Below are 72,089 nucleotides of genomic sequence, written 5' to 3'. Positions count from 1 at the left end.
GAATCCAATTATTTTTGGATTGTGTTGTTATTAAAAAGAGACGACTATTGATAAACAACAACACTATTTATAGATTCAATTTGGTTTATTAACGAGCATCAACGACACCCGATCGCTAGGAAATTTAAGGGGAAACTGGAACATTATAGCTCCCAACAATACAAATGTTTTGAAATCTATAAGTAGCAGTTATCCGAGAGAACAAGAAATCAAATGACAACACCAGTTCAAGTTGGATTGCCAACGCTACAAAAGATCATGCTTCGTTGTAGCAAAAGTGACCTGTTCAATGTTTACGCCAAATTAATTTGTTTCTAAATAGCAGTAAAAGTGCTGCAAAAAAGTAATAATAATAAAAATAGAATGCGTGTCAAATACGCAATGCAAATGACAACAAGTGCACAACAAAACACAAAAGTGCTTATTAAATAGCAATGATGAAGGAACAAGATTCCGGCTACGCCCGTTGCTAATGCACACCAAGCCTGCAACAAAGAACAGTAAAACGAACAGTTCTACTCAAAACGTAGAATAATTGGAGGTTTTATGATCATAAGCATTGACACTGAATAGAATGTCGAGATTCATGTTCATAGCTAGTCACTTCAACAATATACAAATTGCGTAACATCTGCCACTGATACGAGAAGCGATGGTATATTTAAAAAGCATTTTTTTAAATCTTTTGAATATTTCGTTATCAGGATATAGAATGAGAAACAGTACAGAAGTGAAAACCTTAGATAAACCTCCGAATTAGAGAATTGATCACGTCCTTTTTTCCATATATACAAACATTCTTTTTGGACCAAACTAGCTCCTTATTGTTTTGTTTCTATCTTAGTTCGAATATTTACATTTGTTATATATGTACATGTATTAACATGTTATTTGTGATGTGGAACTCTCAGCATTTCGTTGAAAAGATAGATGTAATAACCTGTTATCATTATTTCTATTGTTATTTATTATCTATCTGCACTGAAACATAACAGTATCCTACCCTGTCCTGAGATATTCTGGACAAAATGTTGTATTACAATATTCTTTGCTATTAATACACTGGTACGGTTCAGAGTATGCAAATGTATGGTTCAGAATATACACATGTATGGTTCAGAATAAACACTTGTATGGTTCAGAATAAACACTTGTATGGTTCAGAATATACACATGTATGGTTCAGAATAAACACTTGCACTTGATGGTTTAAACTTATCGGATATAAGAAGATTACGAAATTCATTTAATTATGGGACTATTGCACCTATCTATCTATATATTTTTTTCTTTCGATCACTTCGCCTAAAAGGCTTCAAAATTAGGTCCTTAGCATTACTGACGAGTCCTAGAAAGACGACACAGTTGTGTGATGCAGTTTAGTTCATTGTTCGACTCTACTGCATCAAACTATGAAAAGGTGCGTGTCTTTTGTACAATCTTCTACACTATGATATGATTCAGAAACTTGAGATGTGATTTTTTATAATTTAACCTTCACTAATGATAAATTACCAATACCTTATAGATACAATATAGGATAATGTCTAGAGCTTTTCCTTAGTATTAACAAATTGTTGATTGCATAACGTACAGTACCCATACCTTCATCTACATCGTTTTACATGGCTATAAGATATATACAAAAACCTCCAGTTCACGTTGGAGCAATTGTGATCAGTGATACGTGACTGTGGTGATATCATCATTTCTTCTGCTCAAACATCACGAATTTTGGGATGGTTCGAACTTCTTCCTGCATTGCAATTTTTCATAAATTATTATGCAATGCGCTTTGCTTCGAAAGAAACCACAATGCTAGTAAACAACATAATTATATAGATCCCTCATATGCGCTGAAATTCGAACCATCCCAAAATTCGTTAGTTGTTTGATAACATCTCAGAGAAGTCCTTTATGCGAAATATCTTATCAAAGATTGTATAAAATACAAACAAATAAATAGCATTGTTTAGTACAAATTAAGATAAGTGGAGCCAAACCATCAATCAAATTGCGTCCTCTAACTGTTTCGTCCTTCTAAGACTCGTCAATGATGCAAAGGTCTAAACTTTGAAGCCTTAAAGACGATTGAGGAAAATCCAAAGTTATTGAAAGAAAATTCAAAATCTAGATTTGAGGATGCACCAGCCCAAAATTAGATATATTTCGTATTTTTATATGTCAGATAACACCAAGTACATTTGTATTATATTAAGAGTAAGACTTATGCAATAAAAATTAATGACATTCTCAACCTGCCGTTTCAGCCCGTAACTTGTCTCTGAATTTTACAATGAAACCATTTCCAGTCAAGCTAATAAAGACATCCATTATTATTTGGATTCTCTTCCACATTTACGTCTGAATGCCCCACGTCTTACTATGGTACTCTCGATGCTCTCATCATTCCCTGGTGATACACACTCACGGTTTCGGTCTCCAGTGAGACAAGGTAGGGTGTCCACATCACATGGATGTAAGTATGTAGGATCTTCCTCACCACTGATATTCTCCATACTATGATAATACATCCCATTATCCCAGGAATAACTGCGTGTATATTTTCCGTCAATCCCAACATCTTTCGTTTGACACACTTCGAAAGTCTTCTGTTGTAGTTCACCGTTTTCATAATGTGGATCTTGTAACTCACTTCCGATCTTATTTACATTATAATATAAATTTTCTTTGAAATGATCGCTAACATCGTCACATTGTTCGTACGTATGTTCACACGAGTCTTTGGCCATAATGCAGTTGTGCGGCAGAGACATGTAGGGATTGTCTATGACAGTATATGGTCCAGATGCTGTCCTGCTTATGGACAATTGCGATTGGTTCGTGTTGTCTGTTTCATTTACTACAGGTTTCCTACAGTGACATTTGATGTAGTCTGTTTCTTTCTTGACAGCCTCTGCAATATCTGGGTATATGTGTTTCAAACTCTTCCAGAGTACATCGATTCCAGTACCTTTGTTAGTTTTTATGCATTTAAAGATAATAATCCATGATTCTCTGCGACGATGCCTTTGAAGTACGTTCTGCAGATCCTCCCGTAAAAGGACTCCTGCCATGTATAGGTGATCTACGACATCTTTGATGTCAACGTCCCGAGCAATCTTACAGGCTACACACTCTTCAGCAGGCAATATGCCTTGGTGCTTAGATTCAGTCTTAACGAGTTTCTTAAACAGATGTTGGTGAGAAAAGCGAAGGGCGTTTTTGAATTTATCATACTTTTTAGGTCCGTATGCCGCCAGTTGTGTGAGTAATGTCCTTGTCTTTTCCCTCCTATTGCGTATACGTCGCAGCGACTCTGCATCAGCTACACACATAACTTCATCCTCAACCAATTGGTCTAGCAGTTGTGTCGAATCCAACTGTAAGTCGTTCATTAAATCCACATGGTTTTCTCGTAATACTGTTTGGTAAGACTCCTCCTGACGACAAGGTGATTCTGGTGGATAAAAATTAAATAGCTGAGTATAATTGAACTAGATGCTCTAAAAATAACATTAAATCAAATACTTGTCGACGGAATCCTATTTCAAACACAAATTCAGTGAAACCTTGGCAATGAATGAAATCCTGGCAAATACAAAGAGAAAAAGACCAGCTATTCCGGAAGGGTAAGCGTCTTATTCTGGATCGACGACATCGGTCATGTAAATTCTGTGTCAATCCACACAGATTAAATCATGTTCCCAAATGAGAACAAGGCAAGCAACAACGGCTTCATCAGCATACTAGTGACCATCAAACAAGTCCAACCTCATATCGTACAACGAAATAAAATAGTTCACTATGAAGACCATAAACATATGAGAATATCTCTGATGAACATTTTCGAGTTTAGCATTAGACCAGTTTTAAAGGTAGTAAACAACTGAGAAACATTATCAGAAGCCTGTATACCTTTAAAAACAGCTTCAACGTTAAAATGGTGTTTAAAGGGGAACAAGAAATCATCAACAACTACAATGTGTATGTCTATCGATGAGATTATCATTTCGATATGTCTTCAATTTTCCGTTGCCTTTTCCAACAGGTAGTAATGATTTTGAAGTGTGACATTTTGTCGGATTTTTGTTACACTTATCCATGTGAGTTATGAATTATTGTTTAGTATATAAAACGTTAACAGCATAAAATATTTGATATTTCCATTGGCTAATTTATTTTTTGATCTAGAGTACAATAAGTAAGGTGATATACCTCTATCGCATGGTCTAACGGAGAGACCGTACGCTGAACTGTCACTACAGTTGTCCTCACTATTTGTAGGAATCACAGACGTGTGTCTCTTTCTCTTCGCGGTTGGAAGGTCAACCGGGCGCGGGGCATGGTCTGGTGTATCGGAACATCCACAGGCCTGTGATATTTGTGTGGCTGCCGTCCGTATCACCCCAGCTGCTGCTGTTCGCTCTATACCACGGCATTCTAATTCCTCAGACAGTTTGTTCAAGTCACTGACAATTATCCTCAGCTGGTCCTTTAAATCATTCATCTGAATTGAAAGGATTGGAAGATACATAAACTTGTAAGTTCAACCCAACAGTGTAACGGTGACCAATACTATACATCATACTGTCCTATATATTCAGTAAATTGTATATTGTAATGGCTCCGAAAATCATCCTCAAATGTTTTGCAATAACGTAGTTCGTTCTTGTGAGAACAGTTTTAAGTGCTGCATTACCATACGGCTTGTTGACAGATCGTTAATTTAATACCACAGACAGCCTAATTTGTAGTTTTAAAGCTGACTAGAGATGGATGTCAATTATAGTGTACACATATTAATATATATTAATTCACAGGACCTTATGTTCACATTATATTATATATGACGTCTAATGTCGTTACATACCATCACATGTACATTTGTACATCGCTGATCATATAGTTTGTTTTATATTTTTGATAACATGCCTACTAAGATTTTTGGGGAAAAGCCAAACAATACAGAAAGATTTATCCGAAAAGGAAACGTGTCATTTCCGTGTGATTTATAACTACTCTGGCGGAGCATTTTATGTAACACAATTAGTGAAATATATATCCTACAATTATAATATTCTTAGAACGCAGAATAACTCAAGTGTTGCTTTGCATGTTTCACGAGATAAATATATATATATATGTGTGTATAATTACCATAACAAAATTGTGTTATAAACATATTTCAGCATTAAATTATAATCTCATAGTAGTTTAATTCGACTCATATTTTCTTGAAAAATTGAAAAAAAATGCATCCCGATAGAACTACACAAAAATTAAAAAAAGCTTAGTGTGGGATTTACTGTCTATAAACACATCCATATCAATAATCTGGTCAATTCATTGCTTCGCAAATCAGTGTGTTATTATTATTTTCTGTCGGTATCGGTGGAAATATATTACTTAAAAAAAATCTGTCTGTTCTGATGTTAAATATAACGATATGTAATTACGTTTGTATGGCGAAGCCACGATATAAACTGACCACAAAAGAGTGTTATTGAAGTTAGTGGACACCTCGCGCGTGACCGTGACTATTGTGGGGATAGAAACGGCGACGGCATACTGTCACAATTCATGTTTTACTTGACTGATTACCCTGCCGATAATAAATAGTCTGTTGCAAGGAATCTATTATCAGGCTAGGACAGCACCTTGCATAGGGAATGGAGAAATTTGTATCGAAGTTTCTTCTTGTGACATTTATGATCCTTATAATCAACGGGGTTTTATTGCAGGCAAACAAAATGCAATGTTTGTTTGCACGGGGCTCAGTGATTTATACAAATCATGTCATAGCACTTGTATCAGTAGCTTTGGCCGACCACATTAGCGCTAACAGACACTAGCTTTACTATTGATATATGGATGTCTGCCAGACTTAAACAGAGACAAGCTCAGTTTGAACCCAAAAAAAAAAAAAAAAAAAAACATTGCCATCAATCATATTCGTATAGGATGTAGTATGAATAATATAATAGATATTAAAGTCAGAGATTGAAGTTGAAGATGAATAATTAATTTAATTCAATGGTAATTTCATTTTGACTCGTCTCAACTTAATCTTTATTTTCGGTCGAGACAGTTACATAACCTTTATCTCATTAATCATTTCCACATGTGATTATACACAATATGCATGTACAAATACCAAAATCTTAAGAGTCATACGCAAATTATTTCTACTTTATTCCTGTGATGTATTACTCACAGATAAATGTTGCTCAGATGTAGCATGCATTACACACAAATTAATGTTGCTCAGATGTAACAAGTATACCACACAAATTAATGTTACTCAGATGTAAAAGTATTACACACAGATGAATGTTACTCAAATGTAACAGGTGTTACACACAGATTAATATTACTCAGATGTCACATGTATTACACACAAATTAATGTTACTCGGACGTAACAAATATTGCACACATATTAATATTACTCAACTTATGATATCTGTGGTGTAACAGGTACACAATGTTGTATGACACAAAACGTATGTTGTCTCTGGTGTAACAAGTATTACAAATACGTCCAGGGTACTCTGAGTAACATGCGTTAAACACAGGCTATAGTGTATCTGTCGTTACAAAAACTGCACACAAGGCATTGTTGACATGTTGTGTTAAATATTAAAAACGGGTTATCGTGATACCGAAACAACAAAGAAAATGTTTGCATGATAACAGAGTCAAACACAGAAATTATTAGCTAGAATTACAAGGCGTTATACCACATAAACATATACTGTCTGTATTAATAAGACAGTGCGATCCCACATGACAGTTACTAAAAATAAACCACCGGGTACAAGATTTCTTGATAATTGTAATAGAATAATATTCCCAAGACATATGATGTAATTTCTTTAAAAGACAGAAAAACTGCTTAAACGTATTACTGATATCATGAAAAGAACTAGAAACGTCCGAAAACAATAATTGATGCATAGTAATGATCCACGACAGATGTGAAACTTTTAACATGTAAACCTAGCAAGAGTTTGAAGAAGCAAATTTCACTGGTACATTTAAGTCACATATGAATTAAATATTATAACTGCACCGTGTAATTGTGTATATACAGCCGTCATGCTTCACACTAATTCAAAAAGTACCGTATCTGAGAATGATGTCAGAGGTTTCATTACATGCATACATAATGAAGCACAATGAGTTGAACACGCCGTCTTATAATCGCTAGTTCACAGAAAATGAAAGCAATAATAAACGTACAACAAAAAAGGTATATGCTTTAAAAATATCAAGCAGTTGTGTCATTAAAGAAGTCATGATGATATGCAAAACGATAGTCCAACATGACGACATGAACACAACCTGTCATTTGATTACATCTTTGCTACTTACCATAGCGTCCTAAGCGATTCACACATCAGTGGTAACAGACAGGTCCGCTTGCCATCACTACAGTGGTGCTATGACAGATCTATAACTGCACTCACCATTAAGTGTATTCATAAACCAGGACAGATAATGTCTGGGTTTTCCAAGCTTACCTGGGTGTTTTGGCGACAGCCATATATCAGTCAATGTTACACCTTAGCCTTCGTATTGCATATTGCATCATACTTACCAACCTGCGTATTTACATTTTTCCAATGAATACACATAAATAAAAACTAAGAAAACATTACTTAAAATGGATATGTTATACATCCGGAATGAAGTTGAATGGAATCATAACCCAGCTTATATATAATACTTGTTTTGTGTGTAATTTCCCTTACTTGTGAAAGACACACAGTCACTTCCACTGCAAATATTCGTTAGTCTTAAAGTATAGGGACGAGTTATAGTGTGACCTTTGATTCTCGATCTCACATGTAAACAAGATCACCGGTGTCGATAATTTTTTTATGAAGCTTAGGTAGTCTTTTCAACCGTTTAAAGTCTACACCCACTGCTATTGTTTAGGAAATATTTTTGGGTGAGTGTTCATCGGAGAGTTATGTACAACCCTAAAAAACAAAACTAGAAGAAAATGAAACAAATCTACCATGTAGATCACCACGAAGATAATTTGCTGTCAATATCATCACTGTGACGTAAAAAAAGAGACAATGTCTACATGTCAACTTGATCATTATCAAAACTCAAAGTCAATAAAACTAAGGCAAAATCTGCACGAAAGAGATTTACATGAAGAATTCTGAAAAATTATAAGGAGAGACAGAGGAAGCGTCATCCGCTTTATTGATGAAACCCGCCAAGTAAATCTTTGTTAATACAAGTAAGACATGCCACGTACTCAAATGGGAACAAGGTATACATCAACGCAAAGAAAAGGCAAACTAGCGAGCATCTTACACGTCCAGATTCATATCACACAAGGAAATATAAAACATTTAATGAATATCAATCGGCATCTCTTAAAATCATGCGATATGAGTTTGTCATTTGAGGACGAGAAAAAGGTCCCTAAATATCGAATCCGATGCCACATGTAAACGCCATAGGTTGGGGATGCAGGAAGTTTGCTATCTAGAAATGGGAAATTCACAACAGGGAAATTGAAATTATCACGCCTATCACAGAGCTTGGTGGAAAGATGTCCATGCATGTTTTGTTGTAGGAAAAGATCAAGATGAACGTATGATATTGAAGATGTTAGCTTGATCACATATGCTGCTGGGTATAAACGATGGATTTCGTTAGCAAAATGTATCAATGAAATTAAGTGTAAATGAAAATGCGTATTTTGTAAAACCACAAAACTTGAACCAAATGGAAATATAGCATTTCCCTTTTCTTATCAGTTTGACTGTGTTGGATAATTGGCAGCAATCGTTCAATATACTCGGGCTTCAGGTAGATATAGGACAAAAACCGCTCAGTATATTGAGGCGTCAATACAACATACAATAGAGAGAGGTATAAAAATGCGAATATATCTGTAGATAAGAAGGAGTGTTCCATGTGTACAAAGTACGGTCAATATGGCCACTTTGATGTGTCAAGGTTAGGGCCCCAAGTTGTGTTTTATGTCTGTTTAGCGATATTTAGCTGCATTGATAGATTGACAGTTTACCTGTACAGTGGTCATTTTATTATAGCGGTCACTCATAACTGGTCAGTGCGGTTGGCCGGACACACCGATGGTAGAGGTCATACACATGAAAAAAAAAGCCATCTCGACCCTTCGGGTATACGAAACATCAATTGTCAATTGCATAGATAGAAATAAAGGATCAGTTTACGCTGCCTGGATGATCATACCTGAGAGATGTTATCACATGAAAGTTTAAATAAAATGACAATGTTTATTGTGATAGGCTTGATAAAGATACGGCGGAATCGGGAATAGCAATACTGGTGATTTGCGATGTTGTAATTGTATTAATACAACCATGTCTATTACACTTACCATATGGGCATATAACATGTTAGTTGTGCAATAATTACTATTTAACATCACCAACGAGTTACACACGGACTATTATCAAACACAAATCGCTAGTTATAAGGATAGCAATTAAATACTAGGTAGGATTACACTTCCATCTTAACATATCAATACAATTAATTAGTCATACGATAATTAATCAACGGACAAGAAACCACTGTAGATGTATTTATAGACTGGCGTACTTTTATTTTCGTTTAAAAGCTTTGCGACAGAAATGATCCCGTAGTAATACGGTACTCCGTTGTTCATTTAGTAAACTTCTATTTCCAGGCCGATAATGGTGAGGTACTTTGTCCTCCCTATGACTAACAACTCCATTGCCATCCACAATCTCTTCATAGACACTGTCATCCGTGTAAGCTGTTGACTGATGTCCACATTTACCAGATTCTGTTTCAGGAAAGTGAAGATCACACACTGGGCATTTATCGATACCACTGTACGTTTTGCAGACCTGTGTCTGCAACAATGCTGAAGATGTATGCAATGATACTTTCTTATGAAGTCTCAATTCATGCGTCATGTTCTCAGGAATTAGTTGATTGTAATTTACATTTTTTGTACCAGATATCCGTTTCCTGTCATTACTTGTTAATGAAACCGACCAAATTGTCTCATAATCCCCAGAGGACGAATCATGATGAGGAATATTTGTAACGCTAGATCTCCTTTTCTGTTGTATTCCGGAATCCTCATCGACGATGTCAAATGGTGTGTAGTGCAAGTCGCTCCTTTTGTTGCAAACTCTACAGTAAAACTCCTCATCCATCTCCTCTTCTATTGTGTCGTATATGTTTTCTTCCAAACGCTGTACTCTCAATAATGTTTGATATAAATGTTCATCGTCAGCAGGTTCTAGTCTACAATACATATTAGTGGAGTCATTATATTTTTCTTTCTGGCATTGCCAATGTTTTCGCCGTACACCTTGAACTCGATGAATCTGTCTTTTTGTTACTTTATCACGACTGTTATCTTCTTCTTCATTTTCTTTATATCCAGCCGCCATGTTTCCTCGTTTTCTATTACTTTACACTTGATCTACCTCTTTAGTGTAGCAAAATACTGAAAGACAAACAATTTATATATAGTCATGATTGGAAGTCATTAGAAAAGAACGATTTTCACATATCGACGAATAAGATCAAAGTTCATGTACATTGCATATTTATCGTTGTTGTTGAGTAATAGCTATTTGTTTGCTTGCGAATTGTCTTGCTCTGATATTTTTCTTGTTGAGAGAGGGTTGAAGATTAAGAAAAAGACCCCTATCCAAACCACGGAATAGACACTTACCTGAAATGAATACATTGAACAAATGGAAAACGTTATTGATGACAAAAATCACTCAAAGATAGAACTTAAAAACCAATATTAAAGTACGTACGGTATACGGCACTGGAACATATGCTGAGAATGAGGAAGGATGTCAGTTGGTAAGGATGTAGTCTGTATAGTCAACGTACATGTATATTCAACCATCTGTGTCCATGAATAAATGTTATCTATATAGCCAATAGAGGGGTGTTCTACTGATAAAAATACCCGAGGTCGTGGCATCATCATTAATGATATGGACAGATATTTGTATCTTTATCTCGTCACGTATGCCCTGTAGACCCATATATACACATGTCCCAATTTTTTTACCTACAAAAGCCAATTGACATTTGACAAAATGGTATGACACACAGGACGTCTGATTTGATAACCAAAAAAATGCTTACACAGTTGAGTTCCTACATTACTTTTATACACCAGCTATATGTGACGAATCCTCAATACTCCAGGAATTAAGCTCACTATCGCTCCCTGCACTCCTGGAAAATGTCATGACAAAATTGAAGGCACAAGCAAAGTAACCTTATTGGTCTAGATCGGCTTTCAAGATAATAAGATACTTACCACAGACTGATACATTCCTTTAAAGGAGCGACACCCAACATCAAAGCTAGTATAACATACCGTTATGCGGCATTTAGATTCGTTTGATGTACATCACAGAATCAAGCTAGTCTTCTCTATTATATATAAAGTGCCACACATGGAAACTTCGATTTTGCCTCCATGAGATGTTCCTGTGGGACAGAGATCGAAAATGACTACAGTCCCTGAAGTATCGAGTATGTATTCACGACATCACAGAGTGCTATGAAGAAGTTTCATTTCTGGAGGATTACAAAAACCCACAAAAACTTCAAAATAATCATATAGACTTATAATAAACCTTGCTTTTAAACTTAATGTTAAATGGCTTAACCTTTAAAACTAGTCTTTAAAAAGGGTTGTCTACTTTTTAAATTTAACAGGCTATTTATGAAGTCTGACATTTAAACAGACTGGTGTTTCCTTTATATTTTATCATTAAAGTGACTGGCCTAACCTTCGACTTTGAGTAGACTTAAGTTGAAGACAGATATATGAGTTGATAGGTCTTGATTGGCTTTAAAACATTTAACTGGTTCAGACGCCTTCAGGTTTCGTCATGAAACATATAAGTCTTTTCCTTTTTTTGTCTGACGTTCGAGACTATCACTTTAGTTTGCTAGTTAAGTTTATCCCTGTAGTATGTCCATTAAACTAGCCAACGTAGCCATCCTTCAGCATGACATTTTATATGTCTGTGTCCTAAATCTTGATATTTATTTATGCAATTTCCCCTGAAAGCTGCTCTGATCGTAAAATAATTTATTCACAACCAGCAAATTGTAAAGAAGCTAATGATTAAATCTATACATTCATTTAAATCCTTTCAGACATTGGACAGATAAATTCAGCTCCCTAACTGGTCATTTCATTGGTCATTAAAGTCCAATTTGCCATTAATCTCATACACCGTAACTTCCTAATCATTGTCAGATTATTCAGCTGATAATTGCCTACCTATATGTATTTCACCACCATGATAATATCGATATAGTTTAATTGTTAGGCTATTGTATGACCAGCGTAGACGGTCACCTACCTAATCTCAACTGAATTTACACTTCAAATAGTCCTAACATTGTTTGTTGAACTCATCCCGAGATCTTACTGATACAAGGCTGCATGCCAAGTTTCATCCAAATCCATTCATATTTACTCACAGTATCGTGTTCACAGTGTCCAGAGGAAATGGAAGTACAAACGGACATGACTCAGCAAATAAGTCACATCTTCGAACTCATAATCATGAAATCTTATTGATATAATGCGGAATGCTGTATGAAGTTTTATGAAAATATATTCCTATTTACTGAATTTATAGTTCTCGGAAGGTCCAATAGCAATACAATTACAACGGACGATAACTCTGTGCAATATCATCAAGTACATTCCAACGTCAAACGCATACAAGTCCTTATTGATATAGACTGCATTCCAAATTGCATTAAAAGTTTATCTTACTTACTGATGATATCGTGTCCACAAGGTCCATGGTAATAAAACTGTAAAGGGCTATAAATCTATATGTATGTCGATTCCATTGTCAACCTCTCGATGTCATTAGGCAGCAGACCAAGTTTCATCAAAATCCATGCATATAAACTCAAATACATGTGTTAACAAGAAGTAAAAGTAGCATACGGCGCACAAAGTTCAAGGGCGATAACTCTGTATATAATGATATAATCGGTCAAACTGTCGAACGACAGATAGTCATTCCGTATATCTTTACATTGTTATCATTAATTACCATATGCCCAGTTATCACTTCAATTTGTGGAAAAAATGGCTGACTAATGTCACAATAAATCAAGTTCATATTAAGAATCAGACTTCATAAATGTTGATTAATAGTAAACGGTACTCACAGAGTGAGGTTCACGTTTTGCCAACAGATAGAAATATGTTATGCTATAAAGACAATGACAAGCCAGTTAAAGTCAGTTTCATGCCAATAATGTATTCTACCTGAGTTCATTAACCCGCGTTTTCATCTGTGTGATCTGTTAAATGAAATGCTATAGGCTTAATACAATGAACTGTAATACCTATCATACGTCCTTGCTCTAGATGATATCTTAATTGTTGTTTTTAAGCTCATGAAATACAACAATACAGTGTCATGTGTAAAATGCCTAATAGAAAATACATACGATAATTTTATATTTGATAATATACACTTCATAGAATAGAATAGCAGTTAAGTTACCAATAGATTGGTTGTGTTGTAAGACAGAGGAATAGTATATATCACTGGTTTCATAAACATTTTATACAATAATATAGCATTGGCTGATATAAAATACATAGCATACATTGGTTGATATACAATACAGGTATTAAAATATGATATAGATTGGTAATTCAACAGTCCAGAACGTTACACATTATAGTAGACACTTTTGAATGAATCATTCCTGGTGAAAGTGATATGGTGTTGCGTTTGCGTACTCCATGATGTCGATTCTCTGAGCCTAAAGGCACTCGATGTGTCCATATCCCTTCCCAAGAGGTCTAGTTGCTTCTCCTGTATCGTGCTGTATCTTGTTGATTTCGTTGACGGCAAGAATCTCTTGGAACTCTTTGATAATATTGTATATGTTGGGATGCCATCTGTTACCCACAACTCATCTACTCTTTCCAAAGGTATAAAGGGTAGCACGGCAGCTTAGGCGGACAAGTCCGTTGATATCGTTCTCATCTGTTGCTGATGTCCAGTTAGCTGGGGTTTTCTCTAGATGCACTGATGAAAGAGGCAAAAGGCATCCCTTGATGGTCACTCCTTCAAACAATGGACGTGTGCATTGTGGACAGGTGTCTTGAAGTCAACAAAGGCTGTTATAGGACATCTAGAAGAAGATTAATCGGTCGATGTCGTCCTCAAGTAATAGTCAAGTAAAAAGATGCTAGGTCTTGTCACGTAGTAGGATATAGACAAGTGGATACATTACTACTAATTATTTAACGGAGGTATTTATGTGAGGTAGATGGCATGGGTAATTAAAAAAAATCAACCATTGTTAAAGGTAGAAAGGTGGTCGGTTGGCGAAGTTGTAATGCACTCGTCGTAAAAACGTGTGGATTACCTGTCTGACCACGTGGATTTTCCCAGGGTACTCCGGTTTTTCCCTATAGAAAGACACATCGCGCGCTTTCATCCCGACCAACAAGAGTGATTGATATAAGTTGTAATAAACTTGTTTCGCAATTGTTATAAAATAAAATTTATTTAAAGGAAGAAGTCTTAAATTATCTGTTGATATGAATACTTTTTAAATTCTTACTTGAGTAATTAAGGCTTATCATATAAAAAATAATTTCAGCTAGATATCGTCCGATTTCCATAATACATGGTATGTAAATATGATTTTACACCAAAAACATGATAATAAAGGTGACATTCCTTTTTCGATTGGACAAGATGGCCGACACATAGCGGCTTATGTTTGGTTGAAATTTAGATTTCAAGGAAATTCGTTTATAGGTATTGTTTGACATCAGTAACACAGTGATTGAGTCCATATTCTGAATTAAGCAAATGGTCCCTGAGAGTTTCTCATTTCTTATCACACTTAATACTATATACATCAATTACGACCGTGAGGGTGTTTGGGGGACATATGTAACGGTAATCATTACAACCAGTACTTGTTTATCATTGTAACTGTTTGTCATTAAATGATAAATGTAATCCCTATAGCCAGACCATATATACCCTTACATATGGCAATGTAGTGCTGTTGTAGAATCCTCGAAGTTATCGGTCGAATCAAGCCTTTTTAATGGATGATGTTTTATGCAGCACTCTATAGCTAGTTTCTCATAGTTATGGTGATCTGGTTTATTTGTAACAACTTCGTCCTACGTATCTAGCCTTAACACCGATAATTGTAAAGGTTGTGGTTAATATACTTTTTACTATCTTCAACACATTTTACGTATTAGCAATACAGACGTACACATTGCTATATAACTTTCCTTGCTGTAAAATGACCTGATATGCAAATATCTCTGAATAGCAACACTTTAAAATGATCCTTGTTCTGAATGTTAACCCAAAACAAGTCAAGTGTGAAATATAGTAAATGTTTGTAAATCTAGGACAGGATATTACTTAAGAATGAAACAAACTATGCATTGAATATATCTTAACTTTAATCCTTTACCAAAAAGAGGCTTATAATTTTGAATACACCACTGGGATTTTCCATGTGAACCCGGATATCTAAAAATAGAATCATATATATATAGTATATATAAATACTGTACCCCTTAAACATTTGAATGTTTATGAGAGGATGCATCGTGTGTTGCCAATACAGGTGGTGCAAGAAAACAAATAAAATGTGAATCCAGTGTTCAGCAATTACACATGCAGGTATGTCAAATAATCAAGATATTTAGAAATTTGCATTTATTTGTCTTTAATTCCTTGTAATGTAGATCCATTGAAATATCACCTATCTAGTTTTATTTAACGTAATGATTGTGACATACATCTGATAGTTTCTGTACATTGAATGCCATGCCGAAACTGAAGTGGATATTTGTATTATCTATAAATTTAAATTACAGAAATTATGTAATATTACGGTGATATTTTGAAAATAACACGTGTTTCTTTTTTTTAATAAGCTATAAACAAAATGGCTGCCACTCTCGTGTTGTTTACCGTTAATTGAAGAGATCAAGGATACGATTGCACAATTACAGAGGCAGACACAGTTAAGATTATTTGTTCTAACCATATTACTATGTATACTATCAGTTAATTTTCCAAGTAAGAGAACGAAAAGTCTAATCATAGAAGCGATAGTACTACAGGTCAGGGGTCATATACATGCAGATAGACAACTCAAGAGTATTTAAAACATTACTACAGTCCAATTATAATACGCCATAACCAAATGGAAATATATTATAACACATTACAAGGAATTTCAATGATGTACAATGACATACTCAGACATGTTTATGACAAAAGGGAATATTCTCGTATTTATGACGTTTTGCTAAAACACACACGTTTCGTGTTACAGACAAAATGTAGGTCACTCGTTCATAGCGATCGGTCAATGAATCGCCTTTTAAGTACATGTACATTACATGCCTATTGTGACGTAATTCTCCTCCAAAGTAATCCTTATTGATGTGTAACTGAGGTTTGCTTTATATTTGCAGTTTCAACAACATGGAATACACACGTACGATATAGTTTATGAACACTGCATACAGTACAATGGCCGATATCACATCGTGTCTACAGGTATATATATATATATATATGTCCATATTTAGACCAGGAAGTCCTCCTGTAATAATTTTGTATTAACAACTTCAATCCTTTTAAATACAATATAATTATTACGTAAAGTTTTAAATCTTCTAAAGAATATATTTCTTACAGTCATTGAATTCACTTTTGCAAAATATAAAGCCAAACTGATGGTACGCTTTTCACTTTTGTCTTTTTTGTTTTGTTTTGTTTTTTATTCGAAAAATAAACAGAGGATTTTTCATACATAAAAGCAGCAAGGAAGTTTGTTTATAGACCATTGCTATACAAATATAATTCCTAATCATCTGCTTAGTGCGTGGTTCATATACATACGTACATGGTAGTATCTCATTTATCTTGGAGTCAAACGTTGTGTTGGTCACAGTAGGCCGAAGACCATCTGAAATCCAAGGCGTTCCCTTTAATAAGTGAACTTTACAGAATGCATAAAGAGTTCACATTAAAGTAAGCAAATTGTTAGTTCAGTCCAATGAAAAGATAAAAAAAGGAAAAATGAAAGCATTATTGTCGTATTTTTTCGTATTTTCCATTGACTCAAATTTTAACCACGTTCCTCTCCATAGCTCAAATGCCACTATACAAAATATCTTCATTATCTCCTACGAATTGAAAGCAGAATAAATTGTATTTCGTTACTTTATTTATAAAAAATAAAAGTGTATAAACAACGTGTCATCTAACTGTTGGAAATCTGGAATAAGATTTTTGTTGAGTTGAGTAGTTTGAGTGTTTATTGGTATGAAACAAGATTTCTAACATGAAAAATCGATTGTTTTCCATCAGCATTTTTGGTAACTTTTATTGAAATATTACTCTTGAATAAGAGAGTCAAGCCATGATGCTACAGATATCTATTTGCCGAATTATTAATTGACAAGTTGGGTAATATAATTCTAAATAAAACAGTCTGCTATAATTTCAGAATATTTTGGAGAATCAAAAACAGATTCAAGAAGCCACAAGACTTAACAGTGTAAACATAGCCAGAATGTATGGCGAATTCACGCAAAGCACGGCCAGTATCAAAGCTCTATTACAAGTCCTGAACCACCGTATCGAGAACAACGTATTTTCCTCTCCAGTGCCACAACCGAATTACGAATCACGTCACAGATCACATCCGGGTCTTACACGCACAGGTACAGTAGAAATAATATATTTATAAAGGGAAAAAATCATTAAAAAAAAAAAAAAAAAAAACAGCTGAATACTATGTATATCAGATATCTTGAGTACAAAAACAAGAAATTATCATTCAAAAACTTTCAACAAGTCTCGCCAAATCATCCTTATGAGTCCTATGATATCATTACAACAACCGATTTTTCATTATTTCATTTCTCAACACTTTTCAATGCCTTGAGCGCTACATTAATCAGGTGTTATATACTAAGTGTATTATGTGTATCTAAATAAAGGACTAAAGGAAGTGGTAAATGGAATGACAAAGATCTTACAAAGTGTATGTTTTAAAATGATAAAACCCACTGACCCTAGAATATGTAGAAGTTGAAGGTACTCATGATCGCCTTTCTGGACTTGGCTACTGGTAATATCTCTTGACTATTGGTAGAATGTCTGGCAAGAGACCGAAGGGTCACTATAGCCTCATCAGAATCATCTGTATTAGTGAAGATGAATACCATAAAGAAGAATTCAAGCTATAGACCAAATTCAAACCTCAACAGCTAGGAGCTGTATTTTCCATTACTCCTTTCAACTAATCTGTACATATTGAGTATATTTATCGTCCAAGAAAATATTAACATTTTCGTTTTTAAGTCAAAATATTAACCAGTCATGCCATGAATTTCCATATACAATTAACGACGACTGCAAACATAGGTTTCCTTTCAACGAAAAAAGAGTTGATAAATTATTGCTGGCGATTGTACACGAAATTATCACTAGAATGTTGAGCTTACTCGATTTACAAGACTGATATAACACAAATAAGAAAAAAATCATAAAGGCTTATTAACTTTTCAAGAGTTTAAACAAGCTTTTCATAATTTGCTATAAATTGATAATTAGACTCAAAGCTTATACCAAAATATGAACACGTAATCAAAACTGTCGCCGATATTAAAATAATTACTAACCTTTATAAGCACAAATTTGATGACGCAATTTCGGTAGGAGTTTTAGGTTACCACCAGAATTTATCATAAATAGCTAGCTTTACACTACTAGTCTGTCTTGTTTGGTATTAATGTTTTTTATAAGTTTTTCAATTAATTTATTATAATCAGACAACTGTCAAAAGTAAAAAGTATTTCAAATATCTATTTGATAAATCGTTTGATGAACTCGATCTCGGAGACATTGTGGTACCACGGATATTGATATGAAATCCATGGTGGTAGGCCTACCGAAAATGAAACAAAAGTACAAAGTTCCGATTTTAGAATAATGTCGGAAATCATTTACGCTTTAAAATATGTATGATCATTTATGCAATACTGATATCTTTCATAGAATAATAGAGTCGTGGAATGAAGATCTTATCGCCAAAAAGTATGGACGAAGGGAGATAAATCGAACATTGTCGAAGATATATTTTTTTCTTCCTAACAACGATCAAGCGACATAGCAAACCTGCATGAAACATTTCCAAGTTGTCATGTAAAACACCACATCGCATAACATTTTTGCGTTTTCCATTTTGTTTATCTATCTTTTACGTATATTTATAAAATAACTGCATCAACTATTTCATGTCCTTTCCGCGTTATTTGGTCATTTTTCTGGTATAAAAATCTGGTCCAGGCCAAAAAAAAAAAGAAAAAAATGAAAAAAATGAGAATGTTTATTATTGGTGTGACCATTTAACAATTGATACTGTTACGAGTGATAATGATAATAATAATGATAATAATAATAATTCTTAACGGCTCGTCAACGCATAAAAGGTCATTAGGACCATCTAACGGTAAAATACACAGCGATCCAAAAGGAAACAACATTAAACAAACCAAAAGGTAAAAGACAAATGTCAAAAATCTTAAATGGGTATGTTAACACAAAAGATTAAAATGGTACGTCATAGTCTATTATATAGACCAACATTTTTCAGATAATGTAGAATTTTACAAATCGCAACAGTTTCAAAAAGGGATTTTAGACCTGTAATGTTACGATAAACATTCTCGAGTAGACAGAAGGTCAATGCAGTCCAATAGAAAATGTTTAACGGTGAATTGCTCATCACATCCTATGCACCGAAGATGAAGTTAACCTATCCATTAGGCACAAATTACATTTTAATTCACTTTATAAATAAAAAATCAGAATTCAATTCTTTCTTCTGTGTTTATGATTAAGGTGATATAGTGTAGAAAACGAATTTAATCTGACAGCCTGAATGTAACATTAATGTCTGTTTTCTTCTCCTTGCCTTTTTTTTTTTTTTTTTTGTTTTGTTTTTTGTTTTTTTGTTTTTTGTTTGTTTTTTTGTTTTTTTTTTTTGTTTTTTTTTGTTTTTGTTTTTGTTTTTTCCCCACTTCTTTCATTGATGAAAACACGAGCATGCAGTCCTCACTGACAGCTTTATAAAAAGGAAAAAAAAATGAGATGATAGTTAATCAATCCCAGACAGCGTTGCGTGAATCCTGACGTGCATACATGCGGATTTGTATCTTTTCTTTCCTCTTTATAGGTGGCGACGGTGACGTAAGTGGTATGGAAGGTGTACACAAAGAATGCTTACAAGAATATTTTGAGTACATCGTCAAAGAGCTAACGGTAGATGGCACTACTCTCATCGACGAATTACAAGAGGATAGTTGTCTAACAGAGGGCGAGGCGTCCGACATTCGCTACCAAAAAGACACAAAGGCCAGGATACGTAAACTTATATATGCCATTTACACCCGGGACAAATCTGCATTTGATATATTTATGAAGAAACTTAAGAGTGACAATTTCCATGTTTATGAAAAAATCCAACAGGCTTATTCCAGCAAACTGAATGAAGGTCCTAGAGCATCAAAATGTTTGATATGTGTAGTAAAGCGAGACGTTGACATTCGACGTGTTGCTGACAAACTTTGCAGTCATTTTATCATAGATATGGACTACTTAAATACTTTGCTGTCATATTCAGATCATAGTCTACCTAAAGTTCGTAAAGAATTCTGGAGCCATGTTTTCTTTCAAATAGACAACTCTAATAAGAAGTCAGATCAAATTCAACAGTTATGCAACGCTTTGTCTGAAAGCAACTACAAGAAGCACGCAGAAAACCTGCAGCGTTGGTCACACCCACAATTGGCATGCAGCTGCAGTGTTTATTCAAGGTTGTCTTTCCCGGCCAACTTTTCAGATTCATTTAGTACAAGTGCTAGTACTGGTGACTTGAGCACAACGTCCAATATCCGATCCCAGAGTCGGACAAGTTTGCAGTCTGTGTCTTCCCTAGAGGGAGATGCTGGCAACTTGCCTTACACTGTGGCGTGGTTAAACAGTTCGCCGGCACCAAATGCTAAGGATGAACCATGGCCTTACCCAGGCTCTCAGAACAACCTTCAATATTCACAAGCGATTCACACAGAAGATTCCGTGTATTCTCTATCTAAAAGTACCGAAGAGGAACATACTAGCTCTCTATCCATAAAACCATTAGCCAATGAAGTGAAAGAAAATTTGGTTATAAATGACAGACAAGATAAACCTAGCGGATCCTTATCCCAGCCAACATCACTTGCCAATGAGAAATCACCCAGGAGTAAGCCTTATCCTCCAGATGTATCAACAGATGAAGTGGAATCCAGATTAAAACCAAGTCGACTTGAGCTTGATGTAGATACAGCAAGAAAACTCGGCCAAAAAATCTTGGAAGCAATTGTCACACCTTTACCGGTCGTAGATGTCTACACTGGACGGAAAAAAATGTACACAAAGAAACGTCACACAAGAACAAGGTCTGACGAGAGTTCGAAGATTAGGCTGGAAAACGATCAACATAGAATTGGAGAACAGAACAGATTGCGGCTTATAAATGGACTGCTGGACACTCCTGAAAGAGGCATATCTGAAATTTTCTCAAGAACTAAGCATACTCGATCAAGGAGTCTGAATGAGGACCAGACTATTTCTGCATACTTGATGGATAAAGTGGACATTGACCATAAACAGGATCAGTGTATTACAGACAACAGACCTTCAGTAACTACTCCTCCAGGTAATAGTGCTTTGACACAAACATTCCCTGACAAAAATGACTCTGTCACATTTACCCAACAGTTAAGTACGTCGGATGGAATCAACAACCCCAAATTGGTCACAGATCAGATAATATTGACGCCATCCAGACACCTTGAACCGCTCTCATCTGGACTGGGGACGCGTCCAAACAAAAAATCATCTAATCCTAGACGGCGAAAACCGATGGCACGGTATTGAGTATAAAGAAAGGAAATATTGCGATCTATTGGAACACAACTCTGTAAATATGTTTCTCTGAACAATTTATTTTGTGAAAGTGAATAAAACTGAATTGAATTGAAAACCCGAAAAGAATGTATTATAGGTATACCAATCACAACACAAAGATTTGATACTTATTGACAATCATGTTTAACACGTGCATTATTTCAGAATCATCACAATTACTTGATTTGAATTTAACCAAAATACATATCTTTGGTATCAAAGTTTTCAAGATATCTTGTTGTGGGCAACATGCATACTCATCTTACATATTTGTATTACTAATCTTTAGAGCCAGTGAAAAAGGTTGTTTATATATATTTATTGACAGGTTTCATGTATTTAACGGGGAATCAAACAGTTTTTAACAATGTGTTCATCCCTCCTCTGCATTTGCATTGATGCCAGATTAGAATTCAACATGTGATAAAAAGTATACCATACTTGCAGATTTAATTTATCTGCGACTTTCAACATTCGGATGAATTTTCCTTGATTACGATGAATTCACAATTCAGTATAATGTGATGATAATTTCTCCAATATGTTGAGTTATATACTGTATATTCTGTAAATCAAATATCGGGAAAAAGAATTCATTTTCAGAATTAAAATGACTGTTATAATTGTACAACTAACTTTCACAATAAATATGTTATTTGTTGTATAATGATGTAATTCAACAAGGGAATATATTGAAAACAGATATTTTATTGATCAAAATATATTTCTTTTATCATTAAAATATGATAAAACTGAATTCAGACATTTTTCATATATATCAGTTATGTATATATCATTGCATCATCAAAGAAAACTTGACAATATCTTGAAAGTTAAACACTTTGTGAATGCAATATGCATGCTCTATATAATTCATATACAGGTTCCAGTAATATTAGGTGTATACACATGTATTCCTGTAAAACCATGTATACATCATATTATATCATAGGGTCAAGCATTATATTTTATATTAACACAATGTATCATTTGATATTCACTTTCAAATGCAGAGAAAGGGCATGTGTGATACTTAAACTAACACCACATGTATAGCAATAACACTTCGAAACAAGGTGGGTATTAGCTTAATCCATCTGTACTTTTGCCTATAACATCAATAACAGATCGATACAAGTAAAATAGATAAGGAAAATGAGAAATACCAGTATTCTAGGTGTCAATTGAGACAGATGTATCGAAAGACATGGTGAAAAAAGCATCAATTATGTACACTGTAATTTAACATTTCATCATATACATGTATATTGACACTTGTTTTCAAACTGTCAACTAAATAGTGCAGTACCAAAGGAATACAACTTACACATTAATTATCTACATGTACATGTGAGAATTCAAAAGTCAATATACACATAAAAAACAGAAATAAATTAAATTACAAGAGTACCTGTTACTATTAATAATGTTATTACATTGAATATAGTTCTCTTAAATAATTCATGTCTCTTATTACATGGAAACTTATTACATCATTTACACTGAAACTCAAGCAGCAATTTATTTGGGGAAATTTTTGCAGAAGTTTAACATTTACTTATCTAACCATTTGATATAGTATTAATTAAAATAAAACAAAGTATAATGTTGATTTGATATACTTCTTACAGTGCAATAATATAAAATAATAATTTCAACAGAACTTAAACATTCTGATGAAAAGCAATAAACACTAGAGTTAATGAAGTATTAACGGCTAGTACAAGCTAACCTTGACATATCACAATGAACACCATTTTGACAGAAAAATTGGAGGAGCATAACCTGTCGATAGATTCATAAATATATTGGACATTGTATACAAGTAAGATCTTTTTTCATAGCACCTAAGCATATTGTAATTGACAAACATGTACAATGTAACGTTAATCATGAAAAATAGCTCCGCAAACACGGGCAATACCCCACAGCCTTATTATAAAATTGGGTGCAGGGCTAAGATTGTGAAGAACCTCAACAGGCTGTGTAGGTCCATAGGCCCAACATATCCAGCGAAAATGGTGATCGCTGGTGATGTCGTTTTGGAGATAATAAGCGGTATGCAATTGTTGACGGACGGACAGATGGACGGATGTCGTGCGTGATCGCAATACCCCACACCCTTTCCGGCTGTGGGGTAAAAAAGGCACAGCTTATCAGTAAGTAAAATAATGTACAAAAATGTATTTCCTCAAAGTTTGAGCAAATTCAAAATTACTACAGTGTTGACAGACAGCCATCATTTGAAGATCATTCCTAATACATATCATCAATTAAATGAATAAAGAGCAGAAAATAGGATTTACATACGTTCATATGTAGCGCACTAAAATCAGGATTTTGCAAGCAGTAAATCCATTTTGAAGATGGTATTATTTAGTAAAACTAAATTAATAAAATGGTTTTAGAAAATGGTAATGAGTTCTAATTGCATACAGGTATTAATTGCATAAATATTGAGAGCATATACAACTGACATCAAAGTGCATTACACCTATTGTTAAATAACTTCTTAAAGATTTTAATAGTGAAAATATTCTTGCTCCTTTTCTCTTCAATCACCCCTCTCCCCTATTAAAAAACTCCTTCTCCAGTTCCATAATTCTCTAAAGTCCAGAATTCTCCCCCTTTCTATTTCCTCACATCAACATCTCTATCATGCTCACTTCTCTGTTACTGCTTCCTTTTACTCCTTCCTCATGCTTGTACCAACCCCTTGAAGTATGTAACTCCTTCCCCTACCTCTATAACAATGGCTCCTTCCTCATGTCTGTACCAACCCCTTGAAGTACATAACTCCTTCCCCTATCTATCTACCAATGGCTCCCTCCACATTTCTTTAACTCCCCCCTACTATCCATAACTCCTTCTTCAAAATCATAACTCCACCATCTTGTTTATAATCATAACTTCTCCCAAGATCTCTAACTCTACCCTCTCATATATACCTCCTTTCCCAAATCTGTTACTCCTCTGCCATGTATATACTTACATCAGATCTGTAACGCCACCACTCTTCCATACATAACTCCCAAATATCTACATTTCTTCCACTGGAGTCTGACGTACAGTCAATAAATATGGATATACACAACTATTGGAACAATGTTTATGATATTTTGATTGCATTTAGAAGTAGAGCTTGGACCAAAAGGGCACATTATAAACACTCACAGAAATGATAAGTAGTTCACGAGAAGTAGAGCTTGGATCAAAAGGGCACACTATAACCATTCAAGGAAATGATAAGTAGTTCACGAGAAGTAGAGCTTGGACCAAAAGGGCATGATATAAGCAGTCACGGAAATGATAAGTAGTTCACGAGAAGTAGAGCTTGGACCAAAAGGGCACGATATAAGCAGTCACGGGAATGATAAGTAGTTCACGAGAAGTAGAGCTTGGACCAAAAGGGCACGATATAAGCAGTCACGGGAATGATAAGTAGTTCACGATTGTTTCAGTGAAAATTTTATTTTAATATAGATTTCTGTCAATTTACTGCTTCAGATTGGTGTGACTCCTCCTTCTGTTCTTACCTCCATTACTCCTTAGCTTCCTCAAGTCTATGACTGCTCCCACATGTTTATCTCTCCTCCCTTACTTTTATAATTACATACTCATAAGGGTAACTCTTTCCTCACGTCTGTAACTGCACACTCATAATGGTAACTCCTTCCATACATCTGTAACTGCACACTCATAATGGTAACTCCTTCCATACATCTGTAACTGCACACTCATAATGGTACCTCCTTCCATACATCTGTAACTGCACACTCATAATGGTAACTCCTTCCTCATGGCAATAACTGCACACTCATAATGGTAACTCCTTCCATACATCTGTAACTGCACACTCATAATGGTAACTCCTTCCTCATGGCAATAACTGCACACTCATAATGGTAACTCCTTCCATACATCTGTAACTGCACACTCATAATGGTACCTCCTTCCATACATCTGTAACTGCACACTCATAATGGTAACTCCTTCCTCATGGCAATAACTGCACACACATAATGGCAACTCCTTCCTCACGTCTGTAACTGCACACTCATAATGGTAACTCCTTCCATACATCTGTAACTGCACACATATAATGGCAACTCCTTCCTCACGTCTGTAACTGCACACACATAATGGTAACTCCTTCCATACATCTGTAACTGCACACTCATAATGGTTACTCTTTCCTCATGTCTGTAACTGCACACTCATAATGGTAACTCCTTCCATACATCTGTAACTGCACACTCATAATGGTAACTCCTTCCATACATCTGTAACTGCACACTCATAATGGTAACTCCTTCCTCATGGCAATAACTGCACACACATAATGGCAACTCCTCCCTCACGTCTGTAACTGCACACTCATAATGGTAACTCCTTCCATACATCTGTAACTGCACACACATAATGGCAACTCCTTCCTCACGTCTGTAACTGCACACACATAATGGTAACTCCTTCCATACATCTGTAACTGCACACTCATAATGGTTACTCCTTCCATACATCTGTAACTGCACACTCATAATGGTAACTCCTTCCATACATCTGTAACTGCACTCTCATAATGATACCTCCTTCCATACATCTGTAACTGCACACACATAATGGTAACTCCTTCCATACATCTGTAACTGCACACACATAATGGTAACTCCTTCCATACATCTGTAACTGCACACTCATAATGGTAACTCCTTCCTCATGGCAATAACTGCACACACATAATGGCAACTCCTTCCTCACGTCTGTAACTGCACACACATAATGGCAACTCCTTCCTCACGTCTGTAACTGCACACACATAATGGCAACTCCTTCCTCACATCTGTAACTGCACACACATAATGGCAACTCCTTCCTCACGTCTGTAACTGCACACACATAATGGCAACTCCTTCCATACATCTGTAACTGCACACACATAATGGCAACTCCTTCCTAACGTCTGTAACTGCACACACATAATGGTAACTCCTTTCATACATCTGTAACTGCACACTCATAATGGTTACTCTTTCCTCATGTCTGTAACTGCACACACATAATGGCAACTCCTTCCTCACATCTGTAACTGCACACTCATAATGGTAATGCCTTCCTCATGTCTGTAACTGCACATTCATAATGGTAACTCCTTCCATACATCTATAACTGCACACTCATAATGGTAACTCCTTCCTCACACTGTTACTGCACACTCATAATGGTAACTCAAACTACACTCTCATAATGGTAACTCAAACTGCACACATCATAATGGTAATTCAAACTGCACACTCATAATTATATCTCAAACTGCACACTCATAATGGTAACTCCTTCCTCATTTCAATAACTGCACACTCATACTTATAACTCCTTCCTCACTGCAACCCATCTTTACAACACCTATGTTTTTGTAAAACCCAGTTGACAGTGCTTTTGGTTATTACACTTACCTCGGGTCACATTAATTAGCTACCTGGATCATTTCATGCAAATGTTTTCATAGATCACACAAGCACATATGAATTATGGGTGAAGTTGAAATAATAGTCCTCCTGAAAACGTTTGTCCTTAGAGAAGTGAGGATTGTAATTGCTGATCAGAGTAGACAGCAGTGTGTCCATGTCAGGGAATTGGTGGGCACTCTTCCGACCTACACAGGGAAAATAACACAACTTTGAAACCTAATACTGTAACTTGGGAGGTGTACCACGTAGCCACAGCATCAATCATAGGACACAGAAATGGTGTTCACCTCTCTGTCTTTTTTTCAGACATAGAAATCCGAGTGAGAATCGTTTTGTCTTATTTTCAAGAACATAGATGTTATAGATATTTAAATCATGAGAGAACAGGATTCAGAAATAAACAAACCAGTCAACTGAGATTGCTACAGAGCACGATGTGACACATCCAGGCAACCCAGTGCACTGGTGGTACAGGTATGGTATCCCTTGACAAAGGGACACATACATGTAACAGTAGGCTATTATACTGGTGTCTAGGGTTTGTCTAGGGTTTCAAAGACTATCTGCCTTTAGAACAGTGTATTACTGGTGGATACTAAAAACATATATCAATTGGTTCCCTTAGAACAGTATAAAAATGAAAGTCAACTTACATTCTTCCACAAAGAAGTTAGCAAAATACTGTGTAACCTTTACACCTCTCTTGGTATGAGACAGGGCATCACCAAGATCCCAGTCATAGGGAACCTTCTCAGGGTGCCATTGAACTCCATAAATAGGATATTTTTTAGCTGTAAAATAGCCCAAAAAAACCATTTTCATTTGACAGTTTTGGTGATAATAAAATACCTGGTTATAACTTATGTGTAATCCTATTTTTTCAAAAACATCAGGAAGTATAATCCTTGTGTCCAATACATCATGTCATTTTTGCCTGAATATTCAGAAATATGTTTGTGGCAGATATAGAAACAGCACGTTACTAGGGTGAAGTGTACTTTTACATTTTTCTCTACAAACTTCTGTAACATTTCCAATTTGACAGAATGTATGTGATGACTCACCTTCAAATGTAGATATAAATTCTTCCCCATTGTTTGCTACATTGGTGGACAATACTCTATAAAAGGACTGCAGCGCTTGGTTCTGGCTGAAATTCTACAAAGTAAATGTGTGTGGCATATAAAATTTAAAACTTGCTTGTAGAATGTTTTACTTACACGAAGATAAAAAAAAAATCATAGACTGATATCTAAGATAAAACCACAACATAAAACATTATCTTGCGTGTAGGGTTGAACAGCATGTTATTGTGAGGTGTTTGTAGATATTTAGAATATGATATAGGTTGCTATCTCCAAACGCCTCACAATAACATGCTGTTCAACCCTGGTACTATGTAGATATATAGAATACAATATGGGTTGCTATCTCCATTGTGTGTAGAGGTACTCATATAGGCTGTTATGGTGAGGAGTTTGGAGTTGACTACCTACCTTTTGTGTAGAGGTGTTTCCTTACAGAGTTTGGAGGTGACAACTGTGTGTATAGAGGTACTTACCAGTTACACAGGATGTTATGGTGAGGAGTTTGGAGTTGACTACCTACCTTTTGTGTAGAGGTGTTTCCTTAAAGAGTTTCGAGGTGACAACCTTGTGTATAGAGGTACTTACCAACTACACAGGATGTTATGGTGTGGAGTTAAAAGGTGACTACTAACCTTTTGTGTGCAGGTACTTACAAAGGATGCTATGGTGAGGATGTTGGAGGTGCCAACCTACTTTGTGTGTAGAGGTGTTTCGTTACAGAGTTTGGAGGTGACTAACTACCTTTTGTGTGCAGGTTTGTGGGCTTGTGTGTAGCGATGTCATGGTGAGGAGTTCGGAGGTGATAACCTACCACCCTGAGCATGTGTGTATCAATGTTATGGTGAGGAGTTTAGAGGTGATAACCTACCTTGGGAGACAGTCCCCAATTGTGATGATTGGCTGGTGAGAATCTACCCTGAGCATGTGTGTAGTGATGTTATGGTGAGGAGTTTGGAGGTGATAACCTACCACCCTGAGCATGTGTGTATCAATATTATGGTGAGGAATTCGGAGGTGATAACATACCTTGGGAGACAGTCCCCAGTTGTGATGATTGGCTGGTAAGAATCTACCCTGAGCATGTGTGTAGTGATGTTATGGTGAGGAGTTTGGAGGTGATAACCTACCACCCTGAGCATGTGTGTATCAATGTTATGGTGAGGAGTGTGGAGGTGATAACCTACCTTGGGAGACAGTCCCCAGTTGTGATGATTGGCTGGTGAGAATCTACCCTGAGCATGTGTGTAGTGATGTTATGGTGAGGAGTTTGGAGGTGATAACCTACCACCCTGAGCATGTGTGTATCAATGTTATGGTGAGGAATTCGGAGGTGATAACCTACCTTGGGAGACAGTCCCCAGTTGTGATGATTGGCTGTTACATTGAATAATGTTAGGGAAGTCCATATGTCCATCGGTAAATCTTCCAAAAGTCGACTTTGTCCATAATCTACAAACAATTTGACAAATATCCCACTTGATATTTTTTGGTATCATCTGTTAGATATGTTGTAATTTCCAGAGGGCAGACAGATATATCTTGGACCTACTGTCAGGAGAGATCATGTTCATATAATATTGACATGGCCAAACTAAACTTTACTCTAGACAGGGACCATGATAACTATGGCTTTATCTCATGAATGATAAAAATCATTTAAAAGCTTATTAAATCATGTCTGTTTACATGGCCTGGTAGATGTACCTAACAGTTGGAGCAATGGACAGATGGATTCACCTGATGCAAGGACAAATGGACAGATGAATTCACATGATGCAAGGACGAATGGACAGATGTATTCACCTGATGCAAGGACAAATGGACAAATGGATTCACCTAATGCAAGGACAAATGGACAGATGAATTCACCTGATACAAGGGGAAATGGACAGATGAATTCACTTGATGCAAGGACAAATGGACAAATGTATTCACCTGATGCAAAGACAAATGGACAAATGGATTCACCTAATGCAAGGACAAATGGACAGATGAATTCACCTGATACAAGGGCAAATGGACAGATGAATTCACTTGATGCATGACAAATGGACAAATGTATTCACCTGATGCAAAGACAAATGGACAAATGGATTCACCTAATGCAAGGACAAATGGACAGATGAATTCACCTGATACAATGACAAATGGACAGATGAATTCACTTGATGCAAGGACAAATGGACAGATGAATTCACTTGATGCAAGTTCAGTAACCACAGAATGCCTCTGGCCACTGGGCAATACATAAATGTTCACAGTAGATGTCAGTAAGAAATTAACATAGGCAGATACATTATGATGAAACATCTGACTTATGTCTAGAATAATTTTGAATTTTACATATTATCTTTTTATAGTTCACAAGGACAAATGGACATATGAATTCACCTGATGCAAGGACAAATGGACAGATGAATTCTCCTAATGCAAGGACAAATGGACAAATGGATTCACCAGATGCAAGGACAAATGGACAGATGAATTCACCTGATGCATGGACAAATGGACAAGTGGATTCACCTGATGCAAGAACAAATGGACAGATGTATTCACTTGATGCCAGGACACATAAACAGATCAACGTTACTGCCAGCAGGTCAAATGGACAGATGTCTGTACTTGATGTTGGACAAAAAGATAGCCTGATCAATACCAACTGTCATCATTCTATCAAATGGTGAGCTAAAATCATCTTAGTTTCAAGATTTCAAGTAAAATAACCTTTTAATTTGTCTTGGTAATGACCTACCTGATGTAAGATTAAGGGGAAGCATTCCATGAGCATGTAGGTGACTGAGGAGGTTTTTTCCTGATGTGAGGACAGTCAGCTGCTGAAATCCCATACAGGTGCCCCACAGCGGAAAATAATCTCCTTGATCATTAGCCTGAAATATCAGCAAACATGTTTATATGAGAATAATTTGATAGTTTAGAACTGACCTGAGATGGCTCTCCATATTTTGATACTTGGGTAATGAACCATTTATCTCTTCATGATCAATCCAAGAATAGAGTATAAAAAGTAACTGCAATTCAGATTTGGTAGGTGATTTATATCTTGCCTGGATAACTTAAAGTATGTAGAGCAATGGAAGAATAGGCAAAACTAAGAGTAGGTCTAATCAATCACAACAAGCTTGAGCTAAGTTGAATTATCTTTAATAAGAAAACATGTTTTGTCTGCACTGAAAGATTCTTCCACACAATTTATTAACAAATTTCTTCCCAAAAATACTAATATTTAAAAACAGTATCAGTAAAAATTATAATAACATTGTATATGTAATGTTATATTGATCCTCATCAGATAACTGCCAGTTGTTTGTGGAATATTCCAAATAAGAAATTCTTTATTTAAAATTCTGCTGACAAGTAATGTCTGATGTTACACATCTTTAACCTTACATTTGTAGGAAAACATACATTGTACTTGGATGATACAACCTTTATCTGATTCATTACCTTCAGAGCCATGTTGTACAGAAGTTTCGCTGCTTTGGTAAAGTAAGATGTCAGGATATTGACACCCCCACCAGGAAACACCACACTGTAAACAGGTTAATATTTGTAAAAAGGCTACAGCATCTGACTAAAGGGAGATAACTTTCATTGCTAAAATGTGTTAACACATTTTTAATTATGCCTTTTTAAAATGCATGGTATTGATTTCATCAACATGTAAATAAAAGAGACAAATTTATCAACTCACCCATTAATACTTTTGAAGAGAGTTTCATAGTACTGGTCACTTTCCTTAACTCTAAAAAGAAAATCTCATGATTATTCATTAGGTCATTCTCATTACACAAAATTATGATATGTTTTTTTATAATTTCATGTATCCTTTGGAAATCCATATACACTATTGGTTTTATAAAAGGGAGACTATTAGGAATAATACTACTTCTTATTGATTTCACTAATAAATTTTGCTACATCATACAACAGGTGCTACACACTATATCAATTCATTCTTACAGATACAGTAACAGTGCATCGTTAATGCCATTATGTTTCACCTGCTGTACTTATCCTGAAAGAAACCAAGGTTGGCATCAAGCTTGGACTCAATGATAGAAATGGTTATACACTATAGTTGCAGTAAGGCTGATGTAAAACACGGATTGTTGAGTTTCTGTTGGACTAGACAAAGAATGAGCGAGTGTAGCTTAATTATGTCAAATATTAAATTGTACCTATTTCTTAATATTCCAAACATTTTGAAAACATGGGAATATGAACATAATAAAGAAAATGTTGAATAATTGAAGTTGAATGTATATCTATATATATATTAGAAAGTTTAAATTCCAGTTTTATTATTTTTCTATATCTACATACAAAAAAATTGTATAAATATGTACATATAGGTTTCACGTGCAAGTACATTCTGCATCAGTTAGATATTTATAATCAACACAGTAACACACATCAAATACATACCAAAAGAAACATACACTTCTGCCTTGCCAGATATATAAGCACCATTGTTATTTACAATGATAAATGCAAACAAAGGTTAATTAATATTTCAAGAAAAAACAACGTCACCCTATGTTAATAAGAAGTATTGATCAGGCTAAAACCATGTACCATCAGCGTATTGAGGAGAACTTAACCCACACAAGAAAACAGCAACTATGTGCTAGTTGTCATCACACATAATTACCGTCACCAAAATATGGTTCAGAGAGCAAAGGACACAGTTCCACTCCTACACAAAAGATGTGAGATTTAAGTCATTATATGCCCAACTTGTAAAGAACATTATGTTGGTAAAAAAGGAACAAATGTATTAAGTGAGAGAATTAGAATACCTTAACAACAAATACATTTACGAGAAACATAAAATTCCACTGACACGTGCAGAAAAGGAACTTTTTCCGTGTTCTATTCTTAACAGAATGGCAGATACTAGTATCACAAAAAGACCTTGCAAAGAGGATATTTGTAATATTGTTAACACTGTTACTAACTGGTCATTAACTCTATCATTTAGTTTCGTGATACCTTATAGGTAGTAACATCATTACCTCCCATACTGTTGCTATAAAACATGTCATAATGTCATTACTTAGTCATTAAAACAATTGCCTGAAGATAGCTCCTAGGCTTGTAAACCTTAGCAAACTACCCAGTTGACTATATATATATTACAAAATTTATCATACAGACCTCGAAAGCAAACTAATATGAACTCATGGGCAATTATTTTGTTTCTACCTGATGGGTACAACCATAGCTCCGCCCGACTCCAACCACTTCACATAGGTACTAGGAATAAATGTGTCGCCATGGTAACGATCATCAGGGTTACTGCTTTGAGCCAAAACACCTGTTTTATTTCAAATAAATTTTGTAAATTAATAGTAATCACACATTTATTTCAAAGTTTTTGAAATAGAAATCCAATTTTAACTCCTAATTCTGTTTCTGCTCCTCTAAGTACATGTACCTGGTATCCATGACATATGGAGTTTGACAGGCTCACAGAAAACACAATTTATTTTGTAGAAATAAGTTATCTGATATTAATAGCAAAGACAGTTACTTAGATAAGTACACTCAACTGAAGTTCTTGTACAAAAACCCCTTTTTGTTGTAATAACTGTGACCTCCACTTTTGATCTTCAGACTTCAAGAAAAGATCCAACTTTAAATTCAATTACTGACATCACAATACAATAGAAAAACAAATCTTTTCTGAGAGTTTCACTCACTGATCTCATCAATGCCTAATACAATTTTACTTACCGATAACTGGTCTTGAGTTTAACTTCCCATCACAAATATAAAGTCCCAGTATGATGGTAAAACAGATTACTAATATGGTGACAGTGCTATACATCATTGCCTGCTATTGGTGTGCATAAGGTATGCTGAATGAAGAAAGGAAAAAGTACAGAAGCATCAATAAAAGATATTACAAAGGGCTGATAAAATGTCAGTTTTATTTATCACACATTATCAGTTAAGTAAAAGGTAGAGACACCAGAGCGATCTTAGTGTCCACTTTTGTTTGTTCTTCTTTTGTTTTCTAAAGATTGGATATTTTCCCTTCTTTTTTCTTCTTTCCTTTTATTTGCTCTTAATTCAATTCAATTTCCAAATTCACCCAAGATTTAACAATATTTTTTCACTTTCAAATCAAAGAGTCTTTTTCTGTAAGTTCTAAAATTAAAAGGCCACAACTAGGTACTAAGGAGAATCTACATGTTAAATTTTAGAAAAAATGACAGACAACAGATCTAGATGCAGTGCTTTAATGAACAGGAGGGGTATACTGGAATATACTGGAATCACCTTATCTGTCTGGTTTGCTAGATGACAGAATGTCTGTATCTTCTAATCCTATGGCAAAGTGTAAGAAGAAACAATACATTCACAATAATACAAAGGATCACATATATTTGTAACTTTTCTTGCCTTGGTAACCTATCACTATATTCTGGTTTTCATTTAAAGCGCCATAGCTCCAAAACCATCTTTTCATTAATTTCTTTTTTTTTTTTAAATTTGATCAAATGTATCATGTCATGTAATGTGACAATTGTTTCCTAACACTGTTACCTTAGAAACTCAATATAGGTTTCTGGTAGGTCAAAATGAAGATATTGACTGATTAAGCTGGTTAAGCTGGCTTGGGATGTTTAAGGATTTACAAATAAAATGGAACCATACTGGTTGCCAATAGGTTGTCATGGCAACCAATTGAAGGTTTTGTTATGAGAAATCTTGTCCAAAAGCACTTCTTTTAAACTTCTAAAACAGTTTCAGTTGTTCAGAAATATGAATAACAAGAAGGTAAACATTTTCCCCAAAAAACAGTAATGGCAATGGTAATCTGCTCACAACACACAGATTTTTTGTAAAAGGAAAAAATTCCTGCATAATTCAATCAGTTTTATTCAATCTTGGTCAAATGGTGTAATGACTATAGTTTGACATATCAGGCGTTTCTTAACCATCATACCATGGAAACAAATGGAGGCCAAATTTTAGATATAACTTGATTCACCTTAAACAAAAACATCATCACCTTTGAGTTACATATATACAAATAAGGGATAGGTATTTTATTTTGGAAAGGAACAGGGAGTAGGTCAACATTTTTTCCTGGTGACAGTTTATCTTTAAGATAAATTACAGTTGGAATAAAATCTTTGATTTTAAGTCATCATTACAGTGGCATTTTGGCACCAGACATTATAGCCATTAAAAGATAATTATCACAGGCAGATGCTTGGTGTGTCCAGATAATCAGACATCTATCAAAAGCCTAATGACTTAGTATTATGATCAAGAGGAACTCACTTACAGGTTAAGCAATGTCAGCTGATAAAATAATCACTCCAGGAGAGAACGACAAATGAATATGGACCCTTCAGTTTGATAACGACTATTGATCCTAACATATTTCACATTGCTACAAGTGCATATGGGTCAGTCAGAGTTAATGATGACTCTTGTCAATGACATCAATTATCCTTTAAACTTCATCTGCAAGTCTGATGTTCACAGACAAATATATACCAGAGTGACCTCAAGGCAAGCTGTCTCAATTCTCCAAATATCTGTATTTTAACATAAATGCTAATTGGTGGGAATTATGGATTCAGTGCCATATACAATGAAGCCACTGGGCCCTCAGATACAGGTATATTGAATGTCCTTTGACAACATGTAACTAATCAGTTGTGAATTTGATTACAAAAATTCTAAAGTTGTTTTATTCATCTTATCAAAACAAAACCAATATTTGACCTCCCTGATAGGCAAATAAAAAACTTTCAGTAAACAACAAAGTTAGAACATATGGGCACTTAAAAGATACATAATTCAACACCATTAATTAATCATTGAATTTGAATTTCCATATACATGTAGCAACATGCATGACCTCTCACCAATTAAACACCTTAAACGTTTAAAAACAATTTCCCTGAACTTAGCTCTCATAGTCATACCTTTAATACATCATTTATTTAGCCAAATGGATCACAGCATTACCTTTTTTCCATTATCTGGTGGGGGTCCTATTGGAGCAGATGGACAAACATGTAATCTACAAACTTTCAATTGATAAAGGCTATAAATGTTAACAAGATGATTAAGGACATATGTCAATATCAATGCTACAATGTGCGCAACATAGATTATGGGACACAACAAAGACCCTCAAGCTAATGCCCTATCTAATTAGGGGCCTGTTCAGTCAACAGTCTTGGCCTATGTACACTCAAATAAAGATCCAGGGTGTATGGTAGTTCATGGCTCCCTAATCATTTGTGTTTCCATGCTGTTGTGATTGTATCACCAGGCAACACACTTTACCTTAAATTACCCTGGATTGTATGCCATGGGCTTCTTGTAAGATTTTCAGTGATTCACTGACTACTAAACGCAAACCTCTCTTCAATTTGACCTTGGCTGTTCATGGGGGTGATAAACCCAGCTAACAAGCAAACAAACTCTATATAATTACCAATTAACAACAATGTATATATCAGCAATCAAACTGATCCTTTCAAACAAAACTAGTAAAACCAATAAATCTGTATAAAGAATTCATTCAAAACTTAATACATAATTAGAACACTCACCAGGATGGCAGATTCAAAACCCTACCCCATCCCTGTTTCCCAATCAAGAATATAGTTTCAGTGGGGTTTTCCAAATAAGATTTCTCCGAGAGGCTTTCATTTTGTCACCAAGGCAACCAAACATATAGCAACCATTTCTTTATTTTGAAAATGCTCAATGTGCATCACACATTTTGTACATACAGGTAAATTTATGTGTGCAGAAAGTTTACAGTGACCAATTCATAACTTTTATACCTAAAATTATTCACAGTATGTCCTTGCATATACATGTCACATAGAACAAAATTCAAACTGTCTGCTTTAGATCTCCACTTTTTTTTAAACAATACTTCTGATAAGTTACATATAGTACAATGTATGTGTACATATATTTTTCATTATATATATTACTTGTATGTATATGTACATCTGTAGGTTGGTAAGTATTTCAAGACATACAAATGGGTTCGCATGTACAGGGATCAGATGTTCTATATACATGTATTATACTATTAAAATAGCAGGAATTATATACATATACATGTTCATTTCCTTTACCAGGGGATTGGGTTATATATAATTCATGTCAGTATAATAGCTATCATTCACATATATAGGACGTCCAGTTTCTGTGGATGGGTTTAATAGCTAATACTGTACAATGTACGTTTATGTACAATGTATTTGTACATGTAGAAGTATTTGTTTGTCAATGTTTATGGTTTTTGCGCGACGGGAGAGAGCAATGCCTTAATTGACAGTGCTTGGCGGGGGATAACTTAAACCCCTCGATTATTGACGCACCACAATTTTATCTCCAAGATGGTTCCAGTCTATCACAGTTGTTATGAAAATAGAGATCTTGTTTTATATAATATTGTTGAACGTCAGACTCCTCTTGTTACATACAACTGTACGTACATATGGATCTCAGAATTACTGTTGGTATATATGCGCAAGCAGCATATTCTTAAATTCACTCGGGTAATTCATATGGTAGAACAGAAAACATGCATAGATTTGCTACTATTCCAAAGAAAAGTTCTCATGCATCCGTGACGACAAGGAAATAATGCTACTTGCATTGATCATTAATACTGACACAAGAAAAACCGCAAAATGAAAGTAGATTTTTCTTTAGAAGAATGCGTTTAAAGTGTTGACTGTCTTTCAAGTTGGGGGTAATACTCTTAGGTAATTTTTTGCTGAAAGGATTATTGTTCTTCATGACTGTGAAGTTAACCGTGACGCTTACCTTATTTCTACGCAAAAAACGTCGTCACTGTTTCCTTTTCGGTTAAAATAGTGTTTTTGCATGGAGTGATCTCCCCTCTTGATTCGACTGTGTTGTTATATCCGGTTTAGATCAGAACCTAACAGGTTATGCCCACTCGCAGACATAATTATGATGACCACCATGGTAAGCAATATTTACACTCAACCAAAGTTGATGGCATGGTATGTGCGTTTGATAACACACACTGCGTCGAGCAAGACGTGTAAATGGTACCGTATATATGACTTTTAAAAGTAGAGAATCAAACCGGTGCGATATAGAATTCCGCTAAAACTACGAAGATGAGCTCTGTGTATGGTAATAAAAGGGAAACAATGTCCTTTTCGTCCCCAAGCGCCCTAAAAGTACCCCTTTTCGTCATTACTTCTCCTTTTCGGTCCTTTTCGTGGTTTACCCCTACCGCCATATAGTTGCTATCTACGAGCACGCCAAAACCAAAGATCGATGCTTGTAAAACGATCTTTGAAATTAGTCAAATATCGATTGAAACTTTATACATCTATAAAAGTCAAATTGATATTTAACTGATTGTACAATTAATATGTACGTTAATACACCAGGTGGAAGAGGCATGTTATGCACATCTGTTTTGACACCGTTAATTGCACGCGTACGCGATCCCCTATTGCAATGATCTCAGAGCAATTATATAATTAGAGTAAAATATCTAGCTCAAAGACACAATTACTGTACATACGATGTACAGAACAAGCCTAAAATGTCATAGTATTTGCACACTTGCTTTAAAGTTTACTTCATATACCATTACAATTAAGATTGTGATACAAGTCATTCATTTGTGAGAGATAACTATAACCAAAAATCACAGGCTATTATTTTTCTCACTTTAGCAAGAATTGGATGATATGTATAATTTTCATTATGTATAAGTGACTGAAAGAGTAGTTCTTTATGCCATAGTGTATTAATTATTTAATGTCAATATCAGATGTCTCCACATATATATATATTTACACAAGCACACAAAACAATGACACCATAACTCTTAAGAATCTGAATTGAAGATATCTAATGTAAAACGTCAACTGCGCATAAACAATTTACATAATCAGTTTATATAATGCCATTTATCCCACACTGACAAACTCTATTTACAGTCAAAAGTTATGCAAGTACAGGACAATTTCTGGTGGAGTTCTTTGACCAGTAATGTTTCTAGTTTATTTTTTTCTCATTCCAGAACATCATGAAAAATTTATTTAAAAAAGTCCCATTAATAAGACAGAAAGTGGGTCCTTAAAATTTGAGAGTCCAGGACTGGAATATCGTAGTACCAAAAATCAGATAATGGCCCCATTCCTATTATTTCATTTCATATTTCAATACTTCATGTATGGCAAGATATGGCTCTAGACGTGGACGTGGTGGTACTTGATACATAGCTAAAAAACTATGAACTATAAACTTTATTTTACAACAATTGCGAAACAAGTTATTTCAACTTATACTAATCACTCTTGTTGGCCCAGTTGGCTGGTCAGGCAGGTGACCCTTACCTTTTCACGTCCGTTCCAGGAGTCGAACCCTGTATGGCTAGGTGAAAGGCAAGTGCGTTACCACTGCGCCACATGATCACCTTAATTTGCTATTACATGTACTTGCCAGTCAGTCGGAATGATTGAGACATATTCTTGCTAACTAATATCCAAGTTGTGCTAGCAATGCCTCAATAATTAAGCTTCATTGGATATTCATGATGGCTGAAAGCCATTGTTTTGGAAATTGGCATTTAAAGTTCATTACCACTTTATCTAAAGAAATGCTGATGGGATCCCCTTGTCACTGTATGCAAATGTTCAGTATTGGTCCAAGTTGAGTTGGACATGTATATGCCACATTCAAAACTTCTTAGAGTATTCAAGATGGGAATTCAACCAGCCTCAATTTGTAATTTAAACACTTCCCTGATATTGAAGAATGAGTAAAGGGATATTGATATGCTTGTAAGATTACACACAAGTCTGTTATAATACGTCCTAGTACTAATAAGCAGTATTGCATGCTAAATTTTAAGCTTAATAAAATATTGAAGGTGGCTTGAGATAGCCATTTCAGATTGTTTTGGATTTGTGAAAGGAACTTTGTTGAAACAGTACTTGATGCCAATATTTCTGTGGAATCTCAATCATATGAAATTTTATCACCATAGTTCAAGATATTATAAAATAGATTCAATAACTGTGATCTTCCTTTTACAGAATTCTGATATAATTATATCAAAGGGTTTTCTTAGAAGTAAGCAGATCTACATTGCGGTGAATTATAAAAAAAAATATCATATGCATTTTATGCACTGATTATTGGATGCTTGATATTAGCCTTGAAAATGAAATTGTTTACATTTCTCTTTAGATCTGAATTGATGAACCAGTATCATATACCTGCTTGTACTAGTTAGTAAGGAGATGAGACTGCAATGATGGATATGTACAGTCGACTGAAATACTATGAGGAATTGTCACGTGGCCTTGTGTCTATGTGGCGTGCAGGCTGCTTCACAGACGTGGAGGTGGTGGTCGATGATGAGACATACTGTTGTCACAGGGTAGTCCTTGGGGCCATGTCAGACTACTTCAATGCCATGTTTAATTCAGGTACAGTTGTATGTCTTGATTAAGCTGTACAGACTTCTTTATATATATAAACTTTATTTATTTTACAACAATTGCGAAACAAGTTATATCAACTTATAATAATTACTCTTGTTGGCCCGGATATAAGCGTGCGAGGGGTCTTATTGTGGGAGGAAACCGGAGCACCCGGGGAAAACCCACGTGGTCGGGCAGGTAACCACTTACCTTTTCACGTCCGTTCCGGGGATCGACCCCCAGTAGGCTAGGTGAAAGGCGAGTGCGTTACCACTGCACCACCCGACCACCCACTTCTTTCAATGTGATAATTATGTTGCTATCATGTCAAACTTTAAATTTTGATATAGGAGATGTAAAAGTGGCTGATGTGTAAATGAAAATAACAATGAAATCCCTTTTGTCAATATATTTATATGTATAATGTAGATCTAAAGCTATTCTAAATTGTGTAAACTTTTGCTTTAATGTTATTTCACATTGTTGTAAGATTTTGTGCAAGTAAAATGCTCTGTTGATTAAAACTGATCGACATTTTGACAATAAGTTTGGTATTATCTATCTTGAATTTTAATCAAGGAAGATAAACTTTCCCTGAGACAGATGTGACATTAAGAGGATTAACATTAAATCAAGTTTAAACACCTTTGAAGACAAAAGTTTATATGATAATAAAATACTTGAAGAAAACCTAGAATTCAATGTGCAAGGAAAAATAACTTCTGGGTTTTTAAATTTTAAAATATTTCTTCTTCACTCCTGAAAATATCACATAACTTTATTTACATGTACGTATATATATGAAGTTTTGTATAATCCTTTTGATACCAAATGGCCAAAATTAATGAGGTGCCTGACAAAAAAATAGATGTAAATGAAAAGTGTACAACTGAGATTTATACCATTAATCCTTTTGATGTGTGACTTTGTTGACTTCCATTTTGACAGTAATTGCTTCAGTTTATGTTATATTTATGTTATACAAATACTGTAACATGATATATGTGAATTGTGTATTAAGGCCAACCATATCTATTACTGTACAAAATACATGTCCAGTAGAATCAATATTCAAGGCTTCTTCATTGTTATACAATAATAAGCCTATGCCTTGATATTGAGCCAGAATTTGTATGTTACAAGCTATAAACTCGTCATTTCTAGTATTGTTCTTGATTTTTTCGAAACTTTTCTGTTGATCACTTAGGAGATGTCATCGTGTTATTAGCCACTTTCAGCAATATATGCTGACAGACTTAAAAGTGAATGGTACATGACATCTCTATAAATAATTATCTGTTGCTACAGGTTTCCGAGAGAGTAATGAGAAGCGTGTGTATCTCCAGGGTGTTGACAAGGAAACATTTGAGATGATCCTGTCGTTTTTATACACAGGGGAGGACCACGTCAACAATGATAATGTTAGTCAACTTCTCATGGCCTCTGTTATGCTGCAGGTAACCAGTCTGCAAACTATCTGTGAGAATTACCTTCGTCAGAACCTCAACATTGACAACTGTGTTGGAATCTGGAGGATTGCCACATCTCATGGCCTCCAGAATCTCATCAAGACTAGCTGGACATTCATCATGAAGTACTTCCCTGAGATCTGTGGGGAAGAGGAATTTGATAGCATGTCTGCCAAGGAATTAACCCTGATTATTGATGACAAGGAATTGTATACATCATCTGAGGAACTGGTGTGTGATGCTGTCATTAAGTGGGTGAAGGTAGACATAGCTGAAAGGAGAAATGACCTTAAAGAAATATTTGGTCATCTCCGACTAAGTCTGATGGATACCGACTACCTCAGGAAACTTTTAGTCATGGAAGTTATCAAAGAATGTGATTGTGTTGAGATGGTGCAGGAAATTATGGGTAAGTCTAATGATGAAGACAGCAGTACACTCGCCAGTGACTATAGAGAAGAGGAAGTGATATGCATGGTTGGCACTAGAAGTCGAAATCCTGATCCACAGAAGACAGAGATACAATGCTACAGTTATCGTCACCGTAAAACTTTCACTCTGATGGACCTTCCTAAGGAAACAGGTCCCTGTTTTGCAGTCTGTACTGATGGCAAGGATATATTCATATCTGGTGGTTATGTGGAAAGGAAAATCATTCTTCATTTTGTGGCCAAAGAAAACAAATGGATAGAAAGTAGCATGAATGAAGGTCGATGGAGTCATGCAATGGCAGCTTATGGAGATGCCATTTACCTTATTGGTGGGATGTCGCAGACCAATGAAACCAAATCATGCATTGAAAAATTTGATGTACACAAGAAGTCATGTACAAAGGTAGGGGACCTGCAGGTGCCTGTGTCATCCTTAACTCTAGCAGTAATAGGGAGAAAGATTTACACATTTGGAGGAAAACATAGCAACAGGCAACCAGCTACTGTGATCCAGTGTTACAACACATCTACCAATCAGTGTGTTGTGGTAGGGGATTTACCAAGTTCCTGTGCAGGAAGTGTGGGACGAGCCGTGAATTATGAGGACAAAGTTTATCTTGTCCTCAGAGAGGGCCAGATAGTGGAGTTTCACAACAAAAGTGCTACACAGGTATGCGGTATCACCAAATTTGACCACTTTGGTGCTGTTGAGTTTGAGGGCCGTATTTTAATTATAGGAACACTGAGTGGAAAGTTCACAATGTTCCTGTTTGATCCTAAAACAAGTGAGGTTGCAGAATCGCATGTTCTTTTCAAAGCTGCAATGTGTAACTTTCATTGCCTTAAGATGGTTCTCAGTAAGAAATTCCTTATGTAGTGAAAATTCTTAAGACTTGCTAGAGTGAATGGTGCACTCATGATTCGAACACATTCCACTCCTTAATTTAAATAGTCCTTTACTATATGTATAAACATGTTTTCCAAGTGGCATGTTGACATTTTCATCGTTGAGCAAATATATACATGTATCTTCAGGGACTTAATGTTTCCTTCCAAATCTGACTTAAATCATTGTAACATGTCCTAATCATTATTGTCATTTTTCTCTTGATTTTAGTTCCTAAGAATTCGACTGAGATGGTTAAGGAAGTGATCGGAAAGTTTCTTTTTAAGAATTTCATCCTTCCTAATTCTTTATAAATACATTGAACAGACAATTTCCATGAAGTTTTTGGTCATGAAAGGCATAGTTTTGGTAGATAATGGCAGATTGTCGGTGGGAAAGTAAAGAATTTACTGTAATATTTTATGTTTTCATAGGGTTCAGTTTTGTCTTCTTTCAAACAAAATGATTTTGTTGACACTTGAAGGATAAATGTATATATGTTGCTCTGTAAATCTACTTATACTATTTTTATCAGTTTATTGATATTTAAATTTGTTTTAAGAGTATCAACAGAATCAATGAAAAGAAATTTCTGTATTTAATGCATTTTGTACCAGTATTTTAGAAATGTGTGGAAGGACACTATGAAACACATACACCACCAGCATTGCAGCTTTTTGGTAAGCTGCCAAACTAGAAATCATATATATATAATCAAAATACTTGTATGTTAATACTCATGTGATGGAAGTTAGTATTCATTTCATGGCCTTTGTAAGGGATGGAACCCAGAAACTCTTAGCTTAATAATCAGCCAATAGAGCTAAAGAAAAGACTTCTGTAGACAGGAGTTATAGTACAGCTAGCTACTAGCAATTAACTCTCAGGTGATAATTTATAGCATTGATCGTAGGTTTTGTTTATCTACTGTATGTTGCATTTTGTCTATTTAATTTGAAAAGTAATCAAACTTGTCATGTTTTATGATAGAGTCTCGAACTTATGTTTGAAGAGGTTTATTAGCTTAAGATAATTTGCTTGTAGTGATAGATATTGTCCTATAGTCCATGTTAGAATTTTTATTTTCTCTATCACCAATGTACGTACTAGAACATATTTTTTGAATGTGTAGTTAGGTTTTTTATCGTTCTCCTAAAGAACACAACAAATGCATGCACAGCATAGTTATTTACGTGTTGGGTATATAATTACGAGATGCTGTGTGGATTATCAGTACAACTAAGCTAGGACTAAATCATGGTACAAGAAAAGTGTATCTATGTACAATGTTGAAGAACATGTTCCTTGTATCAAAGTCAGAAACTGTGAAATTTTTTCTCACTAACCCACCATTCCGCCCACAGATTAACAGTCATAGTTTCTTATATTCTGAACATGTACAATTGAAGGAATTGAATAATGGTGAATTACATGATCCCTGAATTACACCTTTATCTCAGGACTGCTATACCAGTTACCTTCAGTTACTGAAGAATCATTGTTAATTAATTCACGCTGCTATTCTAGAATTTCCTACCACAGAAAATTTGATGATTGATTATTAACATTTTCAAGTGAGCTGGAGCCATTTTTCAAAAACAAGATTTTATATTTTTTTATTTGGAAATCTATCAAGACTTTGATTTTTGTATTGCATATAAATTCTTGTTAAACACGTATTTGAAGATATTTTACCATGAAAAATATTTATTGAATTTTTTAAAAAAATTATTAATGATTGATATTTTACAAATTTTAAAACTTTTAGTTCACCTGAAGCAAAGTCTCATGGTGACCAATTGGGATCACCTTTGTCCGTTGTTGTGCATCTGTAAACAATTTAGGTTCAAAGTTTGGAACCAACGCTGAGGTGCAATGAAGTTCCAGCTAAGGTCCCTAGCTGTTGGTGTGGATACCTCTAGGGCGGTTGTATAGCTGACAAGTGGCAGTAATGAGATACAATCACAACACACCTCAGCAGTTTCTGTATTTTATTTGCTACAGTTTTACAGTTGACCGGTTTCGCATCATAGGTGATGCTTCATCAGAACTGTTTGGTACAATCAGATATAGAGCTAAAGTGCAATCGAGGTGGTTAAAAAATTCATAAATAGATATATAATTTCAACATCTGAAAAACCCTTAAACCGATTTCAACGAAACTTTGTAGAAAACTTTTCTGGCTTAAAATGAAACAAAAGAGAACCACAGGGGCCTGAAGGGAGGAGACAAAAGTGTCAAATTGACTCAAATTTTAAAAAAATTGTCATCCCAAAACCCAGATGTGGTAAAATCAATTGCTCTTCTTGCATGGAAGCATCTTAAGCTACTTTATCAAAATTGTATATTTCATGGGAAGGGGTAAAGTTTACTATAGCTTATTTAGGAAAAATAGATTTTTGAGCATTTTGTTTAATTTCCATTGAAAATATTTCAAACTTGGTTAGAATTATGAGCAATAGGGTGACAGCTAGATGGCATGCATATATTTATCCTGACTGACCACCAGGGCCTGATGGGCAAGGCCAAAAGGGGTCAGATTGACCTAAATTTCAAAAATCTTCTTCTCAACACCCTGGTGTGGTAGAATCAAAAGCTTTGCATTGATGGAAGCATCTTAAAGTGCTATAATTCCTAAAATGGGTCTCACATTTCTTCCTAAGGAAGAGGTTAACTTTACTGTAATTTTTTTTTATAAAAAAAAGTGCTTTCTTGAGCATGACATTGTTTATTTCCAACTGGAAACAATTTTGTAAGAATTATTAGTATAGGATGGCAATTTTGATGGTATGCATGTATTGCCACTGGCTTACTATCATCAATGTCACAATTTCGTTTTGATGACACTTGAAAGCTACCCTTAAACCTTTATATTCAATTTTGCTTATCTCAGGTGGCCGACAAGGCCGCTAGGCCTCTTGTTAGTAATATGATAAATATTCAAGCACAAGGAATCTGTATTAATGTATTCTTATCAGGATTGGAACACCACTTGTAGAGAAAAGTTACATCTGTACAAAATGTAACCTTGATTTCCCACCTTTCTGATAATGTTGATGTACATTTTAATACGGATACATCTAAAAATTGTGTTGTATTATTGAAAATTTTTGTTGCCGTAGGACTACAGTTTGTTGATATGTATCGAAATGTGCACAATTTATTTTTGTAATTAAAAAAAAATAAACAGCTTATTAAAGTACACAGTAGTGATTTATACTGTATGTCTTCTTTTCAAATGCATTGTAAATACATGTTTGATATATATGATTGATCTATACATATATACTTTGTCTACATGTATAGTGTACATACATATGCATGCATGTGGATGGTCACTCATTGACGTTGTGTGTTTCTATTTAAATGCACGTAATATTTTCCATGTGGTCAGCAAAGGTAAAGAGAAATATTTTATTTTCCAATTTTTGCTCTAATCTAAATTTATTCTCTAAGAAATAGTTGAAATGAGTTAATCTTGCATGTTTCTTTCAATACAAATATCAACATTTGATGGTTTAAAAGTTAAATGAGAAATATGGTTCAAATTCATTCTTTGAAATGTTAAGATAGGGTGATAATGAGGAAAGGAAAAAATATCCCCAAATGATCTTCTTTATTCTTTACTTTATGGTACTGATGAAGTGACATGAGCCTAAACGATTGCCCAATAGTTCAATACATTATACATATGTATATCTAAAGGTGCTACAGAAAGACCAAAAGTACATTGTAGGTTTGTTTTTAATGTCTGCTTGTTTATTTCAACATTTCAGACGAGTAATACATTTAGCATGTGTTATTTTCCACCAGAAATTAAAACGTTGCATCACAACACCATTTTCCTTTTGTATCTGTACACATCTGTGTATAGTTTTTGGTTTTCATTGCTGATCAGTAGTATGAAATGTGTTAACAGAGCACATTCGAGATAGGGAATCAGCTACTGAGCACCAGTTTGGAAAATGTTTGTTTATTTATTCATTTTTTTATTTCATTTTGTTTTGAGGATTATCTCGAACTGTTCAATTATAGAGCTAACTGCTCCAAGGATAGTATGTCATGTGTCTGGCATCAACTGTTTTCTCCACCTGAACTAAAAAGACCAGCAATGATAAAATGTTTTTGTCAAGAAGATGAAGGGTTACCTGTAGAAAGTATTTTCAAATTAACGAACCCCACCTTCATGGTTTAAAACGGTTCTGAAGTAGCTTATTTCTGCTTCAATGACCTCAGTCATTTTGATTAGTTGTCTCTTTGTGGTATGTAGTTGGTTGCTACCTCACTGAACAACATACTGGAGGTCCTCAAATGCTAACCAGTACAGTAAGAGTAAAGAATCTTGCCACAGGACACAACCATGTCTTCACAGAATGGTCTATTTTTCATCTTCGTGAGAGACACAGATGGCTATGGGTTAGGAGCATTGAACCTGAGGTTACGAAGATGCTCTGTTCACAACTTTGTTAAATATGGTACAGTATTTGTACATTGCTGGTGGTTCTGTTAATTACTTACTTCTCTTTCAAAAAGTAACCTCATGTATACATGTACAGATAAGAGAAAGCCATGCATCACATCATTAAATATATCAATATTGTTTTATTTCATCCACCAAATTTTTCAGTAGTTTTTCGTTTTAGACAAACTGTTACATATCTATATAAAGAAATAAATGTAAAAGCTAGTGGAAGCATTAGCACTACTGGTTTTTTTTCTATGTTTAAACCAGGACAGTGAGGAAAATGATAATTCTTTTCATATCTATTTATCTATATTATCAATAGAATGTAACAAAGTCTTTTTGATTAAACAAGAACTTATGATATTGAAACATGTTCGAAAATTATCTACACTGCGACAAACAATTTTTAAAATCTCTGCACATGTTCATGCAAGAAATATATAGCAAAAAAAACATGTGAAAGATAAAATTACCAACAATATTCAAACTTTCTAATCATCAAATAATTGATATTAAAATATGCACATGTTCATGAAACATTTACAGAAACAAGATGAGGATTTACCCTTTCAAACAGCCATGGGGCATCAACACATATTCACAAGTTACAGAGTACAGACTCATCAATCTGGTATTATACGCATTAGTTGGTCTAATGTAGTAAGATCATATCTGCAGGTGCACTAATTCTAACTTGTTTATGTTTTTGAATTTTTTTTGTTTATCATTTTAGTTTATATTTCTTCATTTAAGAGTTACTTGTATATTTACTCCATACTTTTTTCATGACAGGTCAGTATGTACATTATGTGAATGATTCTACCCTAATTCAAATTCTTGACATACCACACCACTTCCATCACATTACTTTAATTGATGCTTATTCCACCATCTCATTGCGTTAAGGTTTGCATGTTTGGTTAATTCCTCACAGACATTTGGGTTACTCCTATTTGTCCCAGTTTGTTACATACTCACTCATACTTAACAAATCTATTATATATACAATGTACAGTATATTAAAATCATTATGTACTGAAAAACATTCATTTTGAATATACAAATTCGTTGATATTGAATCACATCAGGATGTTATAAACTAGAAATTAAAATAAAAAATAATAAGTTGTAAAAAGTAACATATCTGAAGGCATTTTTACATTATTTTCTTTAATGTAGATGCATGATAAGAAATATTCAATAGGAAATCTGAATTTTTTAGTAAATACTAAGATAGATTGTATCATACACTTTATGGGATGTTTCTGTAACCACAGAGAGAGTATTCCCTGTTATACTCATTTGAATTTCATACAGGATGTTAATGTAGTTATTTGGTTTATTCCAGCATGGAACTACATATATCATGTACAAAAAAACTGATACCGGCATGGCCAATCTGGAAATGAACATTAAAGAAAATATGAACATATTTCAAGCATTTACAAAATGCAATTATAATTGTAATTGGTATCTCTATATACTTTTGTACAATAAAAACGTGTTAGTTTACCAAATATGAACTTCTAAAACAACCGGTGATGAAGAGAATGACCCTAGATCAATGTTATTAATAGCTGACTTGACAAATATACACTGTTAATAGGATGTAAAATGACAACAATACAACATACAATTTTTCTTTCTCTCAAACAAACTGGTATGTTGCACATTACCAAACAACTGAAATTGTTTCTATAAAAAATTACGGTAAACCCCCGGTCAGTTAAAAACAGACAGGTAGTTCTTCGAACACCTGATTAAAAAAAAATAAAACCTGTAATTTTCTTTCTTGTTCGAACCCTTTCTAGTTTGTTTCAGTTACATTTCGAATTGTTCGTACATACCGCGAGACTGCACTTCCTACTATTGATAAAGGCATGGAGGTGTAGTATGTGATTTATTTAATAACTTTCCGTAACATCCTGCGCGCGCCAACTGACACAACTCGAGGCCCTAGCTCTGTACCACAAGCTAAACGATAGCGATCGGCAAGTCGTCCTAGAATGGCGTTCATACCTCGACAGTGAAAAATTAATGCAATGAGGTGAGAACGCCGAGAACGGCGTGAGGACTCCTTAAAACAATAGTCATGCGAATGGGGACGTGTAGGTGTGACCACAGGCACTCGAGGCCAGGATATTATTTAATAACTTAATACTTTAATACACGTATTTTAATGACCGTGGACCTCGGATTTGTCAACCGGCACATAAACTTGAATTCTGCTGATATTTCGTTTAAATAACGTCAGTCATGAGTGCTAAAACAAAAATCAATGTTTAAAAAATAATATCCTGGCCTCGAGTGCCTGTGGGTGTGACAGGCCCTTTACGGACCACGGGATGTCGACATGGGTTTTGTCAAAGAACAACATTGCTTCACTTCACATTTTGATAAGACAATCACGTCAAGACTGTCCCAATAATTGTACTTGTCATTCTACCAATACACCAGCTTTTTACGGACTGGTTTCTTCGTCACGGTATCCAAAGTTATGAAGATCAATATGAAACCTGTGATTTCTTAACGGTCGATTAACATGTATTGCAGTACAGTAAGGGTTTTAAAATATAACATCCCTCAGAAAATGCCATTTCTGACCGGTAGTTTCCTGCCTTACTAGCACGTGATTTTGGGCAATGTCGATCCCGATAGTTCAAACTCTGATGTATTTTCACGACATAATTTCGTATAATTCAAACAGGTGCAACAATATTTAATTAATTTTGTTGAAATATAATTATAGAATATTTATCGAATACAACATGTTTTCTTCATTAAAAGAAAATAAATAGTATCATAAACAAGATTTGTTTCCCCTCGACCAAAGATGCTATTGTACAGTAAATATTGATAGAGAAATAAAATGACGGTATCCACGCTAATGAAAAGCAGGAATCTTTAATTATTTCTAGATATACTCTGCATTTTGACCTTTAGTTTGTCCTCTGACCTCAAACAAGGAGGAAAATGAACCCTTTCATTTAATATTATCTAATATAACCCAAGTACATTTGTTGAAACTGAAACTAACACATTTTGAAATAGGTTGAAATGAAAACCTTATCTTTTTCAAAACGTTTGTTTTTCATGTGTGTATTATAAAAGGAACACGTTGATCGGATATGAGACGTAAAGAGATGTTTTCTGAAATTATGGTGCTGGTACCTCTAGTTTGACCTGATTCGAGGGGAAACGGGGAAGTTTATTGTCATGCAATCAGTTTCTGTTTAGAGATGTGTTCCGAAATCTATTTAAACCTGATCTGAGGGGAAATTAGTGTCAAGATGACTTATTGCAATCGTACATCGTCCGCCGTTCGCCGCACGTAAATATTTCTTTTAAAATACTACTCCCGCTTAACGCATAGGCGTATTCAACAAACTTTGGTCTGAAATATCACTGGAGGTCGCGGATCATTTCTCAAATTCAAACATTTGATTCGACCCGTAGGGACTTTGGGTTCTGGCCCCAAAAAGGAAGTTAAATAATACTTCGCTTCAAAACACACCTTAATGATTGGATTTATTTCATTCATACTTTGTCTGTAATATCAGTAGGGGTTGGCAAATAATTTTTAAATTCACAAATTTGATTCGACCCCTTGGGACTTAGGGTTGTGCCCCTATATGGATTAGACAATAAGTTTTACTTCAAAACGCTACTCCTTCTTAATGCCTGGGTAGATTTCAGCCAAAATTTGTGTGAAACATTGTTGTAGGTGGGTTGTCATTTCTTAAAATCAGACAGTTGATTCGACCCCGAGGGACCTGGGGCGGGCGGGTGCCCTAATGGGAAAGTTAGTCAATACTTTGTTTCAAAATGCTACTTTTTCTTAATCATTGAATGGTTTTCATCCAAATTTGGTCTGAAACATCATTGGAAGTGTGAAATCATTTCTTAAATTAAGGAAGTTGATTCGACCTCTAGAGACTTCAACAGGAGGCTTCGGAAGGAGGAATTAGACTATATTTTGTTTTAAATGCTACATTTCATTAATGCTTCAATGGATTTCACTCAAATTTTATATATAACATCAGCAGGGATTAGCAAATGATTCTTCAGTTCAGAACATTTATTTGATCCCTAGGGACTTGGGGACGAGACCCAAAATGGGACGTCAAAAACGCTACTTCTTATTAATGCCTTGTTAGATTTTAACCAAATTTGGCTTGAAACATTATTAGGGTGTGGCAAGGATATCAAACATGCATGAAGTGATCCTGAGATTGTCCTCACCAAATCTTGTTTTTACGCTTTGGTCCAAAATCCAATATAACTCGTCTAGAACAAATAGTCTGAACTTCTCGTGTTTCATTCACACCAATGAGAAAAAAATGGAGTTTGATTTCTTTAAAGAAAAGAAAGAGATGATTTGTTGTTACTTTTCAATCTGATCAAAACTTCAACATGGTAAACACAGGAGTTATTTTGTAACATGGGTGTGCAACTGTTTTTCATGAACAGAACCTACCATTTATGAGTTTCTGACACTTTAAAGGAATGTTTAAAAATTGAATTCATCATATTTGTCAGACCACCATCAGTGAATTCTGTGCTTTGTCTATCCATCTGTCAATTGTCAGATGACTGTTAAGGGTCATGGCCCTCTTGTTTTGTCATGAAATCAGTCTATGTTAACGAGGACGACATTACAAGTACATGCATATTAATTACAACCATTTTCAGCCGGTATATTGTATATTTGATTTGTGTCGATAGTTGATCGCGGTAGGTCGCATTGAAACTGCCTGTTTTAATTGGAATGTAAAAGTGACAAATTAATACAATAAGGATTAGAAAAATATTGATTTCTTTTCTTTTTTTTTCTAACCATTTTACGTCACAAGACTTACGTCACTAGGGTCATATAAGCAACGTCGTGTTGTCGAGTATTAGATATATATTTTCATCAGGAGAACAATTTTAAACAATCATAGATAATTCTGTGTAATCTTTGCTTGAAAAGTTGTTGGTACATGTATATTACATAAAACAGGGTTTTAAGTCATCTTGGTTCTAGATATATTTATGAATTTCATTATGAAGCCAGAATAAGTTTGGCGAGTTTGTGATGTCATTTTTACTGTCATTAGCGACGTTACAATAGATCAGACAGTCTATTTATATACCTGGTTAATACACGTACGATCGGATGAAGCGCGTGCGCATAGTAATTGCTTTGATTGAAATACTGAAATGTCATCACTTCAGGTTTTAGGTTCAAAATGGCAAAAATACAATGATTCAGATTTGTTTTATTTCTGTCACCTCTTTTTTGTTAATCGACAAAAAATACAATGATTCATTCTTTCATCTATATTTTTTATATAATTTTCGAAAACGCCAGGACAATATCTTAATCTCTTTCCAAACACGCAATGAATTTTGATATTGGAATATTTGATTTCACAAACAACGGAACAAGACATGATTGTTTCTGACTCTTCTGCTAATGAATCCTCAAGGCCGATAATAAAATTTTGTGTCAGATTTGTCGTAAAGTCATTGGCTTGTGTAATATCAAAAATATAAAAATGGGAACTAAAACTGTCGTTTGTTGTGATTTATAGTCTATGGAGTCGATACAGGATAGCAGAAAATTATCATAACGCGTGTTATTCTATTTGTCCTCAATTCTGCCCGACTTCTAGCGCCATAAATATGATAAATAATGTTTAATGCTTAACTATGGAAAGCAATTAGATGATACATGTAGACCATGAACTGACGCTGCACCTAGTTGTAGTATTCTTGTTTGCACACTGAGGTGACTAGCACTTGTAGATCAATTATGAAATAAACAAAATACCATAATCAATACTGACAAAAACGAATACGCACCAAACATTCTGTCTTCTCGCAATGTAGAGTTATCTGCTCTCGTGAGCAGGTATTGATTGTCACGTTATTTGTTTATGAGAGTAACGTCATGTTTAACCGACGTAATCTTATCACGCAATCCAATGACGTAACAACAACTTAATGACGTAAAATTAAATACCTGCCAACAAGCGCACTAAACACTGCATTGTGAAAAGGAGGAATGTGCACTGTGCATTATACAATGTGTATATCATTTTCAAACTGATTGACGTATGACGATCAGGTAATCAAAATGTTCAAAGGCTAGAGTTCAGAAGTTATTATTTTATTAATCTTAATCGAAAAATTTTACATTTGAACTCATTTTAAATGTTTCACAAAACTGTGACCTACTTCCGTTACGACCTGACTTCCATAAGTCATTAAGAACTTGAAAAAATCAACATATTTCTTTTAAAAAGTTGCGATTACATTCAGGCAATTTGTTTGTCACCACAAATGTTTTATGACAACAATTATAACAAGTATGAGATATGGTTACTACAATGTCATAAATATCATCAAGAGAACCTGCTGGTTGTATAACTTCATTTTAGGGCCGGCTTTTCGAAAGCCTATTGGTATCACGGGTTAGTAATGTATTTCTAAGTGTCAAATAAAATTTTGCACTGTTTATTCCTGTATTAACAATCTGATTTCTACTTTAACAACGTTTAAATGCTATCTCGATTTGACCTAGATTTTACACCATCGCGAAAAAGGAAACAATCATTGCTACTCGTTTGCCTGGTCCCCTTAAGAATCCTAGGCTTGATTATTTTTAGACTTCCGTTTTCCTTACACGATGGTAAATTCTTGTTGTTTTACAAGCTTTCACATTGTAACATTTACGTTAAGCTACTAATACAATATACAAGGTACATAGCATGAATGTGACTACCAGATAAAATACATTTTTCACATAGAAAAGGCAAATGGAATCAGATTATCAAAATCACATAAAAACCAATTAAAACTTCATTGATAATCCGAGTATGCTAGAAAAGATGAAGTGTTGCCTAATTTGCACAAAATATGAAAAAAAAACTCATGATCAACTTTTGTAGCAGTCCATTGAAGAACCTATAACATATTTATTGTGTTTTGCACAAGAATCAGGTTCTCTGGTAAAGACGTCATGCTTTCTTTCCTACTAAATTTGGCAAGTTGCAGTTCTTCATTGGAATCATTAGTAATAGAATGTGTAATTCTGGAATGCTGACTGTTTGCGTTTTTGAAGACATATGACATGCCCATTTTCATGTCTTTACTAACTTTCCCTCTGTACTTTGGATGTATTAATGCATACAATATAGGATTCACTGCGGTGGCAATTTTCGCACAAAGACCGATAACGGAAACCGCTAAAGGTGTAACAAGCTGTAAATCGCCACCGAAACTCCCGATCATAGCAAATACTGCGTAAGGCAGCCATGAGAAACAAAACACCAAAATTATTCCGAAGGCTATTTTTGCTGTCTTAAATTCGCGCTTTTGTTTGCGTCTCTCTCTGGATATATTTGGAAAATATAGTTTAGAGTTGTGCGTCATTGTAAGTTGGTCAATCTCCCGTTCATGCAAGGCCACTTTTAGAAATATACTGATATAACACACAAATATGATCACAAGAGGAATGAAAAAACATCCGGTCATGAGCGAAATCGAGAATGAGCGGTATCGGGTCTGTTGAGAGATAAAGTCAAAAGTACATGATGCTTGAGAACCCTCCAAGATATATCGACCCCATCCAAGTAACGGGGCTATTGACCAGAAGGCAGAATAAAGCCAGGAAAATACCACGAAAAGCAGCACTGTTCTCACTGATGTTTTCTTGTACCAAGGTAATTGATGTACAATAACGATGCTCCTTTCAATGGCAATCAGGGTCAGAGTTGTGATAGAAGCTAGGCTGGCCAGACTTCCAATGAATCCATATAACTGGCAACCTGAAACAGATGGAGAACATGGATACAGATTTTTCTGGGAGAACAATAATGCTATTAATCAACTCCAGCTTGAAGAAGAATGCTAACGTGATTATCACTCGGCTTTGTTATACAGTGTATTATAACCGTATCAATATCGAACATGTATATTGATATTAAGTGAATGCTGTGTATCTATTGTACTTATTTTTGCTCCATTTTCTTCCCTTTTTCTTACAGTAGATAAGAATAATCTAATTGACCATACATTGATAGATATAAACTATAATGTTAAGGGTTGTGAGTTGTATCAATTTATCATAAGCTAGGAATATTACAGCATCCCAGATTTAGACTTACAAAAAGGCTATGTTCTGCTGAGCAAAGACTTTTGACTTGTGCATTTGGTTCATTGATATTCCATGAAAAAGTCCACAGAGGAAGCTTCTAGGATTAAATTTCATCGACGATGCTGACCAATAGAGAATCCAAATTAAAGAAAAGTTCAAATCACATGGAAGAACTAATAATAAAAGTTAGAGCTTCTTAAAATGCTTCTCTGCAGCGGTGAAGGTAGCTGTTTGTGGTACAAATCACTAAGACAAATTGCTAAGAATTTCATCCTATGGAGACTCTGTTTTAACCCATGGATATATATTTATTATCATTAACGCTGTTTACGTGATGATTTCAACATGACGTTACACAGCATAATACAATTTGAGTGTGTACTAATTTGAGAATCGGCTTGTCCGTTTTAATCATAACGTAATAGTAATGATAATAATCTTTATTTTCACTGAATTTTAAAAAACTCAAAAATGGTCAAGCAGATATCAAATGTACAGCCCACAATTATTAAAAGTCATATAAATATCAAAATATCGCAATAATTTACTTTCAATTAAAGGCTGGCTCAGTTTAGCTTATCCTTTTAAAGACAATATGACCCGAGATTTACAGCGATTGGGGAGAGCACTACTTGTTTGGTCTACTTTGGCCTTAACTACAGAAAAATAATAAATGCTTCATATGATACAGTTTAAAAATGTTATCTCATAAAATAGTGTTTGAAACATTCTTCAAAAGATGAAGGATTGTTAAAATTTTAAACACAAGATTGTAAGCTATTCCAAATACAGGAGCCGTGATATGTAAAGGATTTTGAATATATATGTTATATATATATGTATGCTTTGCAAGATGGCAAATGAAATGCATTCTGTTAGATGAACTAATTAGTCTTGACTGAATATCAGATAATAGGGTAACATTGTTCAAGCATTTGGGAATGTGACATTTTTACATTAGAATGGGATGGTTGTAAGAAACTAGGTTATTAAGCGACAACTACTTTAGTTACTGAACATTCACTTGAAGGAGTGCAAAAGTCACATTTCGATATGATTCTTGCCGCTCTTTGTGTTACTAGGAGGCATTCCGTCGAACAGTAGGCAAAACGGGGATTTATATAACACTTTAATTATGTAAGACAAGATGATTGTGTAAGAAAGGGTCGAAAGGATCATTTGGGAAATCTTACATGAATTGTTTTTGGCAATGTCAGCAGAGTGTTTATCCCAGGATAATCATTCATCAATAGTGACTCCAAGAGTTTGTCTTGTTTTACATTATCTATTTATATGTTCTGTTTGCTGTCTGCTTTTTCTCTGTGGTGTTCCAATTAGCATGCCTTTGGGTTTTGTCTGTATTGATTTACATTTGTTTTTCGTTACACAATGTCTGAATTCATCTTGTTTCTTCATTTAATGTAGCATCGATACTGTCAATGATTTATGGGAAGTATTGTCATCGGCACACATGGGAACTGCTGTGGTTTTAGTTAGCACAGGAACGCATTGTAGGGCCTGAGGGCTGCTATGAGTATTTTGAAAATTTACCGTTTGAAAACAGTCTTTAATATAACAGAAATTAATTGTTTCTTTAGAACAGTCATATAGGCCTAATTTGGTAAGTAACATATCCTGGTTAACATGGTCAAAACCTTCTAGATGGAGAGGCGCACTACTCCAGTAATTGAAGGTATTCTTCTTGCATGGATATAGATTTGATTATTTTCATATATCTGGTACTTTAAGAAGAAAAAGCGCCAATCACAAGTATATGAAATAAAGCATGGAATGCAGGTTACGGCAAATCTCGGGTACTACGAAATCAAAGATTTTGAAGATTGTACAAAAACATCTTTTAATACAACCCAAGAGCAGAGTTTCTAGATTTAACACTTGCTACAATTTAAAACTAAAGCAAACAGCATTTTCACATTTTCATGTGTATTTAGAGGGTCAAAACACAAGTCTTATCGAATGGTTAGACACGTTTTTCTACTGGGAAGCATCTTGCTGTTTCTGCGATCAGATAAGACATATACTTATATGTTTGCGTTCTTGACAATTATTAAAGCACGAGTTGTCATATTTACTTATTTGATTTTAACGCTCTCATGTAGAGGCGATAGTAACAATGAATGCTTTCAGACAAGGAAAGGATTGTACAAAGAAACAACAGATGTATTAGACATTTGTAACCCGATTTTATAGCTTGGTACATTATGAAGTCAAATAATGAATAAATCCACGACCAATCAGACCTTTATTTGCTTTTACAGATGGCAATTCTTGCTGCTGGTGGATGTTTGCTGTGTTATGTAGATCACGTTTTAATTCATTCAAATAGTAGCACGATTCAGTATAAACTAATGTAATTTATAATAATGTATTTCTAATTAACTGCCTTTGAAATCATTCAATGTTGAAAATTATGAAATGGACGTTGTACTCCTCCCTATCTGGGTTTTGAAAATTATTTTTCGATTTTCTGAAATGGCCTCGTAGGATTCAATGATAAGGGTCCTTATCATCACTAAAAAGTCATGGAAGTACAAAACAGTTGTGTGATGCACTTTAATTCCTTATTCAAACGTAATGCATGCCAGATCAATCTAACTCATCCACTTTTCAAAATATTAATTGAGAAATTAACACAGAGTTTTACAATTAAAGTTGCCTTCAATAATAGGTACTTACGATACAAGTTAAACATAATCTAATAAGTCTGGTAGAAAACGGCATGTTTAAGGATCAAAAATTAGAAAAGCAAATGTGCAAGGCTCATGTGGTAAATTATCACGATATATTTGTGTTCTGTGTACATAGACAAATTTATCTTGGTATGACAAAATACTCTATGGAAGAAAAGATATTAATATAAATGTTAAAAGCCAAACAAGAGTATTTCAGTCGAAGTATAATGAAAACTGTTATCACTATAAATGTATTTGGGACGGTTATACAAAAAAAGGGGGATTCAAAAGCAACAATAAATATCAGTTTTGGAAATTTATTTAATACATTTCCTTTACTCAATTGGAAATAAAACCAATTGATTCTCAGGATGTGGATAAGATACATTACAAAATTCATTTTGAAAATGTGCGTGGGAAGGTTCTGTGATAATCTTAAATGTCAGAACGACGACGTTTAGGAAATGTGATTGTGTCAGACTATGTACGTTTATCACTCTACTAATACCTCACGATATTGATATAAATCTTGTGTTACGTGTACCTATGTTGCTGAACACCCATCTCATATTAAAGCTAGCCACGGCAAATGCTGGCAAATTTCCAATCGCCATCATCAGGTCCGCAATCGATAGGTTAAGCACCAAGAAATTGGAGGAGTTACGTAAACTTCGAAATCTGTTTAAAAAAAAGCAAATACGTTAAATCTCAAAGTCAATGTAATTATTAACAAACACGATTGGATATAAACACATATTTTCTTAACCGAATGATTAGTTGGGACCGAATCAATGCAGTAAACAAACAAGATTCACGAAACAGAGATAAATTATTGAAAACACAATTGTAATACTGTACTTATTGGACAATGGCACATAAGTGATCAGCGGGGACTCTATACAATACATCATTCAATGGAGATTCATAACGTGGTTAATGTGGAGCATCTTTTAATTTAACAGAGATTCACATAATACATTGTATAGTAAAGAATTAATACTGTGATTAATGGGAATTTACACAATACAGTGGAGATTTAATACATAGGGAAAAGGGTACTCGAAAAATCCGGGAATCAGCGCAGATGCACACACTATAACTTGCCTTGGTGTATGTCATTCAAACAACAGAACAGAGGGTTCAAGAAAACATATATTACAACGATAAACGCTCAATTTACAACAATGTGAAGTGGTGAACTCAAACAACAACGTAGTAAGAGAAATATAAAACAACACCATAATTAATGAGGGTTAAAAGAAAACAGTTTATATACAAAACAAAAGATAAATGTGTTACGTTTATTCATTCAGCACGTGTAAAAAGGAGAATCAAGCCAAGTCATATATAAACATTTCTAAGCACCAACATTAAATTCAGACTCGAAGTAATAAATTGCATATTAATCAAAAGGACTAAAAAATAAATAACAATCATAACGATAATTTAATTATAGTGAATTAGTTAATGAGCACATTGTATAAGCATGAGCATGATGTGTAGTCAAAGTCAATTGGTAAAGGCTCAATCAGTCGGGGCCGCTCTTAAATAGCAATATATGTTGTTAAGATGTTACACAACATAAAACAAAATCCAACAACCTTTAAAAAGCTATCAGAAAGAAAATACTATTGGGAAATTTAGAAAAGAATATAGACGGACTACAACATAGAATGTAACGGAAACTCCAATTACATATTAATGAATTTGCATTCAATCGGATAATCGGAGACTCTGTTAAGAAATTGACTTTGTAAATCCTAGAAGCACTACCCAGAAAGCAGTAGTGACCTATATGATATCACACGTTGACTCCTTAAAAAGTACAAGGAGAATAAGACTAAGTGTTCCCAAAGAGTAAGCGTCTTCCGTTTCATCGACGACACCCACCAAGTAAACATTAGTCAATCCAAGTAAATAATGTCACATTCTGATATGAGAACAAGGTATACAAAGATGGAACCAACATCATTTTCATCAGCCTGCATCTTTCGAACCCCTGTGTTCTTGCAAGAAAATCGTGATAATGGGAACAGGCCCTCAAACGAACTTTGACATGTAAATACCATAGGTTGGAGATGCAGTATTACTGCTATCCAGAAATGGAACCTACAACTTACATCTATTATATGAGAATTTCACCACAATGAGGACTGCAAAACGAGGTTATCAACAAGTTTCAAACATGGGCAGACTATGAAGAACGCACAGGCGTCTGTGCCAATTAGATGAACGATTCCACAATCTCTCAAAGATCTATTTTGTCCATTTGCCTTCAAAATGTCGTCACTATTTCGTCTAATAGATCTTAAAGCTACAGAAACATCGTAGTGTCGGGTTCCCTCAGAAAGCAACGTTACAGTAGATAAAGATTCATGATAAAAAAATCTAGACAATGAATTAAACTGCATCAAACAGCTGCTTCTTCCTTCTAGGACTGGTACGTGATACTTGATTTTGATTAATTAATAATCTGTCACTTGCTACTCATTAGTCGGTGTGTAGCAATTAGAACATATTATCCGCCTTATCATGGACTTGCGTTTGGAAAGTGACGGACTTACTGCAGAATGGATTTTAAATGACTCTAAGTGGCGTATTTAGCTGTCCAATGCACCGAGGATTATCTTCGCCTTTCATCATATATGAATGTGTAAGGTATGTTTGGCCCATCAGAAGACGAGCAAGGACAATTTCGTCTCGGTGGTTGTCTCTGTAACATGGAGACCATTCACCGATAATAGGTTTTACGGAATTTATTATCGGTATATTGATTCCATTCCTCCTGCCATTGAGCTGTAAGAAATTGTTTGATAAATGGTTAACAATGAGCAAAATGAGGTTTAAAAACAACAGGTGGTAGCGATAAAACTGCTTTTGCGGCACGATCTGTTTTTTCCTTGTCTGGTATTCCAATGTGATCAGGAACCCAGCAAAAACAATACGAAAGTTTAAGGTAAGTTCATGATATAGTATTAATGTATTTTGAATGGAAATATTTTCGATATTTCCATTGTTTAGGCTTTATAGTACAGAAAGAGAGCTTGAATAGATTACAACTCTCATGACTTTATTTGAATATGCTCAAGGGCTAGGTAGATAGCTCTCGCTTCCGACGAGAATATTGAGGCGTTGTTCGGTAACCGACATACATACGCTTCATCTTGTATAACCGTGGCCGCGGATACCTTTTTGTTATCTTTTGAAACATCAGTTTATAGATGTATTTTTTCATATTTTAACTGCAATTTCGAGAAGCATGAATGCAATGTGCAACTGTCAGTGTCTAATTTATCCATTCCATGAAGTGAAAAGTCAACTTCATATGAATTGAAGATCCGGTGTGGAATTCTATCGTTCCAAATGACTGAATTTGGTCAATATCAATATCAATATTTGTGTTTTGTTTTAAGAGCGGAAATACACATTCTCACCGCGCATATATATGTCGGTCGTCCTTAAATATTCATACCTGTTGCTAGCATATTTTGTCATGTAAAATGAAAAAAATGTTGTTCTATTCAGATAATAGATAATTATATAATTTTTCAAAATAGTTTTTTTTTCGTCTGTTTCAAAACTTTAAGATCTGTTGTTGTTAATTAAGATTGTTCAAATTTTACGAAGGATGTGCCATATTGTAATGGGATGATGTGAACGATGGAAGATATAAGGACTCCATATTGGTATCATTCCCTTAAAACGAATGTCGAGACCTTGTGACTCGTGTCGGAGCATCGCAACAAATGCCCGAGATGAGATATAGAAATACGTAACATAACGCTAATCATTACCAGCATACAAGTGGTTTCATTCCTTGAGATATTTTAATCGAACTTCTCACACTTATAAGGGCTATTATATCTCTGAAGGACAGGCATTAAAACATTAAAAGTAAATGTAAACTGCGGTTGAAAGTAAATGTAAACCGTGACCCTTGCAGTTTTAGAAATAAGAATACATTTGATCACGACGGCATGGGGGGGGGGGTGGGGGGGCGGGGGGGGCGTTAGATGCATTAACGAATAAAACAACGACTTACATGTTATCGAAGACGTAGTTCCAACTCACAATCGTTAAAACTAAAAGTTACAGGAAGGTTATTGAAAACTACAAGGAGGGTGTCTTCTGCTTGATCGACGACACTCGTCAATCCTAGTAAATAAAGTCGCATTCCGGGATGAAACCAAGGATCACAACAACGAAAGGCAAAATGGGATTACAGTGGCGACCATACCACTCCTCAATAAGTTTGAGCAACTTACATCACTCGAAACCATATATTTCAAATTTCTCTGTTAGCTTTTGTTAACTTTTCGAAAATCATCATGTAGTAGCATGCGCTTGAGTTTCGGATCATCTGCAATATATAAACGCATCAAATGCAAGGATGTCACTACCTCGTAATAGAACATCCACACCAGCGATATCGAAATCAAAACCTACACACGCCCAAGACCTATGCAGTTCTAAAATGTTCTCAACTGTTATAAGTCGCCTTATTAAAAATGCTGGAAAGCTAAGGTCATTGAATTTATTTTTTATATTTCTTAGTGAAGATTTCAAGTTATGAAATAGTTTCAAGGAACGTTTTGATTATAATGTTTCCTTTCATAAATCAATGTCTCCCGAACAAAATTAAGTTGTTTGTTTTATCACAACTCATTCTCAGTATTTCATTGTTTCAGTTTCATCCGGATACACATAACTATCAGTAACCAAAAGTGTTTTGATATTGTAAAGAAAATAATTAAGTTTTAACGTAAACGAGGGCAATATTGTTTCAGTCATTCATTGTTGTTGCTCATTTTACTTGCCCTAGAAGTCTTCTTAATCAAATGGAGCAATACTAAATCGACAACTTTGACAGTAATGTCCTCAACGGGGTTCCAAACAGTAACAGCATGGGATATTCAATCATTTGGCTAATTCGGGACCACGTGCTCCAAAATAGTTTAACAAAATAAGTGTTTTAAGTGTTCCTGACAAAAGGCATAAATTTAAGCAATGAATTGTACAAAATGCACAAAGCACATCCCAAAAACATGTATCAGGTACAGTGTAAAATAACGAATTGTTTTAAAATTACCTATATCGTATATGCCAAAGTCATATAACCTTTTGAGCGCAGTTAATATACCCACAAACTGGAACTCGGTCATTATGACATTGACCAACTTCCTCCCATGTTTGACTGACCTTAAAATTACGAGTTCGGAAGTACTAATGCTAATACAATTACATGTATTATGCGACATTCGGCCAGAGGACCTATAACTGGACTGATATGAAATCGATTAAAAACACCATAACACTCTACAGTACATGAATGTTTCGATTTTCTTCTCTCTCTCTCCTCTTTTCATCTTTTCCTACAATCGCATAGATTTCCGTCACTAATTTGACAACTAACTACACATATCCAGAATTTGATGAGGATTTTGATGTTATGTAATTCCGCTGGTGTTCTGTGTATGCATCATCGATTAAACCTAATACCTGATCATGCTGATAGCTGCTAATGTAAGTGTCCGCACAACCTATGATCATTAGTGGTCTTGTAAACTCTACTAAACTTGTAAACTACATTGTGTTTGTAAGCTTTATTAAAACTTAAATTCATAAACGTAATAATAAATACTTCTTTAATTAAAAACGTTGGAAGGAAAATCTTTTACAAAGTCGCCAAACGCGATTAAAATTTCATGTACATATGTTAATGACAGTATAATGCAGTTCGAGTAAAATGAATGGCAAATAAACTGTCTTGTTTACATCAGTTGATGCAACACAGAGTTGGTTCACTTTATACAATGTGCTTATTTCTAGTTCCAGAAAGAAAGCAATGTTTTCTAACAAACCTCAGAGACAGATTTATGAGCCCAAATAAGAGATTTTTTAACTGTAATTGGAATATATGAAACAGGAAACTATTTGAACTATTCACAAAATTATCAAATGTACAGAAGACAAAGAACCGAATATCAACTTTTATTACAAATTCAGAGTACTACAAACAACAGAGCAAAACAATGAATTTAACGGCAACATACAACTGTTTTTCATTTTCAGGACTCATCAGTGGTGCTACATGTAAGAGCCTAACACCAGTGAGGAAATTGAAAAATCAAATTCATCAAAATAAATGTCAAAATATAGGATGTACACAAGCCCCATAATTGCATAACTTTTTGATTTCATGAATCTGATAATTTGAAAATAACGGTAAGTACATGTATACATTAGTAGTGTATACATTGAACCATGATGCTATTTGAATACTCCCAGAGTAATGTTTGAAAAGCGGTCTCCTCTAAAATTTCGTTCTCGGGGGATTGGAGGGGGTGCTTATATATGAAATCCTCGAAGAAAATGGAATGTGGTTTCTATTAAATAGCACCTATCACATTAAATTTAAACTGAAATCTAAAGTGAGCTAAAGTGACCGATAATCACAAAACAAAAAGAAATTTTAAAGTGATGAAGTTGTGGAGTTCAAGCATATTTGACGTTTACAAACTTTATATTATACTATAAATATGTTTGCAAACCTCATGGGTTTAAATAAACCTTAAATGAAGAGCCCAGCCAAGGGACAAAGCAGCCAGTAAGTAGATCTTCTCTTTCTTTATATATATCTGTATACGAATATTTTTAGAGTTTGAAAAGTACAATAACCAGCTAAGCTTTGGAGACTTAACTTTGCAATCTTTCTACATGACAGTTATCGTTACACTTTTCGAAAGAAAGAAGAAGAATACATTGTAAAAGTTGAGCTTTATAATTGGTTTATTTTTTTGGCATCATGTCCATCTAGGTCATAATGCATATTTATTATGACATAGTATACGTTTTCGGTGGTATGGAAGATGTTCTGGTGTATTAGTGTAAGATTTTATTAGGTTATGTATTCAAAAGTTCTTGCATTAAAAAAATAAAATATAGCACATGCCCATATATTTGGGAATGCGTCAAATTATTAAAACTATATTTAACTTAGTCTTAAGCGGGTTTCAATATTAGGAGTAAGTTCAATGATGCCTAAATGAGGTCATTAACCAACTAATACCCTTCAGACAAGATAATGAATTGGTTGTTAAAAATCCATTAGACGGCAAATAGATTAATATCTCATCCGTCTACTTTACTACCTTTAACATACAATTGCAATGGAGACTTCATTTTTAAAAGTATTCCTTTTATCTGACATCAGCAACTCGGTAAGCTATTTCCCTATATACATTATATTTCAGTGTACGTGGACCACGATAATGGTCATTCACACATTCGCTTGAAATAAGTACATGTTTTTGAAAGCATGCAAAATAATGTTTAAGTACAGAGACAACAATATTAGTGTTTTATGATACAAACAAAATAACGTATGAGGTGATGGTACATATGGTTGTTATTAAGTATTAGACAGAGCTTCTTTCATGTCATACGAAGTGATACTTTTTCTCGGTGTACGGGGATAGAAAGTCGGACTAATTGAGATGTTTTATTACACGACGTGATGTTGGAACATGAATTACGCTTTTGAGTAGAAAGAGCACCACTTAAAGCCACTAATTAAGGACGTGAGGCAGTGTGTAGGGCCGTTGTGTACACTTTATTCCTGGCATCAAAATGGCCAAAATAGAAAGGCCATAAATCTGTTGTACTCAATACATTTGTAATATTTTCTGCTCTTCATTGGTAACACCCTTTCAGTCTCCTTGTGCGTTCATGGCAACACCTTATATTGGCATCTGCGCTGAGAAAAGTGGGAAAATGAATGGGTTCTGAGCCCGACATGAGAATTTTCTTAAGAGAATCCTTGTCGCCTCTAAATAAGAGATGAAAAGACAGGGCAAGTCCGTCTTCATAAGGTTGCATCCGCGGAAGTGCCTTTATTTCATGGTAGCATATTTCATCTTGATGACCATTTATTTTTCCTCATCAAACTTGGATTTGGTTTTAAATTACTATTCATTTTATACAGGTAGATGCCACTCAAGTATAGCCATACCTATCAACTATACTTATTAAACATTCGGTAACACATAAACAGGTATCAACGCTTGGTATAATATCAGGACCAGACTATTAAGTTTGGTTATTTCAGGAATATACATATAAAGTTTACACATAACTGTCATCATAATATTACTAACGACAGACATTTGTAGTTCATTGATTATTGCATAAATACACCAAGATACCAAGTCTCTAGCATCTCTGTCAGTTTAATGTTGATGTATAAGCTTTGTGAGGCATTATATCTGGCTGGTTTATTCGCTGTGATAGGTATTATATCAAGGTAATTGTTTTCTTCACATTTTTCCCCATTAAAGATATGTGTCAGTTATTCCAATTTATTTCATCTAAAGAAGGCAATTACGAAAACTTGGAAATATCTGAGTTCCTTCATTGCCGACACTACTGTGGGGGCGAACGACTGATTGAAGTCATGACATTTCAAAACATGACTACTAACGAGTGAACATAGGTTACACCTATGTAATAATGAATTCTAACCATAGCTGGTGTGATGAACATAAAAAACCGATGTAATTCTTTTCGAAGAGGATGTGACAAACAAATTTAACTGCCAGGGAGAAGCATTTGTATTTTTACTGTCAATTTCTTTAATTCAATGTTTTGTATGGAACTAACGACTATTTCAAGACCGAAAATATCACGGAGAAAACCGGAGTTGAAATACAGCGGAATCGAGAATAAGGAACGAAAAACCATTTTTAAAATACCAACTTGTAAATGTTATCTTAATCTAAACTCGAATTCAATAAAATTATGGCAAACTATGAACAACAGAATGATTTACACGGAAATTCCTCAACAAATACAAGTAGAATTAGACCAGGTGTTACCGAAGTGAAGGTGTCTTCTGCTTCCATTGTTCTGCAACGTTGTACTGCTGTATACCTTGTTCTAATTTGACATTAATTACTCTTCGATAAACAAAACAAAAACTATTCATACGGGATTTAAAAGCATTAATATGTTGATTGGTTAAAGAAAATAATTTACAGTAGTTTAACAACAATTTGATATAAGCATATTTATCCTTTGAATAAGTATCCTGGATAGCAGTGTCAAATCGTGTGCGACCCCGTCTTACCTAAACACATCATGGGAACCATTCGGGAGATGGTAATGATTATCGCAAAAGGTGCTAAAACTGTACTACGTACCACTAGGTTTTCGCTTGTTCAAATCTATGTGATTATGTAAAATATACTGTGTTTTGAAATTTAGCATTTCGTGATTTTTTGACGTTCGCATAACTATTCAACTAATGTTCGAGTACAATTGTCGATAGGTGGTAAATAAATTAAAATTAGAATCATCACTCAGATACGATGTGTGGTTTCACATCATTTTAAACAGGCACGGGAAAGTGACAACTATATTTGTAAACAGTTCTATATCTATGTGAGTGAACCCATTGTTGTTACTTAAACATTCAGATTTTCCTGTTTCAAATATTGAATACCTATGAAATAAAGCTTGGTCCTGCAAAGCACCAGTTTATATGTCAGGAAGTTTCAGACACGTACCGGCTCTTTTCATGTAAATTTGGTATTATCGTTTTCATATGTACATTATTATCAAAAAATATCTGATGGTCCAATCTACCGTAGACATAGGGCATACGGGATTACTTAGTTTTTTGTCAATTTTGCTGGAAATTTTGATAGACAAAAAATACCTGATGGTCCAATCTACCGTAGATATAGGGCATACGGGATTACTTAGTTTTTTGTCAATTTTGCTGGAAATTTTGATAGACAAAAAATACCAGCTTCAAAGTAATACCTGTACATCATGAAGATATAACCCGACAGACCTGTTCAATTGCCTTTGCTATGTACACTTGTGTTACAGCACACTTATCTTATCTGCCACTTTCGGAACACCTCGGCCTCAAGGAATAAAAGAATAAAATTTTTGTTAGTTATCAATGAAATCATTCTTCCATCATCACTACAAAAGCCAGGAACTGATCCTGTCGCCCCTTCTATACATTGACAGACTGGCATCGTTCGCTACACCTTGCCAAATTAAATCCTTTTATCACAAAGGAAAAGTGCAAATGACGACAAACTGGCATGTACGTGTACATAATGAAACATATTTTTTTTCAATGGAAGCGTGTATTTGACTCGGAAATGAGATATATCATTCTGGAGGATGAACACGCCTGTTTTATTTTAGTAAAACTGTAATGCAACTAAAATGAAAGCACACCTGTTAATATGATTATGTCAGTTACTATATTGTTCGTTAAACGAGATAAGATTTATTTGCAATGACACTGACATAAAGACAATGTTCAAACATGAAATCAAAATTGAGTATTTCATAATAAATAAAGACACACAAGAAAAAAATAAGTGGTTACACATGCTTTTGCATAAACCGTAAAAATAACACTACACCAAAATGCCATATTCATGGTACTAGTCTGTGCTTATAAAAGCGGAATGCCAAATTGTATCATATTGGCCAATGGATGTTAATACAAAAGTAATTCAAACAAGATCAAAGAAATGAAAAGTCATATTTTAGCAATTGATTAGGGATAAATCAATCTTGATAATGATAATTGTTCACAGAAAGCAGACCTACCGAAAGATGGCACATGTGCTGGTCACTTTTAGTTCAATTCTGTCTCGATTACTATCATCTACCGGTCACAATTCACTTGTCTCCAAGTGAGGCATATAACTTGGCTTGTGTTCAGGGATGAATTACGTTTGCCAACTGAGTTTAGATTCGACATGCCCCTAGACCAAAGTATATCCGGAATCTCATCTCGTGATTAAGTTTTTTTTTTTCTCTAAAGAGTATTGCAATCAGAATTGTATATCACAGCCTATGTAATTTTCTTTCAATATAACTGATAAAATACAGTAAACTTCCATTTATGACGTCATATGTAAGTACATAGTACAAATCTGATCAAATCAAGATGTTTTTCGATCATTCATCTTCTATTTCCTTTTGAAGCTGCTTAGGGTCAATTTTGCAGACAGCACAAATCTTAACGGCAAGTGCAATATTACTGCAAGCATATTCTTGTCTGACATGCACTTTAGATATACACGCAAATGTTATTTTTATGCACATTATTTGGAGATCATCTTAGGACATCATTCCATATCGGCCAGGATATGAGAAAAGGGACCCTTTCTTTTTGTGTAATTACTTGCAGTTGGCTCACTTACTAACTGGACACTTTCATTCTGTAACAACATGAATGGCGTTTCAGATCAGAGAGTATTGTCAAAGGGCCATTTCATGAGGTGATTTGATCGTCTCGCGTAAGATGACCTCGAAAGAAATTGCTGGCATAATACTACAACACATAAATTTGCCTAAATGCTGGAAGACCGATATGACCGTAAATACACAAAATATTTAGATACATTTAATCATTTCGTGACTGGGTGCATTTTGTTTGTTTGTTTTTGTTTTTTTTTAATTTCTTCCCTTTTTTATTTCTTCCTTCCTAACATACTTACATTGGATTAAAGCGCGAATGCTGTTATAATGTATTTTTCTGGAAACCATCCCTTACTTACAGGACACGGTCATTTTGTTTTATGAATAGCCGCACTTTACGATCAGAGAGTATTTTGCAATTTCCTATCCAAGAGGTTAATGTTGAGTACTTGGTCGTTACCTCAAAGGCACCGCATATTCACACAAGTCTATGCTTCATGTTTCATGACTGAGTGCACTTTTTCAGGATATTGCATAATATCAATATTTATTTCTGGTATTGCAGACTTCATTGAGCGTATATGTAAATATCTGACTAGTTAATGTATTTGACTCGGTTACATACCATTCTAACATGTGTTGTAGCTTATGATATTATGCCATTACTTTCAGGCTTAAACATTGTGTACCTTCTTGAGAATACATACATATGCGTTTTCATTACATCTGGTAAACGTGTAATTTGATACAATCCGACTTGGTGCACATATCCAACAATTTATCTGTACACCTAGCAGACCTCTGCTCGTGCAATGATTGTAAAGCTCTATGTCTGAAACAACCTTCCTCGTGATTCATGTTTTTTCTTTACACACATAAATAACAAGCCTGTGTTGACAGCTTAACACCGGCGTCTAACGCGGCTTTCAATAGCAGTAATGAATGTTGATCATTTGTTTGGTATTTGACCGGGGTTAATATTTATAACTGTGAGAGGATATATATGTATCACTACGATGACAGCTATAGCTGAAGGGTGTCTGTATTCACTTGGCAATTTACATCGATTATTTACACAAGTCCTGCAATTACATACAATTTTTAGGTAAAAATGTCATTGTCCAAGACAACACAATAATAGACGCAAGTGACGCACACATTTTCCCTACGAGAGAAACTTTAAATCTTATTTTTTTATGAATTTATTTACGCATTTAAAGAAAAGGAGAGTCAATCTCGAATTTGAATTCCTCAAGTTACTGCTCTGTTGTTTGTAGTACTGACTTGAATTCATTTTTATTCCGTCGTTACCATACCTTTCTTTAATATCATATCATTCAATCCGCTAAAACTTACAAGTTTTAAATTCAGACTTTGGACTTCTGCCAATTTTGCTGACAATAAAACTTCATAAAATGTTAAAACACTATAAACATGTCGAGCATGTCTTGTCATTTTACTTTGAAAACAACTCACCTCCCTCTCCACACATACGTATGTGAATCACTGTGTATTCGGGTAAATGAGATTTAGTATAAACAGAGTATTACATGACTGAATCACATGAGTTGTTAGGTATAGCTACATGACTCAAGATGAATCTTTCGGTTACCGAGAAAGGAAT

At 34.7% G+C, this 72,089-nt stretch overlaps 5 protein-coding genes across 6 annotated transcripts; 2 read left to right on the top strand and 3 right to left on the bottom strand.

The window, feature by feature from the left end:
- Positions 1 to 2,336: 2,336 nt before the first annotated feature.
- LOC132544616 (uncharacterized) lies at positions 2,337 to 4,510 on the bottom strand. The gene is made up of 2 exons (XM_060208238.1): positions 4,219 to 4,510; positions 2,337 to 3,460 (listed from the first exon to the last, which is right to left on the bottom strand). The coding sequence occupies exons 1-2, from the start codon at positions 4,508 to 4,510 to the stop codon at positions 2,337 to 2,339; spliced, it is 1,416 nt and encodes a 471-aa protein (XP_060064221.1).
- Positions 4,511 to 15,697: 11,187 nt separating this feature from the next.
- On the top strand, positions 15,698 to 22,063 carry LOC132544587 (uncharacterized). Its single transcript, XM_060208204.1, has 4 exons — positions 15,698 to 15,739; positions 16,543 to 16,627; positions 17,583 to 17,799; positions 20,319 to 22,063. The coding sequence occupies exons 2-4, from the start codon at positions 16,580 to 16,582 to the stop codon at positions 22,061 to 22,063; spliced, it is 2,010 nt and encodes a 669-aa protein (XP_060064187.1). The 5' UTR covers positions 15,698 to 15,739; positions 16,543 to 16,579.
- A 795-nt stretch (positions 22,064 to 22,858) lies between these two features.
- LOC132544618 (gamma-glutamyl hydrolase-like) lies at positions 22,859 to 38,552 on the bottom strand. Its single transcript, XM_060208241.1, has 10 exons — positions 38,496 to 38,552; positions 34,410 to 34,534; positions 33,879 to 33,990; positions 32,365 to 32,415; positions 32,118 to 32,202; positions 31,405 to 31,540; positions 29,995 to 30,101; positions 28,629 to 28,722; positions 28,218 to 28,355; positions 22,859 to 27,749 (listed from the first exon to the last, which is right to left on the bottom strand). The coding sequence occupies exons 2-10, from the start codon at positions 34,504 to 34,506 to the stop codon at positions 27,604 to 27,606; spliced, it is 966 nt and encodes a 321-aa protein (XP_060064224.1). The 5' UTR covers positions 34,507 to 34,534; positions 38,496 to 38,552; the 3' UTR covers positions 22,859 to 27,603.
- Positions 38,553 to 40,917: 2,365 nt separating this feature from the next.
- Positions 40,918 to 44,494, top strand: LOC132544612 (kelch-like protein 24). 2 transcript variants are annotated; one of them, XM_060208235.1, is made up of 3 exons: positions 40,918 to 41,152; positions 42,455 to 43,716; positions 44,164 to 44,494. In XM_060208235.1, exons 1-3 carry the CDS (start codon positions 40,975 to 40,977, stop codon positions 44,197 to 44,199), a joined length of 1,476 nt encoding a protein of 491 aa, XP_060064218.1. In that variant the 5' UTR covers positions 40,918 to 40,974; the 3' UTR covers positions 44,200 to 44,494. The 2 variants fall into 2 exon arrangements, with proteins under 2 accessions (XP_060064218.1, XP_060064217.1); XM_060208234.1 differs by having other exon boundaries at positions 42,455 to 44,494.
- A 10,854-nt stretch (positions 44,495 to 55,348) lies between these two features.
- On the bottom strand, positions 55,349 to 64,395 carry LOC132544586 (rhodopsin, GQ-coupled-like). Its single transcript, XM_060208203.1, has 4 exons — positions 64,378 to 64,395; positions 63,642 to 63,675; positions 59,778 to 59,915; positions 55,349 to 56,211 (listed from the first exon to the last, which is right to left on the bottom strand). Exons 1-4 carry the CDS (start codon positions 64,393 to 64,395, stop codon positions 55,349 to 55,351), a joined length of 1,053 nt encoding a protein of 350 aa, XP_060064186.1.
- Positions 64,396 to 72,089: the final 7,694 nt, after the last annotated feature.

This window comes from Ylistrum balloti, unplaced genomic scaffold, assembly GCF_031769215.1.
Source record: "Ylistrum balloti isolate Yb309-2 unplaced genomic scaffold, AGI_CSIRO_Ybal_v1 Utg369802, whole genome shotgun sequence".
NCBI lineage: Eukaryota > Metazoa > Mollusca > Bivalvia > Pectinida > Pectinidae > Ylistrum > Ylistrum balloti.
The sequence above is the reverse complement of the archived record's forward strand: the minus strand, read 5'-3'. Positions and strand labels throughout refer to the sequence as shown.

Coding starts and splice junctions, on each gene's coding strand:
- LOC132544616 (XM_060208238.1), bottom strand. CDS start 4,510: ATGAATGATTTAAAGGACCAGCTGAGGATAATTGTCAGTGACTTGAAC. Junction 3,461..4,218: donor CGTTAGACCATGCGATAGAG/GTATATCACCTT, acceptor TTTATCCACCAG/AATCACCTTGTCGTCAGGAG.
- LOC132544587 (XM_060208204.1), top strand. CDS start 16,580: ATGAACACTGCATACAGTACAATGGCCGATATCACATCGTGTCTACAG. Junction 16,628..17,582: donor ATATCACATCGTGTCTACAG/GTATATATATAT, acceptor CTATAATTTCAG/AATATTTTGGAGAATCAAAA. Junction 17,800..20,318: donor TCCGGGTCTTACACGCACAG/GTACAGTAGAAA, acceptor TCCTCTTTATAG/GTGGCGACGGTGACGTAAGT.
- LOC132544618 (XM_060208241.1), bottom strand. CDS start 34,506: ATGATGTATAGCACTGTCACCATATTAGTAATCTGTTTTACCATCATA. Junction 33,991..34,409: donor AAACTCAAGACCAGTTATCG/GTAAGTAAAATT, acceptor GAAATAAAACAG/GTGTTTTGGCTCAAAGCAGT. Junction 32,416..33,878: donor GCTATGGTTGTACCCATCAG/GTAGAAACAAAA, acceptor TTTTCTTTTTAG/AGTTAAGGAAAGTGACCAGT.
- LOC132544612 (XM_060208234.1), top strand. CDS start 40,975: ATGATGGATATGTACAGTCGACTGAAATACTATGAGGAATTGTCACGT. Junction 41,153..42,454: donor CAATGCCATGTTTAATTCAG/GTACAGTTGTAT, acceptor CTGTTGCTACAG/GTTTCCGAGAGAGTAATGAG.
- LOC132544586 (XM_060208203.1), bottom strand. Junction 59,916..63,641: donor ATCGCTGGTGTGGATGTTCT/ATTACGAGGTAG, acceptor GCTTTTTTTTAA/ACAGATTTCGAAGTTTACGT. Junction 56,212..59,777: donor ATGGGTGTTCAGCAACATAG/GTACACGTAACA, acceptor CATCTGTTTCAG/GTTGCCAGTTATATGGATTC.